At 39.3% G+C, this 69,108-nt stretch overlaps 4 protein-coding genes across 8 annotated transcripts; 2 read left to right on the forward strand and 2 right to left on the reverse strand.

The window, feature by feature from the left end:
- Positions 1–7,427: 7,427 nt before the first annotated feature.
- On the forward strand, positions 7,428–9,268 carry LOC135473228 (uncharacterized). The gene is made up of 2 exons (XM_064753072.1): positions 7,428–7,446; positions 7,947–9,268. Exons 1-2 carry the CDS (start codon positions 7,428–7,430, stop codon positions 9,266–9,268), a joined length of 1,341 nt encoding a protein of 446 aa, XP_064609142.1.
- Positions 9,269–15,846: 6,578 nt separating this feature from the next.
- LOC135472737 (ubiquilin-1-like) lies at positions 15,847–34,165 on the reverse strand. Of its 2 annotated transcripts, none has more exons than XM_064752397.1 (15): positions 34,055–34,165; positions 32,601–32,753; positions 31,871–31,900; positions 31,298–31,450; positions 30,670–30,795; positions 30,065–30,115; positions 29,635–29,712; positions 26,334–26,466; positions 25,293–25,463; positions 24,457–24,596; positions 23,954–24,037; positions 22,175–22,290; positions 20,307–20,589; positions 19,914–19,992; positions 15,847–18,503 (listed from the first exon to the last, which is right to left on the reverse strand). In XM_064752397.1, the coding sequence occupies exons 1-15, from the start codon at positions 34,157–34,159 to the stop codon at positions 18,424–18,426; spliced, it is 1,782 nt and encodes a 593-aa protein (XP_064608467.1). In that variant the 5' UTR covers positions 34,160–34,165; the 3' UTR covers positions 15,847–18,423. The 2 variants fall into 2 exon arrangements, with proteins under 2 accessions (XP_064608467.1, XP_064608464.1); XM_064752394.1 differs by having other exon boundaries at positions 32,580–32,753.
- A 538-nt stretch (positions 34,166–34,703) lies between these two features.
- On the forward strand, positions 34,704–60,675 carry LOC135472303 (DNA polymerase subunit gamma-1-like). 4 transcript variants are annotated; one of them, XM_064751747.1, is made up of 23 exons: positions 34,704–34,899; positions 36,374–37,012; positions 37,679–37,871; positions 38,272–38,430; positions 39,927–40,067; positions 41,435–41,514; positions 44,064–44,246; positions 44,665–44,788; positions 45,217–45,317; positions 46,805–47,044; positions 47,922–48,093; positions 48,357–48,434; positions 48,863–49,020; positions 49,601–49,654; positions 51,863–51,983; positions 52,513–52,648; positions 53,343–53,449; positions 54,819–54,958; positions 55,466–55,495; positions 56,180–56,294; positions 57,150–57,401; positions 58,548–58,665; positions 59,733–60,675. In XM_064751747.1, the coding sequence occupies exons 2-23, from the start codon at positions 36,387–36,389 to the stop codon at positions 59,882–59,884; spliced, it is 3,480 nt and encodes a 1,159-aa protein (XP_064607817.1). In that variant the 5' UTR covers positions 34,704–34,899; positions 36,374–36,386; the 3' UTR covers positions 59,885–60,675. The 4 variants fall into 4 exon arrangements, with proteins under 4 accessions (XP_064607817.1, XP_064607818.1, XP_064607821.1 ...); XM_064751748.1 differs by having other exon boundaries at positions 34,704–34,874; XM_064751751.1 differs by having other exon boundaries at positions 34,714–34,803.
- Positions 60,676–67,699: 7,024 nt separating this feature from the next.
- LOC135473229 (uncharacterized) lies at positions 67,700–68,821 on the reverse strand. The gene has a single exon (XM_064753073.1). It carries the CDS (start codon positions 68,819–68,821, stop codon positions 67,700–67,702), a length of 1,122 nt encoding a protein of 373 aa, XP_064609143.1.
- Positions 68,822–69,108: the final 287 nt, after the last annotated feature.

Here is a 69,108-nt window from a genome sequence, read left to right on the forward strand (position 1 = left end):
GGTCTCAAAGGATGTATTGTTTAAGCTCATAGGGATTACTGTATTGTCAAGTATTACTGACATAATTGCGTCATGATGCTATGACAAAGGACAACAGAGAACAACGAGCAACGCGCTCTTTACACATCTGGGAAAGAGGTCCTACCGAATATATGGTAAATGTTTATATTCTGACTTTGATACGAAGTGGTATATGCAGATGGAAAAGAACTCATACTGGCCAAAAAGATATGACCTATTATTTGGTAAATGTATAGGCATGTATTCTCAATTTGATACAAAGTGGTACGTGCAGATGGGAAAGAGCTCATACTGACCAAAAAAACAACAACTCCGTATTAACATATTTCTTTCTTTCGGACTTTTGGCAACCTAGCAGTACTTTAGATTAAAAGAGCAACAAACTATTCCAACATAATCCTCAAATTATCGCTGTTGTTTACATTGACTAAAATATTAAACTTGACATATCGTCCAAAGAACAGATACCGTCGCTGTGTAAACTACGGATGCACCATTTTCATTTGTTGCTGTACCATAGCCTTGCAGAAAGAAGCAATATTAATGTGTTCTCTGTGATACAGAGGCATAACACGGCGTGCGTAAATGACAAGCCGTCAGAAACTACATACAACTGCTCATTTAAAAGATAACAGCTAACCACTATAGGCCATGGTGGCCTCTGTTCACATATTAATGGAAATTCGGCATGGTTATTCCAGTTTTGATACAAAACCATACAAAATTACGTATATAGCCATGTATATCGAGTATGTAAAACTAAGGACATGATGAATGTCCACTAAAAACTATAACAGACTGAGGCCTTTTATCCCATGAACCAAAAAGGGAGTGGCCGTACATTGGCAGATTCTGAAGAATGCATGACTATTGGTTTGAAAAGATTGCATAGATGACTGCACTTGCACTGACGTCTAGACGTGCTGTATGATTACTGTGAAGTCATGATTTATACATATTGGTGAAGTTCATCTTGCTTTGATATAGATCTCTACAACAATATGGCCTGAAGAAAATCTACATTTGCAACTAGCAGAATCGATCGTCTGAATGGTTTGATGAATAGAAAAAGTGCAGACTCTTATGTTGGCAATCAATGACGATTAAACCATCATTATGACTGTAACATTGAACAATCGACTGTCCATTTTGAAAGAGGATAGCATAAAGAAAAAACACGCGTAAAGTTCAATGACATGTTAATGGCCGAGAAATACATTAGGGCCTCAAAGAGTTCAGCTATGCCTAGTGGAATTGGGGTAAGTCGGATATGATGTAGTATTGAGAAAGCACTTCACCCGCCATCTTCAATCGCGGCAAAGGATACGGTGAAATTTGACCAAAGTTTACACTGCAGTACTGAGTGTGCCACTTTCTGTACATCTGACACACCGCTCTAATCCCACTGTTTGATTATTCGTCGATAGCTTTTACCGAAGTGTCCGTTTGCAACAGAGAAACGGTTCGATATCTCATGTATCGCTGCATGACCGGCTACTCTAGAATATTAAACACGGTTATATTATTGGTATCCCCAATTTAGATTATTGAAACAACCGAAAATGCTGAATGTACCCAAGTGAGAGTTAGGTGAGGCTGAGTCTTTGATTAGCGTGCGACAAATAAAAAACGCCTTACATCTTTAGCACGATTGTTGTAATCTAGGTCGAAGTTGCAACGGCATGGACCAAAACCTGCCAACGACAAACACTATAGCTCTCCATTAGGCAATCTCCAATGAACCTGATTGACCCGTGAACCATGAAGGTTTCGGGCTCGAAGCCAGCTTGTGTTGGTTTATCTGAAGGTTTGGTCAGGAGGTACAATTGCACTACGTAGGGCGGTAATTTTTTCGGGATCTGCCGATTTCTTCCATCCACTATTTATGAGAACCTCAATTAAGATAAGCCTCCCCTACCTGTAGGATATAAACCACCGATCCTTGGCAAGTTTTTGATGAGCTTACCCACGTCTATGTGGTATATCGACATGAATGTTATACTGGCAGAAGTCAGGTAGGCTTTTACGAAGATAAAACTCACCAAATTGGCTGGCTAAAAGAATTAGACTATAGTGGTATTGGACGGATCTGTAACTATCGGGTGGAAAACGATGCCATTGTTAGATTTTTAGGATGTGCATCCATGATGTGAAGATGAATGTGCTGTAACATAGTGGATGAAATGAATTTTCTCCGAAGAGAGCAAACCCTGTAATGCTGAACCTAATTTCGGTAAATTTTGGAGCAATGCAGTGTTTTGTGTTCGGCAATGTTTGTCTCCCGGAGAAAGAAGTCGGTCCGAATGTAGCGCCTAACCGTATCTCTCGAAATGCGATTTCTTACCAAGCAGCTATAGTGAGAACAGACAACACTGAAAATTTTTTGTAGAGAAACATAATTTGACCGGTATTTTATAAACTATCGGTAAGTATTGTGCTGGTTTACATGCCCAAATAGAAGAAAACCTTACAGAGATGCTTAAACAAACCGCGACAGTACACTCTAAAAATGGATCTACGTCGGTAAATCGGTGACAATTTTCACCACCTCAGAAATACTCTCATAATACTCCGCTTTGCTTTCAGGCTCCCAAAACAGTGAAATATGTTCCGTGGCATGCACGTGCAGTGGGCGTGAGGTACATTAGTAAGCACACCCAAATGTCTTACATTTGCTCAAGATCACAGGCAATGTGTAAGACCTATAGTGTTTGCTTATGTGTATTTGTATTTGTGTCATAACATTTACCATTTGCCTCTTCGCCATGATGTCTTTTTGCAGTATTGTCGATCATTCGTATATTTGCAATGATTCGCATAATTATGGTATTTACTTATGGTGAAAAGCAAATATTTGTCACGTCGTTTTGCACCATGTAAGCCATTTGTTTTATTTTGGTTCCAATCTAGTACACTTGCAGGATGTACTCAAGAGCTAGTACAGGTGGGCCAAGACATGCAAGTTTCAGATGTTTCTTCAATCATTGCACATCCAGGACAATACGTCTAAACAAGCGTAATTTGACTGTGGTATTTTTTTTATCTCATTAATTCAATCCATTACAATTAAATCTAGGCGTGCCTTTTTATGTGCCCCTAAACGAGCGTAATTTGACTATAGTATTTTTTTTATCTCATTGCTTTAGTTAGTTACAATTGAATCTAAGGGCTGTTTTTTAAGTGTAATTCATTAATCAATATACCATTGCGATAGTTTTAAAACGCATGCTGAAGTAGTCTCATTAGCAAACTATGAGATTGATGCATCATTTGATGGGCTGTTCTGTTGAAAAATTATTTTCTGATTGGATGACTCACTGATTGATTTATCAAAACCTGCTGCTATCTCATGATGTTATAACCCAGTAACATATATACATAAACTGGCATGGAATCTAAAACAAGCATCCAGTGTTACATGAAATAAATTGGGAGTTTAATTGCGTGTTGATTTTTATTTTACTGTCACCTTATCGGTTCCTTATTACGGATGAATAGTGAGCATTACGTCGAATGGTTTGGAATGGACTTCAAGAGCTGTCATATATAACCTTGGAGAATAGCTGACGGCTTCGAAAACCATGTATAGAAAATGTTCTCATATCTGCAGAGTTTGCATAGTCTATTGTCCATATGGGCAACAAAAACGTTTTTGAAGAGCACGATCGAAATAACTCCGAAAAATGATGTAATGTACATAACTAATTCGGCTTAATTCAAACCATTATCAAGACATAAGACAGGTAATGTTACTAAGGACTGTAATACACATTGAGGCGTATTAACCATCAGCCATGTTACACAAAAGAACCGCAAAAAGCAAGAAATACACATACAAATAAGAAGTGGATTGGGCGGGGGGGGGGGGGTGATAAAGCAATGTGAAGAGAAACATTAGCTGAATACATATATTTGTTTCCCAGTATACACATAGTCCACAGCACATTCTAGTTTCTTTGATTTTATTGACATGGTTTCGAGCCTACACAATACAGTGACTTGCTTTTTCAATGATTGTTCTGTTCCAAAATAAAGTTTGTATTATAGATCTGGTGAATAGGTTTGGGTAAGCTTGGGATTGTCATCAAGTAGTTAAAAGGTTCGCAGTGGTGGGTTTAAATAGGAATGCAAAAAAGCTCGTCGTAGTATGTGAAGTAATACGAAAACCCCGAAAGCCGTGCAATTTTGCCTTTTTCACGTTTTGTCAATGTAATAATCGGGTGATTTCTGAAGGTGGTATTGACACTGGGAAAATCGATTGAAATAAACGCATTTTAACCAGAATGACAATGTAGTGTGCCATAAAAAAGACTTGACATGATGGTGTTGACAAAGCCCAGGTAGAAGCACGTAAAAAACAGAAACTGGTGTGACCCGACACTGTAAAGCTATGATATCGATTACAGGTTATTCCTTTATGATTAATAATTACAATTTGATGTTACCCGTCGCGTCCTGTCGCCTCTTTTGATTATCTGTTATTATGATCGATGTAATGTAAACCCTAAAAAAAGAACTTACATAATACACCACATAAGCGATAATATTCAGTTTTAGACAAATCCAAATTCTTTACATAACTGCCAGCCTATGACCACTGAAAGCTGCCTTTATAGCTTTGCCCTCAGTTCACGAATATTAATTTTCCAGACCAGGTTGAACTTATATGTCCAGTTAATTAACTGAATTATTGATTTATTAAGTAATCACTGAGTTCAAGTTTAAGAGTTTTCAAGAGTTTGAAGTATTAATGGTCTAAACTGATTGTGTTTTTGTACGCTAACGTCATGGAGTTCCGTTTTGTTGCACAGATTAATATTTTCATAAAATCGGTGTAAGGCAGAAATCAAAACTGTTTAAATATCTTTAATATAACGTCATACAACGAGTTCAGTTTGCGGAGTTAACGAGTCTATAATGTCCTGTGTGTCTCACTGTGAGTTAGTTACGACACAAAGGGTACAACTGTAAAGACTTACGTCACTGACATTTTCTGCTTTTTTAAGGAAACCGGATATTCTCTCATACTCCCAGGCGCAAGAAAAAGCAAAAACTATAATTGTATCCAGTCTGACTTTCCAAAACTACTTCCGCTACGAATCCGATTAATGACACATCATCTCGAGTATTAGACCCGTTAAAATAGTAAAACTCCAACAGCTGACTTATAATTTGTACTATAAAGTAAAATTTGAAGGAAATTTCACATAGAAATGAACACTAGGAGAAAGGTTGAAAACTGTTCCTGTGAATACGTTGGCTAACTTATTTCAGGTTTTTCACTGAAGTAACAGCAGTCAATGGCTACATTATAAAGTGTTCACTTTGCGCCATATTGCTCAAAGTATACATGAACGATACAAACCATAGACAGACACATGGAATTAACTTGACCTTGGGGTCTTTTATACAGGGGAAAGAGGTCCTCAGATGGTCTGTACATGAATCAAACTGAGTCAATATGTTAAGTAATCGTAATAAAGATTTACTAACAGTTAATAAAATAGTTGTGACCTGTGGGTTTGCTTTGGGGAGTTGGATAATACGCGCACATGATATAAATGGTAGTCAGAAGGAATTTACCTGACCTTGAGATTAACTCTTCAACAGACGATCAACAGATGTTTGATATGAAATAAACCGAGTCGGTATATAGGGGAATCGTGATAAATATTTATTATTTATACATCAGTGAAATCCCAGTATTTCCTTCATTGATAAAAATGATATCTTCACTAGTTGGATATCACTTTTGTTATTACATTTTGCTATTACACTGCTGGAGACTTTGACCCGTGCACTTCCGCGCAATATATAGTTCGTCACAAAAGAGGTAGAAATTCTTCATGTGCTTAATTTACGTAAACACCTATATTACATAAGCATTAAGCGCCATTATAGAATGTATAATCACTTACAGACAGCGTTTAAAACTGTAAAAAGGTTTTTTGAGCGATATTGCAGCGCGCATGAACAGAATCAGAAATACGACGAAGATGGCACAGAGCTTATTTTTTCACGGATGCAACAGATAAACTGACACGCATTTATATACATGTAGAGAAAATATCAGGATATGAAAAATAAATAGAATATTGCACAGTGAAAGTTGAATACCATAAATATTGTTCTCTTGAAAGGTAGAAATAATAAGCCACGAAACGCGAATCATTTCCACCTCTCACTCGAACAATATTTATGGTATTCAACCTTCACTGTGCAATATCCTCTATTTACTAACTGTTATTGAAACAGTTGTGAACTGTGGGTTAGCTTTGGAATGTTGGATACTACAAGCAAATGGTATATGTCGTAGTCAGAAGGAATTTAGCTGACCTTGAGATTAACTGTTCAATAGACTGTCAACAGATGTTCTGTATGGAACAAACCTGGTTAGTGCTGGAGAACTGTAGTAAGGCTTTCCTGAACGGCTAATTAGTGCTGTAGATATTGTTCATACGTTCACATGTTTGTAGGGTTACAATATACTATATCGAGATGCAATCAATAAGGTGTCTAACGGTAAATCGGTGAACGACACTTTGGGCTGAACCAACGAGGTAAGAGAACACACAAATACCATTAATAACAATACAACTAGTGTATCGCCATGAGAGCAAAATGTCAAGGGTCAAATTTATTGGCGTCAAACATATTATACACAATCCTGACGTAACTGATTGCTACTTGAGCCACAACATCTGCTCGACTGGAAGGGGTTTTTAGTTTCAGATTTTAGCACCATCTGTCAAACAGGTGTAAACCAGCAATATCTGCATTCGTTCTTTGCGAACAAAACTGTTTCCACACGACAGTTTTCACACTGAAACCCTGACATTGAGGCCTAATATATTTTAGACTGAATTTCAGTTGAGTCAGTATGATAAACAAAAACCGTACGTGGAGTGAATATGGACAGTTCGTTTGGAACTGAAGTTTCTAACTGGATAAAATTCTCAAAAAGGCCCAAAAAAGCTTGGCCGAAGCCGCCTTCGAAAACAAAGTATGTTGCCTGAAGACCCTCGAAACTCACCAGATCTATACACAGACATGTATCAAAGGAGTCATGCGCTCTTTGTAGTATGTTTTGCCCTGCCTTACGGAACATAACATCAGCACTGCAAATAAATTCGACAGGCCATATACTAATAGAGAGCATGCTCACGTATGGGACCGTTAAGATGTCTGTCATGTGATACCCACCTATGACCAAACAAAGTACAAATTAATTAAAGACGTACAGGATAGAGAGTAAAACCAGAGCAGCGACGACAGTGTGATAACTGGCAAATGGTCACACGTAACTGGTGAAATACGGCTTCTTGTCTATTTACCTCAGCCAGGGTTTTATTCTATCTGTCCATGTAAATGCATAAATAGTAGCAATTTACACGTCCCACACCACCATGGCTTATGCAGAATTAGGTAAAAAAAATGGAGTGATGTGAATGGCAATATATTAAACGTCACCGGTCTAGAATTACTCAAAATACTATGTTGTCATCACATTTAACAATCTCAGTAAAACAATGCAAAGGGACCAGGCCTCTGGGATGCCAGATTTCACCTATAGTTGCATGAGATGTTTGATGGATAATGCATTCTCAATAATGGTATGTATATACACTGCGAGGTGTGTGATAACCCCCAGTTTTCGTCCACTGACGCACTGATTACTGATAACCGTTGAGTGAATATTTATAACGATCATACACATAAGGAAAACAAAAAATCTTGTACCGTAAATTTTTGTGAATCCACACCCTCCTTATTAAAGGAGGTATGTACATGTAGATAAATACACTTACCAGCGGCAATAGCCAAACAGAGAAGTAAGGGTGGCAAGAGGATCTCTGTAGATGACGGTCGTATTTCTGACACTGGTTCTGGCTCGCTAACTGAAGTACCATTTGGCTCTGCTTGAGGTGAAGACGGCTCCGCCTTTGTGTTTGGTTCTGATGACGGCTCAGTGTTTGGCTCTGATGACGGCTCAGCGTTTGGTTCTGATGACGGCTCTGTGTTTGGTTCTGATGACGGCTCAGTGTTTGGTTCTGATGACGGCTCAGCGTTTGGTTCTGATGACGGCTCTGTGTTTGGCTCTGATGACGGATCTGTGTTTGGTTCTGATGACGGCTCAGTGTTTGGCTCTGATGACGGCTCAGCGTTTGGTTCTGATGACGGCTCTGTGTTTGGTTCTGATGACGGCTCAGTGTTTGGTTCTGATGACGGCTCAGCGTTTGGTTCTGATGACGGCTCTGTGTTTGGCTCTGATGACGGATCTGTGTTTGGTTCTGATGACGGCTCAGTGTTTGGCTCTGATGACGGCTCAGCGTTTGGTTCTGATGACGGCTCTGTGTTTGGTTCTGATGACGGCTCAGTGTTTGGTTCTGATGACGGCTCAGCGTTTGGTTCTGATGACGGCTCTGTGTTTGGTTCTGCTGACGGCTCTGTGTTTGGCTCTGATGACGGATCTGTGTTTGGTTCTGATGACGGCTCAGTGTTTGGCTCTGATGACGGCTCTGTGTTTGGTTCTGATGACGGCTCTGTGTTTGGCTCTGATGACGGCTCTGTGTTTGGTTCTGATGACGGCTCTGTGTTTGGCTCTGATGACGGCTCAGTGTTAGGCTCTGATGACGGCTCTGTATTTGGCTCTGATGACGGCTCAGTGTTAGGCTCTGATGACGGCTCTGTATTTGGCTCTGATGACGGCTCTGCGTTTGGTTCTGCTGACGGCAGCGTGTTTGGTTCTGATGACGGCTCTGTGTTTGGCTCTGATGAGGGTTCTGTCTCTGGTTCTGATGACGGCTCTGTGTTTGGTTCTGATGACGGCTCTGTGTTTGGTTCTGATGACGGCCCTGTATTTGGTTCTGATGACGGCCCTGTGTTTGGTTCTGATGACGGTTCTGTGTTTGGCTCTGATGACGGCTCTGTGTTTGGCTCTGATGACGGCTCTGTGTTTGGCTCTGATGACGGCTCAGTGTTTGGTTCTGATGACGGCTCTGTGTTTGGCTCTGATGATGGCTCTGTGTTTGGCTCTGATGACGGTTCTACATTTGGTTCTGAAGAGGGCTCCACATTTGGCTCTGATGACGGTTCTACTTTTGGTTCTGACGATGGCTCTGCATTTGGTTCAGCACTTGGTTCCGTTATGGCACTCGATGCCAACAAAAGGCTTAATGTTAAGAGAGTCACGAAGCAATATTTCGTCATATTAGATCTACTGGCCGGACGATCTGTAAATAACTGATCCCTCGGCAACAGCAGTCCGGTGATTCCGTCAGGTTTCTAAGTTCCAAGAAGCACTTGGACACCGTTAATCATACTTGTTCATGTCTGAAGATAACGAGAGGCTGTGTTCAGTTCTGCTCCCGCTCTCTACCTCTACTGTCAATAAATGGTAACAACCCACAGCCAGTCACATCGATCCTGATTGGCTGTGTTCCCACGTGCTGCCCATCCGAGCTGCTCAGTTAGTGATGTATGCTCACGTGGTAGTCGATAGATGCCTCGATGAAGTAGAATTGGAGTGAATGATTAGCCTTGAATGCCGTACACATAGACGCCATGGCGTGTTTTGACCATCCTGTATCTACTTGGAATTCAAACGTGTTAAGTGATGCGTATTGCATTTCTGCTATTATAAAAGATGAAAGAATTTCGCACTTGGCACTCCTTTGAATGGTACCAAGTGGACACCAAATCTCCGAGAACGCACGTCAGCGTTAAAAGGGTTTACTATATTATAGTAATTGACGAACAGATTCGGATGTCGATTCCATCTCCCACTGGTATAAGTATTTTCTTTTCTGCAGAAATACTCCTAAAATATAACTGTATAGCAATCAGTGTATAAATTATACTTTTGGAATGTCGATTACACGCACGACTCCACATTGTATATCGTTGAAAAGCATTGAAAGCTCATTTGTCTGCATGATGCTTGAGTGGTGCCACTGTCTCATTCACTTCATCTGTTCTTTCGAGGAGCGGTGCCGAACGAGGTTTTGGAAATTGGACCTGCGAGTACTGACCTCGAATATCGGCTGACAAATTGACATCAAGAATGTCTGTTAGGGCGAGTAGCTCAGTAAATTTCTGTTAATAGGGTACACGAACAGGTACTATAAATCGCAGGGCATCGTTTTAAAGAAAATTGAGAAAGATGTTCCAAAAAATGAAAACAAAAATCTATTTATGGGTATTATTTTATGTTTCTTAATGATCTTTCATTTTATGCATATTCCCGTCAATGGTTGGGTATATTTAATCGGGAAATGTCGGGAATTATTTGGGCCAGCTTAACGCCCTTAATCAGCTAAGCAAAACCCTTTGCTAAAGCAAAAAAAAAAAGTTTCATGAAATCAAGTGACTTGTTCTGTAGCCTTGGAACTCACGCCTTTAACATGGCTGACTCGCACTCTGATCTGGTTTAGCCGAGTGTGGTTTGTTGTATGTATTCTTGGTTATAGCTATCAGCCACGACCTAAGAGGTCACGCGTTCAAATGCATCCCTCGCTTGTTCAGCTCTGGCCATTTACGTCAGAAAGTTTGTCTGGTACCTGACCAAGTTTTTTCTCCTGAAGTTTAGAAGATGTCCTCCCCGGCTATTGGCCTAAACCTAAATTCTGTCGCCAAAGACCTGAGCAATCTATACGTCGAAACAGACAGACCAGCAGTCAACCAATAAGGACGTCACGGGTCAATAATCGCAAGGCCAATTCCCAAAACGTATGACACAAACCACCAAAGAAATAAGAAAGTTTCATACCGTTACCTTTATAAACAGGAAGTATAATTTCCATGTAAGCGAGTTGTCCACGTTAGTTGTCGCTGTTTATTAAATACTAGCCATATACATAGGTATAGTTATATATAGGTATAGAGCAGGATATTACATTTATGTTTAATTTTCAGACGTGAATATATCACATCATTGCGCGTCCGCTAATAGAGTTACATTTATCATACAACTGCCGAATGGTAGTTGACGTAAATAGCCTTCTGTAACTCATAACTTCCCCATACTCACTCTCTCTCTTTTGATATATTATTTTACAGGCGTATACATGTCTGTATATATCCATGAACACGCGTGGGGTGGGTTGGGTGGGTTGTGGAAGGTTGGGGCGTTAATGCACCGTTATTGCTACCTGTGTTTAATTTGCAACAGTCAAATAAATGAATGAATATTTAGGCCCCTAAGCCAATGTCTTTAAAAATCCCACCTAGTTAATCCCACCTAGTTAATCATGTTATTTACCTGCTGTGCAGGGATATATTTTTCTTTTATTGTTCACTTTTAATTGATTTGATTGTATCATGTTGTCAGCTTCAATTTATTTATTTGATTGGTGTTTTTTACGCCGTACGCAAAAATATTTCATTCATACGACGGCGGCAAGCATTACGGTGGGAGAAAATCGTGCAGAGCCCGTTGGGAAACCCACGACCATCTGCAGGTTGCTGCGAGACCTACCCACGCACAGTCGGAGAGGAAGCCTGGGTCATTACGCTGCGCTAGCGCGCAAACCAACTGAGCCACCGAGGCCCCTTGTCAGCTTCTAAGTTCGTGAATATGATTTAAATTATTTGATTTCTACATGGGACACAGTAAGCTCAATGGACGTCAAGCTCCAGTTCAGTGTATTGTATTTTTTGGAGTGTGTATAGAGTAGATAAGATCAAATGAAATTAATATAATACCGAGTACCGTAGTCCTGTGAAACGGACATCTGCTCTGTTCCTGGTGATCTTTGTTTCATATTGCAGCTGAAGTTGTTTTTTTTGTTGTCTGGAAAGCTGAACGACAACCTCTCTCCGTAGAACTTCATCACGGTCAGATAATCTCTGGTTCGAGTATATAAAGATTGGGGCTCATATAATAGACGCACTGTTATGTTAGTCCCCGACAGAGATCATTGCCATTATTACAGGGCTCTTGTGAATTAACGCTGAATGTCAGATCACAATATAACGATCAAATGATTCAACTACCGATGTCTTGGCGATGTGATTGATGGTTCCGATCAGGGATATCACAGATTTGCACCGTTTCAATTATGCGCAAAAGTACTTTCTCCGACACTAAATTAACGTATATGTTAGCCCTACCACAAATTCCGTCGATGAAATAATTATATTTATTGATTGTGGACACCTTTGTCAAGGGCCTGAACAATTTTAGATCAATCACATTAATTAGCAAACAATTACATGCATAATTCGCGTTCAGTGTGCACTCTGCCTACTACTATACCACAGGACACTACTTAGCTACAGCCCTGCCACCACCACCATCCCCCACCCCTCCCTCCCTCCCACACACACACGTCCAGAATATAAGTCCACTAATTACTGGTCAACCATGTGAGCTGTTACGTGCAGGCTCGTTAAGGTAGACACTAATGAACCAGAAATTGTCCCAGTGAACATCACACCAATAAAAGCCATGTTCATTCACAAAAGTCAATGCTTCTGCGCATGGACTAGATTTGGGACAACTCTTTGTGCACATGTCGTTTTGCACGTGGTTCTTCTTCTGGGTGGGGGCGGCCGGACATGGTGAGGGTGGGGGTTACAGGGGATTTGTGCATAGTGCACAAGCGAATGAGTGTCACAAGAAAAGCCACCGGACGTTGCACTTTTTGATTCTTTTCCAGTCAACTTAGTCAGGTGTCTGTCAGTTTGTGAATAACAAATATTTGATTCCTAAACAAGAAACTTCTTTAGGATACAGGCGTCGAAACAAAGATACAAATACTAAGCTACCAGTCAAAATGGACGTTGCGGGGTCAATAGCCACAATACCAAATTTCACCAACCAATAAGAACAAGGAAAGAATACAAAGTAGTCGGATTCACGCTAAGTGAAGCAGTCTGGTTTTTAATGATGACAAAACATGCAAAGAATGATCTTAGAGAGTGAATTAAACCAGTATCCAAATCGTGCATGATGTTAGCATATATGGTGTCACTAATCAATGTATGTCTCAGTTGCGCTTTGATCTTATCCAATATGAATAATGTGCATCCCCTAAACCAGGGTTAAAGGAGAAGAAAATTTAACATCAATCAAATACCATTGAAAAGAGTATGCATTTCCTCGCAGGTGATTGCCATAAAAATTCTAATATGTACCTCAAGTTCATAAATTATAAATAAAGTCAGCGCCAAAATCCACTGTGGGCGACTCCATTTTGCTGAAGAACTAGTCCTGAAGTCTTCTGTGTTAGGAGAAGAATTGCCGTAGAACTCCAGTAGAACTCTTCTTCTCAGAAAAAGCGAACAGTTGTTTTCCGCTTGACAATCGGGGAAACCGGAATGTTGGACGTAGGTTCCGAGTTTACACGAACAAGCCGGCAGTTTTAACGAGTCTCGTTAGCTGAGAGGCAACACCCCCCCACCCCCCCCCCCCCACACCCCACACAGCAATTTATGCCAGCTTTGACATTTTCAGGCTTTACGTGTATGGCGAAGAAAAATCGCAAAATTATGCAGCAGGCACCACCAGATAGAAAAAAATGTGCTCTATTCAGCCTATAGTGTCATTTTAAAAAATGTTCTCCTCCTTTAGAGAATCATACAGTTATGAAGGAGAGTGGCGGATATTCTGGACACTATGTCCACATTTACTTACAACAGAACTGTATTCATGGTAAAATTTAAGAAATCTAGAGAGAAGGTTTTTTTTTTGTTTCAGTCATATGACGATGAAGGCGTCCTCGGTGAGCATGTGCCTCCCTGTTGCATGGCGGATTTCCAATGCTCTTTTATCTAGTGCTGCTTCACTGAGACGATTTACCTAAGGCAAGTAAGCTGCCCCATCCGAGCTGCTTACTTGTGTGAAACAATCGTTGCGCTTCCCGTTTATGTTGAACGCCAAGCAATTAAGCTGTAACTTCCTCTTTTAAGTTCTTAGGTGTGATCCGACCCAGGATTGACCCTGGATCTACTGCCCCCGAAGCGGACGCTCTACCTGCTGAGCCATCGGGACAGGGGCCCTGTATTTCGTGACCATATAAACTAAACCAATAAACTTGGTGTGCCTGGTGTAAATTACGAATTTTCTATTGTTCTATTAAGAAATTTAGAGAGCTGTGGTGCAATATGTAAATAACAGAGGCTTGATTTATGAACAAGAACCTTAACGAGGTGTGAATATGTCCGATTCATGATTGAAAATGGAATTTAGTCAGGTGTGAGGTATGGTATTTTTCGGACTCAAATTCGAATTCCTCACGAGATCGACTTATGCGCCTTAGGGTTCACCGGCGGCAAAATGGAGCGGACGCGAAAGATACAGTTTATCAGACGTTACAGATCCTGCATTCCAAATTTAGAGAAGCTAACAGCCCACACTGTTAGCGGTCTGAAAACGTCGAGAATTTCAAAAACAAACAGCTGGTACTTACTGCAGAAGCTGTGTAGTAGCACACAAAACACAACCGATGCCAAAAACTGAACAAAACGCCGGAATAATTAAGATTCCACATTGTTGTCAACACAACTTCGTCTTTTCTAGGGATCTATAATTGTTTATATCCTCGCGACAAATGTCGGTACACTCTCAGAAGAGTCAGTTCATGCCTAATCAAAGAAATACTTGATTTTTAACTTACGTGGACGTCATTAATACCTCCAAACAAGTTTAATTAGAAATCTTTACGCCAGGCTTTCTTGGATGGTACTGCATATACAAAAGCCGCGATATACTATACATAGGATTCCAATTTAGGCCTATCCATATATCCAGCACACTATCGAGCTTAACGGAAACTCGTCTCCGGTACACTGTATGTACACGGTTATACCACAGAAAAGAATGGCTGAATATGGCTTAACGCCACTTTGGCAATATTTCAGCCATATTGTCGCGAGAACATGTGAACCGAACAGCCATACATCCAATAACTTGACACAGTATATGTCTGCCTTATCTGTTTTACACATGCATTAGTGGTAATTCATCCGTAACGGTACCATGACGTAAAAGCTGGAGCTACCATTTGGCAACACATGATACTGCTCGTCACGAGTGAGTTTGTGGATAAACGACGTCAGTCACATATTCTGGGGACAAAAAGGAAAACTTGTTTCCTATTGTTACATGTAAAAAATAGTCCTGCTGTCACAGGAAGCACAGGTCCTGTTTGTTGCAGTGGCTGACTTGACAGGCTTAGTGAAGAGGTTATTTTACTTCCTGCAACAGCAATAAAACGGATCATGCATATATCTCAACCAAGGGACAGATTGCACAAAGCGATTTTTAACACAAACCAAAACTTAAAACTTCGACATAATAAGCAGTTTATTTTGAAATACTCGTCTCTGACTATACCAGAGATTTTTGGCCAAAAATCGATCACCTCCAATCCGACTGAATTTTTGCCAGCATTTGAGAATAACCCAAATAATTATTTCTCACTAAACTGAAGTCACGTCAGCGCAATACTTAATGTTCAAAATTGGAAATGGGGATCACGTTACAACTTAGAGACTCATTTTAACATTAAAAATAGTACAGGTGCGAGTCTGATATTTTGGGAAAGGTAAAAATTTGGACCATGACCGAAAACAGAGGAAAACTTGATTGACTGGCAAATACTTACTTTTTCCACAAAATCTCTGATATAGCCTCTGTTATAAGTGTTCCCAGTTTTACCTCATACTCTCAAAAGAGATTAAGTTTAAATCACTTATAAAACCTTTGATTTTCAACATCAAAACTAGCGGTTACAAACGGCCCTTGATGTTTTCTATTCTGTTGCTGGCATGTCAACACGAGAATCTAAATATACTAGTATTCATTAACACATGACACACACAAAATAAACTGATTATTAGGCTGTATTTGGGTTGTTATTTTCACCCTAAAAAGTCTTGAGAGATTTACTGTTGGGAATGCTTCTTAGTTAAAAGTCGATTATTTCCTTTTTTTAACACAGAAATGAAAGTCAACACATGTAGCTTTCTCTCTTGCTACTATAATAGCTACTTGTGTACCAGTAAATGCTCTCTGTAACAATATACATATAGAATCTATCATAATTCGTCAGTTTCCTTCAGCCAACAGTTTTGTCTTTTAAACACACCTGTATACAGCGCATGCTGAGTACATGGGACAACATAGACAGATTAATAGAACATGTGCAGGTTACATCAATGTATACAGAATGCTACACATCAGGCCAGTTCACCATCCTGCAAAAAATTCATCTTTCCAGCCATTCTAGGACTTTTCCCAGGAGAATGCTCAACTGGGGTTTAAACCCATTAGAGGTCATATGGCTAGGTGTGTGGAGTCTTGAAGGGGATGAAATATTTTCAGAAAACTATTTTTTTAGCTGATTTTAAAACAAATGTTTTCATCTATCTGCACTCAACAGAATGAAACAGCAATGCTGTTACAGGTTGTAGACAGAGGTCAATGTCGAAGATAGATAACCCGTAAAATTTGCAAAGGCCTAACAAGTCACGTCGTCATCAGTACAAATTAATTAGAGAAATGACGCAGTTGACAACTTCACTTGTAATTCCATCAAAAGTGGGTCGAAATAAAAAGATCAATACTATTCATGTCCTTACCGAAATAACACTCACGTCAAATATAAAACCAAAAAGTTGCCTAAAAATGTTATTTTAACTTTCATACTGATCAATTTAAATTTATATTTTCCCCCAAAGTCAGCCGACACAAGAAAGCAGTAAGGTGAGAAAATATGATGTGACTAGTGAAGCAACAAATTATACAGACATGACAAAAGACAAGCTACATACAAAAGCATTAATCACCTTTGAAATGGATATCAATCACAAGGTGATTGATATCCATTTCCTGACTAACAGTTAAATACAAGTTTGAAATATCTGCATTTCAAGCCGGGATTTCAATGTAGTAAGAAAGGTAACTCTGGCAATAACTCAGGATGGCACGCTCCATAAGACAGATTCCCAAAATCCAAACTGAACTTCTACACAAACTTGAAGGAAAGATAAACAAAATGATTGACAGATCAAGTAATACCAGACTCATACAAGTGTGTGTACCATGTAAGCTCCATCTGCCTCTCAGCTACATACACATACCACTCCCTTGCGGGTGTAATACTTTATCAAGTCAACTGTGTAGATACAAACTTTCTGGTCTTTCCCAGAGACTGAATATTCTCAATTCTTGCTGTCTAGATCACTTTCTCTAAAAGACCAATGACGTCCACTTTTACAGAGAATTTGGTATTGTTTATGAAGTATTTTGAAGCGAACTATTCAAAATTTCATATATGTGAGCTAACTGGGGAAAGCTTTAAGACCCTATACTTAAACAGGTTATTTCTTTTTTCCTACAATTTGGAAAGTCACATTTTGACTGACTGGATATCCCAGATTTTCTTCAACATTACTACAGTCTCAAAATTTTTGTGTCCACATTTCCCGGCTGATCTATTGTTTCAGTTGAAAACCACCTTAAATACCAATTCTGTGTCATTTCGATTGAGAACTACATTAAAATAATAGATACATAGACATTCATTTGAAACCAAAAATATATATACTTTCTGTAAGATACTATACAAAAAAAAAGGAAAGAAATGGTTTAATACCTAAGCTATTACAAGATATTTTGGATTGGTAACTTAAGGAGCTTCACAGCAACTTGATCAACGAAACTGGATGAATGAAGTCAACCACTTTCCAGATTATGAGCAATATTACAACATGTAGTTGAAATAGTTCCCACAAAATGAAACCTGGCATATAACAATATAACATACATTTTACAAGTATGTTTAACTATCTTTAAGAACAAGCTTTGAGTGTTACAGCAATTCTGACTGTGAAGAAACCAGACACGGTTTACGCTAACTCATGGTATGATACTGACAACACCTCCTTAGAAAGCTTCTTGGCGCACATCTATAAAAATCAACTGCAGGAGTACCTAGGCATGTATCCTAGTTAGTGTGAGTTAATTACGGTAAACTGTACTACATTTTCACACCTCAATATCACATGGTGTCTTGTCGCAACACATTCCTGATCACACAAATTTTGATCAAAGCTTATTTTGATCAAGAACATTTTTGATCAAGAAATCAGTTGCATGTTAGGCCAGCAAGACCATATCTCTGGCAGAACAGTGAGAGAGGAAACTCCCAGCATCTGCATCGTATTGGATTAATTGATATTAAAACTGTCCATAAGCCAAGCGGGATAATAATGTAGAATTACACAGAATTGCACCCGTAAGCATAAAGGTATGGTGTGGGTCATCAATGTCTCACACAATATATTAAATGAGATAGCCGCAGTCTGATTTGCACACACCGCACCACGGGGCATTGTCACACAATGTCAATACGTCTTTAGTCAAAGCCTGTACGTCAGCACAATTGCAAGGCTCAATCATTGTTGTTGTTGTTGTTGCTGTTGTTGTATCAATCTGTCAATGGCCGCGTTGACATCCCCTAGGGTAGCAGCAAGAGCTGAAACAATCATCATAATAACTGTGCTTGAGTGATATCAGGAAATCCTAGCATGATTTCTTAATTAAATGCTGAAGAATTTGTCACTTCTACAATGGCGTTTTTTTCTGACAATGACAAAACTGGAAGCTATGAACAGATTTGGTGTCTTGAAAAAGTTAACCTGTTTAAATTCATGAAACTTTTTTGTTCTAAGTAAGTGTCTCCAAAAAAAATCACAATATTAGTCATTCCTTTACGTGATATGTTCAGTTTGTCAGCTTTATTTTAGTTTTCAGATTTCAAAGTCATTTGCGTAATGACCTGGGAGCCTCTCACCAATGCGGTCACTGTGAGTTCAAGTCTAGCTCATGCTGGCTTCCTCTCCGGCCATACGGGGGAAGGTCTGCCAGCAACCTGCGGATAGTCGTGGGTTTTCCCCGGGCTCTGCCAGGTTTCCTCCCACCCTAATGCTGGCAGCCGTTGTATAAGTGAAATATTCTTGAGTACGGCATAAAACACCAATCAAATAAATAAATAAATAAATAAATCAAAGTCATTTAATAATGTGATATTGTCAGCTCAGGGTTAACATAAATGTATTTACATACAATCAAAGAATCCTATATGTTACATACATGTATGTCGTGCTGGGTGGAAGGCAACCACTTAATATTCCCACCAATGTCCAGAGAACAATGGAATATTAAAAATTTCTTGTCCCTGTACCAGTATGGTACTAAACCCACATCCCATGTAACCTACCTATTGAAACACAAGCAACTTATCTATTCGGGTTCAGCTTTCTGAAAAAACCATCTATGGCCTACACTCCCACCCCATGACATACACTGATATTTAATTTTATTTATTTGATTTGGTGTTTTACAGCATACTCAAGAATATTTCACTTATACAACAGTGACCAACATTATGGTGGGAGGAAACCGGGCGAGTCGGGGGGAAACTCACGACCATACTCTGATTGCTGACAGACCTTCCTAGACTTGAACTCACAACAATCTCATTGGCGGGCGGCTCCTGGGTCACTGCACCGTGCTGGAATGCTAAGCCCCTCCTCAGCCACAGAGGTCCCCTTAGACTGATACAAAACCACCTTTATTCCCGTAAGCCGAGAGCCAACTGAGTAAAGAGCATGATGGCCGTGAACATTCTAACCAAAGCAGGTCATCACACTGGACTGCTGTATTTCAACTTCTCAAAAATCTCTTTAAGTGGCCCTGTATACAGGTGGGTCAATTACTCAGAATCAAGCTAAATGTGTCACTTGAAAAATGCTAAACTTTAGTTGAACTATAGTGCTTCATGCTTGGAAACAATTGCTTCCTTCAGAAGTCGCTAAATTCCTAATGATTACGTGTTTTATTCTCTTTATGTCATGAGCTTCTGTGTGATGTCAGAGACACTCACCTCTAAGATTGGCTTCCCTGTCAACAAATCCCATGGAGGTAAGCTGTTCTAACTGGGCTGAATATCTATCTTCTGGAGACTGGAATAACAACAACAGGGTCCGCAAAAATAAATAAGAAAAATAACTAAAAAAAAAAAAGGAAAACCCACAAAAAATCCCATAAAATTGAGAATCACAAATCTATGCAAGCCAGATAAGGCCATCACCATCGATGGCACGATGTCATGGTACGATTGTACAAAGCCATCGCTTTATGGCATAAAATTTTAGAATAAACTGAATAGGCAAAAGAGAAAATACTGGGTATTGATCTATATTGAAGGATAAGGCTAACTTGAAAGACACACCTCAAGACTGAATCTACAGCATAAATATCACTCTGATTCACTGACCATTTGGGTTTGACCAGAGGCCATCATCTGCATCATTTGGGCCATAAAATTACTAAACTGATCCGGATTGCCGCCCGCTGCTGAGGGTGCTGATGTTGTTGATGTTGTTGTTGAAGTAGCAGGTGTTGAGGCTGGGGTGGTGGTGGTGGTGCTGGTGGTGACAGGGGGTGTGGTGGCTGCTGGGGCAGGGGAGCCTGTGGTAGTTGCAGGATTAGCTGTTGTCCCCCCTGGGGTACTTCCTGTAGCTGTGCTGCCCGGGGGCAATCCTCCTGCACCTGTTATACTGAAGATAATAGATTTATATCAACAGATATGCATAATTATTGGTAACTGATAAAACAAGACTGAATACTCATACTTTGATAAAGATAAAGAGTTAATGCGCAACTTCAGACCCAGGAGAAACCAGGCAGAAATATGAAGCAATCCCTCGGGAACAGAGCTAACAACACTATTTAACCACTATAAGCACGCGTAAAGATTCCTCAAAAACAAAATATTCCTGACATGATACTATTCCTTTTGTGGCGATGAATTAGGCAGATATGACGTCAAGTACGGCAGTTATGCTGGAATGATGTCTGAATACATGACATCATTTGTGGCTAGCTATATGTCAGCAATGTGTGACATCCAGTCTTTCGCTTACAGGATATTAATAATCCAGCTATTTACCACACCAGTTTGATATATAAACCTTCACTTCCGAAACTCTATCACTTGGTAGTACTGTGTTCTATATTTCAGAGCAATTTATGACATTCGTCAGTAATAAAGCATTCAAATTGATTGGTGTTTTACACCATACCACGGCAGTCAGCATTATGGGAAGATGGGGGGTGAACCGGGTTTTGGGAAACCCAAGGCCCTCCGCAAGTTGGTAGCAGACCTTTCCAGTCCACAGTTAATGTCTCCAGGTAGGGAAGAACTAAAGTAATCTCCTGCTATTTTTTAATACACTTTCTTCTGCTCCTTTGGGCTGCCTTTTTCATTTTTTCTGCTTGTTAAGTGGTATTATTTTGTAGCAAAGCCTACAAAGTTTCAATCAAGGTACACATTTTTCAGGAAATGGTGGCAGATGCACACTAGGCAAAAACAGTGAAAAGCGAGAAGTCCCGTTTCATAATCCTCTGACTCTGTCAGCTGTTAACATATACGCAAATGGAAAATTAACTGTGAACTGTGGTTATATGGCAATGGGAAACAATAGTCAGTTATAGCCCTTGACCAAGATAGGCAGAGTACCATCTGAATGTTGATTAGGGGAACATAATTCACTGATGTATCCCATTACAAACTGGTATAGCACACTGAATCATACCACTGTGTTACCTTCCCACAGACAACATTCACGTGGTGCTATGCCTATCTTGTATCATTATGTATGTACATGTAAGTGTGTATGTATACTTAGGGTTTTATGTTGTACTTAATAACTTTTCAGTCACATGACAACAAGGAGTCATTAGATGTGTGTACCTATACTGTGTCTTCTTGTGGCAAGGTGAGTCCGTGCTACCAAAGTGCTGCCGCAAAACACCAAATATGACACACCACCCAGTCACATCATACTGACACCGGGCCAACCAGTCCTGTTTCCTTGCTCTAAACTCTCACTGATGAGTACTAAGCAAGGAAGCAACTAGTTTTAAAGTCATTGGTATGACCCGACCCGGGTTTGATCCCTGATCTCCTGAGATCGAGGTGGGCTCTCTAACCATTAGAATACCATAGCGGACTTCAACTGAATTTTAGTCCAGACTAAGGTTAATTCCGTGCTTAACTGTTAATACACTCTTGAACAACTGGGTTGAGAAGACAGTATATTGTTTTCACATCAATACAGTATACTGCTGTTTGTTACTGACCCTGTGAACAGCCCTGGAGCCTCAGTCTGTAACTGTTGCATACCCTGCTGGATCTGCATGATGGCCTGTAGAGCCCGAGGGTTGCTCATCATTCCCTGTACCTGGGGGTTCTGCATCTGGGGACAGAAAACACACACCCACTATCAATTATTTCACATTTAATCTACAGTACAACTCAGGCTAAAAGCCAAAACCAGGCAGCAGATTAGCACGTTCCTCGAGGCCTTGTAGAGAGTTTGTAGAGCACCTTTGGAGAGCTCCAGGACAGACCTGTAGAGTCAGTGATCTGTCCACTGTGACTGATCACACACACGTGGCCGTGCATTGTTATGCCTACGGGCTGGCTGTGGACAGTTGACTGCAGAAAATCTAGTTCTTTGTAAGAATGATTTAAAAGATTTTGAGGGGCTAACACAAAACATGTTAGTATTGAAGCACTGAAGTAAAATATCTAATGTTTGTGTTTTTCATCGCAAAGTGGCAATTTTCTTTTAAGTAGTACTCTATGAGTGGGTCCATGCAAGATTTCTAATGGATCACCAGGACTGATAAAACTAGCTCATTCTTCATCTCCCTAAAAAAAGTTAAAAAGTGGACAAACATATTTCATTTCTTCTATAAAAAAATTTCCTTGTTGTGGGAGACATCTGCCAGTGAAAATTATCTGCAACTCAGTTAATTTAGAAAACCGAATTTACGATTTGACCCTGACAACAACCACGCAGTATTACAATACAAATTTCATGTCTAAAAGAGGTGAAAAAAGAAAATACGATACAGGACAAGTTAGATTTTGTCAGTGTGACTTTTGTGAAGAATTTGTAGTTTGTACGAAACCATGTAGGAACAGAGCCCACATAGCAAATGAATGAAGGTGAAAAAAAAAAAGATTCATTCTAAAGATTGCTCTCCACAGAAAGAAATAATTTCCCATTTGCACCAATACACTTTATCTGAATTTCTGGATTACCGGGCACAGTGAACCTTAAATATTTTCTTTTCTGACCCTTTGATTATAAACCCTTTTCATGGAATTCATTTGACTCATTTATGCTTAACAACACATGATTTGAACCAACACCTGGATGAATTCAGGAATCAATTATTTGCGAATAGGCTTACGCACGGATCAGTAAACATCCTTTTACCAGTTGTTGCTTTTTTTTTTGGTTTGGACAGTAATGTTTTGATGTTTACTATACTTGTGGGAGGCATGAACAGCAAAGCGGATTATCGTAGGCTTAATTAAAATACTCAGAAGTGTCATGCAGACACCTGGAAAAAGAACTCTGGCAGTCTTTAGCGTCCAGCAGTGACCAGGTTAAGGAAAAATAGGCCCGTGGCATTGCATTTGGAGTAAATAATACTCACAAGTGTCAAACAACATGCAGCAGTCAAAGTAAAACAAAACGCCAATAGCTGCAGCTACGCCTGACTGGAAGTAGCCTACAGTGAAAGGTTTGCAGCTTGAAGATGCCCGATTCTGTCTTCAATTGACATGTTTTGAGTTCTTTTCTGTTTGATATGAGGCTAACTTGGTATATTATATTATAGTATTAATGCACGATGTTTTTTAGATGTCACCTTCATACAAATGCAACAAATGATAAGACAAGAGCGTGAAGGACCACACAAAGGCCCGGCCACACTATACTGAAATGATACATCCTACCCAACATGTGGCATCTTCTCGACCATATGATGACAATGAACTGTATTTTACCAAATGCCTATTTGAATACTCAACCTGCTGTCAGCAGTGTGTCTGGTCTGACCTACCTGCTCCAGCAGCGTGGGTAAATACTGTGTGAAGTGCTGCTGTAGTTGTGGATTGCCCTGAAACATGGGGTTTGTGCCGATAATCTGAAACAAAACGTCTTAAGTGTTATGCTGATTTGATTTTTTATAGTTTGCTTAGTTTCCACGTTATTTTTGGATGCATCTGCTTGTAGATTGCCACTCCTCATGTTGACAATTATTTTTCACGACAGGGAGGAGACTGCCACGGATGCATCATTTGTTATTCGTGATATTTTGATGCAGAAACTAACATTGCTGACTTCATAACGATGTTAGTTTCTGCATCACAATTTTTCAAGGTCTCTTATTCAAACTGCATATTAGGTTTGCGCAAAGAGAATTAAGCATCCTGTTTACAAGACCAATACATCTCGACAATATTTAAAAAAAAAATCATTCAGAATTTAAATTCAATATTTGACTGGATGTAAAACTTCATTTGCTCCATGGAACTGCTGTGCGGAAGTAGCCGACAGGTTTACCTGCTGTGCCATCTCCGGATTGGCAGAGAGAGACTGTAACATGGCCTGCATGTAAGGAGCCTGTAACATATTCTGCATCATCTGCGGATTCTGTGACATCTGTCCCATCAGGCTCTGCATACCTGGGGTGTTAAACATACCTGTAACACAGAACCCACATTTAAGATGACATCAATGTGCAGCTGTTCTGACATGTCTGATGAAATGTTCCTCTTCCTTACTTAAAAAAGGCACCCACCTTCCACCCCTCAAAAGAAGTCATCACTATACACACCACAGAAATCATTTTTTTTTAAAATTACTTCACTAAATTAAATGCATTTATATATTTGAATTCTGTGGTAGGATTTATGGACCATAATTCTACTGTTACGAATAACTGATGTCACAGAAACTTTTGATATCTTAATATTATGCCAATGACAAGGTTTCTATAAAGGCGACTTCAGGAATCAAATATTTAAATGTGATTAATTCTCTTTATGAAAGCTTTTTTCATTAAAAAATTTATATACAGTTTAGTGTTTCATCTGTCACATTTTTGGTTATTTCCTTTATTGCACTGTGAATGCTAAGGCATTAACACACTGAAAAACAAGATTTAATGTGTGGATAAAAAAAACCTCCTTTATTTATGGATAAAATGATGTTAAAGAGTACGTATCTGGATGTAAGAAATCTTTAAACTTCATCATAATGGATAAGCATGACAAAATCTCATAATCTAATTCCACTTCCAAAATTTTATCTTAAGTTTTACAACAAAAAAAAACACACACAACAACAACACCCGTTATTCTATCCAGTATAATATCCTGATGATCTAACTGACTTACCAAATGCCCCAGGCAGAGGTGGAGATGTAGTTGACGAGGAGCTGCTGGCAGGCCTCGGTGTCCCACCAGAGCTCGTGGTGTTAGTGTTGCTACTGCTACCCCCTGGGGCCCAAGGATTGGGCAGGGGCTGGGTGTTCTCCCTGCCCTGTTGACTGTCATCACTCCCACTGCCTGTGGGTATGACAGGAATACTTCATAAAGTACACATATCCCCACACAAAAGACAGGCACTTGTCAGGAAATATTCATTGTGTACATGTACAGTTTATATCACACAAGAAATAATTATTGTCAGTTGACATTCAACTAGTGTACTTATCATACAACAGATATTCTCTTGACACTAAGCACACAGAAAGCACACTTTTCCCGCAACAGATATTGCCGTTATTACTTAACAATCACAAAGTAGCTTAAAGAGCTACTTTAGTGTCAAGACTTGCATGTCCTAAAAGCAAGGTCAAATGATACGGATTGAAATCATTGCAATTGCTTCCTTAAATTGTAGAAAAAAAAAAATGCTTTGTATTAAAGCTGCTGTTGTTAGTTTGAGGGGATAATACAGAAAGAGAACTTTTCTGTCGTTTTCAATTTTGCCCAATGTGATGTTGTGCTAGAGCACTTGACATCACCCAGCACTGACATATAGCCACAAATGATGTCATACTCTTAAACGCACGTGACGTCAATCCAGCATAACCCCTTTCCTCAAGATCATACCTGCCTCATTCATCGTCACATAAAGAATATTATCACGTCACATTTGGAAAATTTGAAGGAAACTGATGAGGATTTTGTTTTTGAGGACTCTTCACATATACAGGTTAAATAGTGTTAACTATTTAACTATTTAAAATTTTTCGAACCATGGTGCTAGCTATATTCCATGGAGTATCCTTGGTATCAGTATAATATTTCCACCTAGCCTCTCTTGGGACTGAAGTACCACTTTAAGCACACAAACGAAGAACACTTACACGTACCGTTGAATTTTGAGAAGAGTCTATATGTACTTGTTAAGTACATACGGAAAATGCTCACCTGCGGCTGCTGGTGGATTGTTGACTAATGAAGCAAATGGGTTTGGGCCAAATCCCTCCTGTGCTGCGTTCAACATAGGCTCTTGAATGTCACGGTACATGCGCTGTAGGGCATTAAACCCTCCAGGGATGCTCTGATCAACAAATACAACCACAAGTTTTATGCCATATTCAAGAATATTTCACTTTCTACAATGGGAGATTCAAAATGTAAATCTGATGATTACAATAATGTGTACTCAAAAGATAATGTGGATAGCGATAATTTACAACAATGAAGACATTATTAATTTTCGTACATTTCAGTTTTGCTTCAACTTTTTACTTGTTTTGTGTTTTATACTGTATACAAGACTTTTTCATTTATGTAGCTGTGACACGGTTATCTGGGTGAATTCTTTCAGGGCCACAAAAAACTGTATCCAACCAATAGCCAAGTAAAATTCCTACAATTAATGATCCAGAAAGAGTTCTAACAGTTGCTTCATGGGCTGAAAGTAATGCAAATCACTATGACATCCATCTAAAAAGCTATTCTGTAAGACAGCCTGGAAATTAGATGTCACCTGATCTCTTTAGTAATTGATTAGAGCCCAAGGCCTGTGAAATGGCTCTATTGATATTAATCTATTTTTATTTGTCTTGTAACTAATGACCAATTGTCTTCTAGTATAATTCATTGGTCTTCTCTACCCACAAAGGGCCCATCAGTTATTCTGTCTGTAATGGAGGACCCTGCCCCACCTCATTATATGACTTTAAAGAGAATGCATAGCACCAGAATGTCATATTACAATATACTGTAAGATTGTAGACATTTTCCTGAAGTTTTTTCTGCAACTAAGTTGTTAGCATTTCTATTTGTGCTGTTAGTGTGAACATGAAAATCTTCATTATTCGTACTACTGCCTTATGTGGCATCAGATCAAGGCAACATACTGTAAAACAATATATGTCTTGGTCCTTACATTGTATAGTTGTATCCCAACAGTACAAATATGGCAAGGACACATAAAATACAAGTACAATCTGTCAACATTTTTTTGCTCTTTCAGGATAATATTCAAATGTTCATCACATATAGCACACGTAATTAACAGCTCATTCCACAATTTAACAGATAACTTCTTCAAAGAACCATGAAAAACTTTGTATAACAAGCCCATTGGCATTCAGGCAATTAGGAAGATCAACTATTGGGCAGTAACCCAAGGGGTCAATCAGTGCTACAGATCATTTTCAGAGGTAGCGCGGTACTCCCGACTTTTAAAAGAGAGGGAGTACTGGGAAAACCTACAGCAGTACACATTTTAAAAAATAACTCGACACTTCACTAGTTCCGGTCCCCAGCTATACACATGGAAAGTGTGAGGTGTATTGAGTGAAAGGGGTTGAGAAAAATCGAAAGACACATATGTGCATACAAGCATAGGCCTACACAGATCTACCAGTACAGAGATTCTTGTAGTTACATACAGGACTACAAGTATATGTATGTAAATGTTGACTTCCAAGAATTACGACTTGTCACAACATTCTAGAATAACTTAATTATTTCAGCCCATAGGCCTACATTTATTACACCTCAACCTTGTAGGTATACTGGGTCTATCCCAATAGCTCCTCACTGACAACTTTACCTTTTCATTTTGTTTAGATAGCAGGGGCTGCAGTATTATTTCATTCTATGGTAACATGCCTAATGTGAATGGTGATTGTTTTGTTACCTGTCAAAACATATACATGTATACATGAACATCTGTCATTTTGTGTTCAGAACATGATGTGCTTGTTATGCTTAATCCAAATGTAGGCCTCCATTAAAAGACAAAAATGTAATATTTGTGCTTTATTTATTGGCAGTATATAGTATACATCTAAAGTGTTTCTGAACACTGGCTGTCCTAGTGATCATTGTGTTTCACTGCATTAGCTTCTCTCTAATCACCTATATATGTTACATTGGAAACTGGACCCTCGACTGCACGTTAACATACCACAAATAACTGTGTAGAATTAAAACCATACCTTGGGAGCAATGATTTAATGCAGTAATGTAGCTTAACTTCTTACTCATTAGTAACCCATATGATCATTTGTTTAGCCCTTTTTACATCTCCATCATGGCAAACACTAAAGAGTGTCACAAATACAAATATTACAGTTGTCATTCTCCACAATTGTGGGTAGTGGTACAAGAGCCTTTGCTGTAACCTTCAGTTTCTGAAAACTAACACGTTGTGGAGAGTGTCACACACGTAAACTACCTTGGAGATCTACTTTCGATTTTGACAGGACTGTTCGCTTTAAAAAATCTTGCATGTACTATAGCCTTCAGGAATTTAGGCATACACACAAATTGTCATGCGTATTCAGTACTGTTTTAATTTTAAAAGCATATCATCTAATTTTTAAGCGCATTTGTGCCTGCACGCCCCTTATCTGTAGCACTGGGGTTAAGGTCAAATGGCATACCCGCCGTCTGATAACTTCCACGTTCTTTATTTTCACCATTTTGGTGATTAACAAAGTGCTCAATTGCCGTAAGGTAGGCCTAAATATAATTAGGAGCTGATAAATACATGAATGTGGGCTACCTTACATGGTGTAAATCTTTTCGCTACATATGCTATCACAGGCAATCAAGGTTCCAACTGGTATGTGACATTTACCCTCACGATCCTCAAAATAGCCCAAGAGCATTCGCTAACCTTTCATGACACAAAACTAAACCAATACTAAATGAAAGCAATCCTATCATAATTTACATTTTTATTCAATGCATAATCATAACATTTAAATCCCAACAACACAATGAAGAAAACATCACGAAAGGAAGCTAATATCTGACCATAACACACTATTTGTTTCGTTACGTGCACTGACACGTCCTACTTGGGTGAAACTACTTCTGGCAATTTCTTCACATTTTTAAATGCTTCAATAATGTGCCTCTGGTGATTCTCACCAATAGACTCATAAAAAAATGTCCTTGTTATGTTAATGTTATGGCATAGAAAAATGGCAATTTTTGAATTGCTGTCATTGTTATCGTATTCGTCGAATTTGCTTCATTGTCAGCTTTTGGAGATAGTCTGAGTATTTCTGTAGACCTTACATGAGATTCTCTTGAACAACCTGGGCTTACTGATCGCTGGCACTGGCAAAATGGGCATTTTCCCCTATGCTTCAACATAGGGTGGCCATTTTGTATTCTCCCCATGCAAGGGGACCACCTCGGGCTGTCTTAAAGAATAAATTTTTTTGTCGTGTACACTGCAATCAAGGGAGCTAGCTCTTACCTCCAAGTTGCTCATGGCTCTGTCCTGACTTCTCATCAATTCCTGCATCATGGATGGGTTACGTGCCAGCTCTAATGTCTGATCAGAAAAAGACTGAACACCTTTAGACAACTTCTAAAAGGCTTACTAAAATGTTTTTCACACATTAAAGATAAACTCAAGCTGATTAATAATCAAGACTGGATGTTTCTATTTAAAATTTTGAATTCCAAACTAGATGCTGCAATCGGGATACCAAGAAACATATGGGTACACTTACATAAACGTATAAAGGAACAAGTCCAAATTATGTAAAATTTGCCATTAATCAGAAAATGATGAAATCATTTATTTAATTAGTGGTCTGAGAAAAGTAACATTAATAAGCTGGGGCATATAGACCTGATAATTCTCAATTTATGGGTTAGTATCAAGTGTTATTTTTCTTTACCTGTCTCATTAATTCAGGGTTGTTTAACATGTGAGTGATTTCTGGGTTTCTCTGTAACAAAAAGAACAAGCAAAATTTACCCCACTGTTCATAGATATTATCACTCAAAACACACAAATATTCAGCACTAAATCCTATTATTTGCTTAAGGGTCTTTAAACACAATTAAGGTATATACAGTGTATGTAAACAAACCATGTGTTCTGAACCCAACAATATATATGAAGAAACAGGAATGCTTTAGTTCTGTGGGCTCAACATTTTAAGTTTGAAGAGAATACGTCGACGGGTTGAAATATTTATGCAGATATTATAATAAGTCATTGAGTGTTGTTAAATATTTATTGGAATGGTCTTTTATGCTGTATTCACAAATATTTCACATACATCACAGCAGCCAGCATCATGGTGGGGGAAAATCAGGCAGAGACTGGAAAAGTGTTGTAAGATATTTCTTTCAGCCTGTATATTGTACAGTATCGATGGAGGAAAAAAGAGTGCTTAGAAAACACCAAAAAAGCTTACAATAAAGCTAAAGTAAAGCTATACAAAGAAACTTTTAAATGTGTTATATCCAGACAGAGAAGCCAGGTAAATGTCATTACCTCCATGAGTTCTCTCATTTGGGGATTGCTCATGATCAGCTGTCTCATGATCTCAGGGTTAGACATCATCTGCTGTACCATTGGGTTGTCCATTAACTGTCGTACCATGTCAGGGTTTCCCATCATCTGAAACAACATTCAAATAAATATACATGTAGTTACCAGTGAATTTTGTCTTTGAAAGTAAGAAACTCTTATTATTATTATAAAGGGTGGAGGAAACAAGAGATGAACGGTAAATCATGCAAATGACCACAGGAGCGTCGTTGAATGACTATTTTGTTGTTACCAAGGCGCCAAGCACAGTGACAGCAAGAGAACGTTCAAATCCCCTCCCCAAGGCTGACTGAACCTCAACATGTCTGTCCATATGACTTAAAGGAAAGTATCTCAGCCACTTTCCGTTGTCATTTTAGAACAACATACTGCAGCCATCACTGCATATTTAGCTGTCATCTCTCCTGTATTTGGGATACTTGCAGCTCTGTAATTAAACTGCAATTGCCACTTCAACCCACAATGTTAAAGAATGTCGTTTTCCTATACAGTTCTAGTGATGCTAAGGCCATTGTTCTAACAAGAAGAATGTAAACTATATTCTTGACATCTGGTAAAATCCATTTCCTACCTCCCTCTGCATTCTCTGCTGTAGCTCCATGAAGTTTGCGGACCCCATGCCCATTCCGCTGAGACCCTGCAGCCCTCCCAGACTGCCCAACCCAAATGGCGTGGCCCCTACATCTGGGGTGGACTGGTTTCCTGTACTTGGTGCCTGGCTCTCCTACAACAGAAACAGCAAATATGATTTCTCAAACACTTGTTGGGTGTTTCAACATTAAATATGGGTTCTGGATGAAAAAACCAAAACAAAAATCACTTAAAACATTTGGTTGTTTTCATCAGTAAAAATACAAAAAACATTCCATTAAAGCTCATTTTGCATTTTGTTTCCTCTTACTTTAAATATGTACAAACTAAATCCTATGCAAATAAGGGACTTTGTAGAAAAAAATTGTTTAGCACAATAAAGATATACAAGAAATCATTCAAGTTACAATAATATTTAGGGCATGACGTGAATATTACCCAGGGATAGGAAATAGATACATGTAATCTATTTAAATCAAATGTCATACTTTTTAAATAAAAAGTTTAGTTTTTGATTTATCTTGCGCATTGAAAAGTCCAAAATGTTACTCACAGCGGCCCTTTGTGCAGCTTGCTGCTGGGACTGAAATATGACATTAATAAAAGGTACTAAAATACAGTACAAATGAACTAAGCCAATACAATAAACACCTTCGTTCTTGAAAACGTTAATAACTTGAACTTGAACATGATTGCTCCACAGTTTTGCAGGGTTCAACTTTTCAAAGAACTAACAGAAGCACACAATTCTGGACCATACTTTGGATTTATTTGTATACTGGGTATTTCATTTTTGCTTAATACCATACTCAAGACCTTTTCACTTATAAGATCAGTCTTGTGGGTAGAGGAAACAAAACTAAACCATTGACCTTTGAAAGTTACCGTCCAACTTCTTTGTGTCTAACACATCTGCACCACATTAGTGAAACACAGGCGGTCTTCAATAAACATTAGACTGCAAAAACAGGCACAGGAGTCTCGTTGACCAGTTATTATCAGGAGTGAAATGTCAATGTACCAATTCACAGAAGCTTAAACTCTTGTTTTTCGTATTATTCCAGGAAGGTTAGTTTTTGCAGCCAATGAATTTCAAAAGTTTGTACACCTTGTCAAAATCTTTCATAAACACAAATTAAATTCTGGAGTCATTACATTAGTTAAGGCGACCTTAAAATTTAAAATTGTCGCTTATGAAAAGTATTACAAACCTTTCCCTAAAAGCATAACAGCTAGCATGCAAAAACAGGACAAAGACTTACTGCTGAGGGCTGAACACCCACCCTGTTAGCAGACTTGATCACCAGATGAACTGTGAGCCCATCTTTTATCCCATGCTGGTTAAGCTTATCCCCATCTTTCAAAATCTTCCCAGCAAATATCAAGCATATCTGCTCAACAGGAGAACCAAACTTCTTGGACACCAACTCTCTAAACTAAAATGGAAAAAGTTCATACACATTGTTTAAGTTCAAAAGTGCTGAGAATGTTTGATATTTCAAGCTTTTCACAGCGATGACCTTGTCAAAATTGAGGTAATCCCATATGATTTACAGGTGTGGCATATATTAGGTCCTTTTCAATAATGAATCATAGACATTGTAAAACAGCATGAAGTGGATAGAGGAGAACAACCAACCATTTACGTGTCTGAATCCTACAAAATGTTCAGACTCAACTTCAAGATAACCTGAGCTCAATTTGAGGACCTTTTTTTATATTCTGAGCTCTTAAGAATGAACGAATGGTCATTTTAATCTCTAGGCTCTTTCACCATTTAGATTACATCATGCTGGTGTGTTTGATGTAACATCCTTGCTTTCACACAAGGAAGATTTTTCAGAGTAAGTCTCTCCTGTAATATGTCATCCTATTCTTTCAGCTCTTCCCCATACTGAAAAGGCCTTCTTACCTTCCTAAACTGGCCTGAAAGCCAAGATGTCACCAAACTGAAATGGCCATCTGGCCATCCCTACTATTTTCCCTATGATGCAATGAGAACAGCCTGTTATCAAATATAATTCACGGTTATTACAGGCACAGTTTTCAGAATATCTTCCTCTGCTGTTCATTTGCCATATTTCAGCTCATCGTCAGCTTACCACTGCTTCAGGCAAGTGAAGCGCCCATATTTTTTTAGGTGCAGAAAGACATTAGGTGTACAGTTCCTCATGCTCTCCTACAGAAGAGATGAATAAATTTTATGGCCATAATTTTACTTGGAGTGAGTGAGTGAGTGAGGTTTAACGTCGTACTAATTTTACTTGGATTCTTCTCTCAAAATGGGCTGTTTGAAATGGAAGGCGCAGTGTTGTCAATCAGGCTACTGTTAAAAAGTGATGACAGCCCTCAGTGTCTAACAAACCAGTGTGCCATAGGTGATTAAAAACACAGTGCCTACAGGTATTTAAAGCGACTGTATAAACTCGTTCCAGTATGGAAATATAATATAAATTTACTGGTATACATTGAATCAAATTCAATGATTTTCCCTTTCTAAATTACTCAATTTTTGTTAGCCACAGAAACTTTCAGCGGCAGTTTCCGATATACTTGTAACTAACGGTAGTTTTGGCAGCAAAACTGGAGTGTCAAATTATTACAATCTTGGATGCTTTTCCACGAAATGAACAAACGTATTACAACAACAACTTAATGTTAGTGGCCAACGTTCTTGATCGGAGGCCTTCTTTTCACTCTGTCAATCCACGTTGAACTTCAAACTATTCCAAAGTACCTCTTTGATTGTTGCATCTTCGTTGACTTCAATTTCTTGTTTCTCTTTCGGCGTTTTCACGTTAATCGTGATTGTTGTTCCAGACGTTTCAGTGCTTTCCGCCATCTTGGATTTGAGAATCACGTATGTTGCATCCTCCTCAACGAAGCAGATCTTTTATCCATACAGGAGTAACATCTCTGCCACAAACATGTTTCTTTCTACGGTGCGAAAAAAAAAATAGAATAAAAAAAATGTGGTGCTGTACGCTGATATATCATTAAAATAAGACGACAATGCAATGATGTTAAAATGGACAATTTATTTCACTTTGAAAGGGCAAGAAAAGGATTTAAGCAGATGCGTAAATATTTTGGAAGAATATGTGATCTCGTATGTTTTGTCATGTTGTATATTGAAGTTTTCAGAAAAAAATTTATTATTTCAGAAACAAAGCCCTACACAGTGTGTTGATTTATAAATGTAGGAGAAACAAATGATGAGGATTATATCTAATCACAGAGAAACGTTGAAGACCCAAAGTTGACAGAGGAAATTTTGGCTCGGTTTGGAGATGGTATTCATCAAGGGCGGGTAACTGAGAGCGCACGTGTTGACACCCTGATGATGGTCATGCTGTGATATGTGATTCATGGTTGTCTGAGGTAGCCAGATGTAGACCTTGAGTATTTGGTACTGATAGAAAAGTCAGTGACTGTGGACGAAAATATAAACAGTCATGGTTTGCAGCGATGTCAAAGCTTTGAAGTGTTGGTAAACGTATATAGATTCAATATAGTCAACACTGCGGCTCTCCTATTCACCGTCCACATTCAATAGGGTACATACATGTACCGGTAACATCGGTAAGCCTAATTGGCATTCCAGGAATCTCGCGAGTTCACGCAGATATAGGCGAGACGCAAACTAGCGTAGGTAAAAGGCTTGATTTTACTGCAGTTGCTAGATTGAATATACATCTGTCTGCCGATGCCATTGACACTTAGCAACCATATTGTAAAATCAAGGCTTGTAGCCATGGTAGTTTGCGAGAGCCGCCACTCTGTCTTACCTAAATTTTCATGAACTCTTATACGAGACCCCATTGAGCTGTCATGCATTTACAGGTTATTTAATAAGTATTAGCTTATGCTATAGGGATGAGTTCTATTTTTATATTGTGTTAGGCGCTGAAGCGTAAATGAGCTTGCTAGTTAACGTTTCTGCTACGTAAAGGGGGCCTCCGTGGCTAAGTCGGTTAGCGCGCTAGCGTAGCATAATGACCCAGAAGCCTCTCACCAATGCGGTCGCTGTGAGTTCAAGTCCAGCTGATGCTGGCTTTCTCTCTGGCCGTAAGTGGGAAGGTCTGCCAGCAACCTGTGGATGGTCGTGGGTTTCCACCGGGCTGTGCCCGGTTTCCTCCCACCATAATGCTGGCCGTCGTCGTATAAGTGAAATATTCTTGAGTACGGCGTAAAACACCAATCAAATAAATAAATAAATTCTGCTACGTAAAAATATTTAGTTATTTAATTGGTGTTTAAGGCCGTACTTAAGAATATTTCACTTATACGATGGCGGCCAGCAAGAGTCCAGATTAGTGTGTAGTCATTCAATGATCTGTTTATTACACATTGCATATCAATCAGTTCAACTATAAGGAGCAAAATTTAGTCACTGAGAATGAAAATTTGACCCAAAAAGTTGCTAAAGCTACTGTGTTACAAATGGCGACATGCAGTGTGAAACATACTGTATGTTGCTCAAATATAAGACTGGTAAACATAGAAGGTATATAATAAACTCATGATATAGTAGATAGTGAAAGAGAGAAAAGGTGCATTTGCTAAAGCTGGTTTGCAATATGAATGAAACATACTGTTGCAACCTGCGGATGGTCGTGGGTTTTCCTGGGCTGCTCGGTTTCCACCCACCATAATGCTGACCGCCGTTGTATAAGTGAAATATTCTTGAGTACTGCATAAAACACCAATCAAATAAATAAATAAATAACATATTGTATGTTTGGGGGTATGAATATGTATGAAGATTGTTGGCTATTTGTGCAGTGTAACATTTGTGAAAGACCACTTGTGATGTGGGAAAGTTTGTCAGTAACTTGCCAAAGGTCAGTGGTTATACCAGCACTCTGGTTTCCTCCACCCATATAACTGACCACAAACGAATGAGTGGGAAATTCTTGATTAACTGTAAGACATTAAAGAACAGTTATATGAATAAATGCTCTTTGTTTTATGATTACAACCTTTAAATAAAGAAAGTACAGTGGTGATAATAAATGCTTTTCTTATTTAACAAAGTGATTGTCTTTTCTCTCAGATATCTTGCAACCATGTGTACAATGAGAAAGTCATGGAAATTATTCCTTCATGGAAAACATTGTGGAAGTGGAAAACTGCAGAGGACGTCTTCGGCCAGTGACGACATCACATGGTGCAGGAGGCGTTGGTTTTATCAGTCCACGTGCTGCTATGAGAGTGAAGGAACAAAATCTTACTACAACCCTCTCAAGATCCAGATGCTATCAGACGGACTTTACAGGCAGATTTTCAGAAAGGATCGAAGCCCTATCAGTAGTGAGAACAGCCAGAAATTAATTGAGAAGAGCAGAAATGTTTTGAAGCAACATGATCTGTGGGGAAAAGAGACAAACACACTGCCAGAAGTCGACATTAAACTGCCAAAGTTATATGGAGAAAATATTGATGATCATTTTCGACACCTTGCCTCAACTCAGACAGCTGAGTATAGACAATTAGGGGATTCATTAAGTGTGACAGACTTACCTCCCCTTCCTAAGACCTGGAAGTTCCAGAAAGGCTGGACGCGTTATGGAAAAGATGGCAGCTCTGTTCTCGTTGACTTCCCTGAAGAAAATGCAGTTGTCTTTGATATTGAATGTTTGATGACAGAAGGAAACTTTCCTACAATAGCAACGGCCGCGTCTTCGGTGGCTTGGTAAGAAGAATCTGAGTATTGCTGTAAAACTATCAGGCGTAAGCTTTTCAACTCCGATTTAGCATTCATTCAGTGAAACCCTGACCCTAATCCTTACCTCCACGCAGAGAGCATTACTTATTATCCTTCCTGTGGATCAAAATTAGCAGCCTTTGTCCACAAAGATTACTTGGTTATTCATTCATTTTCAATCATGCACTAACTAATGAGGTTGCAGCCTTATTGCCATCTCCCAGCCATACGTGGGAAGGTCTGTCAGCAACCTGCGGATGGTCATGGGTTTCCCCCAGGTTTTTGCCACCATAATATCCTTGAGTACAGCATAAAACACCAATCAAATCAATAAATAAATCGTGGCTGATTTCGCTGTGGTAAATGTTGGATGGGCTTGATGATTTTATCTGCGTTTACTCTGGCAGGTAACTCTGGCTAACTGAATGTTCAAGCTACATGTACATGTACCTCCATTCCAATCAGCTTTGACATGTCAAGTTGCGACACTGAAGTGACGTACTTGTACATCATTCAGCCGTCTGTAATGAAATGATAGGTATTTTGTGGGATAAACTTGCTACAGTACACAGTTTCTCCGGTGTCATTCAGCTCTTCATACATTTAAATATCTCAGATTTTATTACAAAATGCTTTGTTTTAAACTTTTTGTAGGTATTCCTGGTGCAGCGATAATCTAATTGAAGACACATTTAAATGGAATACCAGTCCTCTCCTGGAAGACCTGATACCCCTACAGTCCACTAGAGGGAGTGGTGTGGCCTCCAGCCAATCAGTGGCCAGGATTATAGTCGGCCACAATGTCAGTTTTGACAGATCCTTTGTCAAGGAGCAATATTACATCAAGGTACATGGACAAGGTTTTCTGTTCATGATACACCATAGTTACAGGTTAATATGTTAATTTATTTTTTTTATTCCTCACAAAGGCAAGTTAAGGTTTCTGTACTTTGTGTTTGAGTTCATGAAGCCTGTCATTTTTTTGGTCCCTCAGAGCATGTGTCTTGGCTTATACATATACATGTGTTCCTCAGATTTGTCAGAATGGAAAGTTCCACTTTCTGGACATCATGTCAATGCATATTGCCCAGTTTGTGTTCATAATGTGTGTTTTATTTTTGTCTTTGTTTTTTAGAATTTTAAACTTAAGCTGCTGGACACTTTTTAAATGCAACTTTTATTTTTAATTCCCTTTTCTGAGTTCTTAATGCTTGACCTAAAAATGGGTGTATTTCTGTATTCCTCAGAAAGGCAAGCTGCGATTTCTGGACACCATGTCAATGCACATTGCTGTGTCAGGTTTTACAAATTTCCAGCGAGTTTTGTACCAGGCTAGCAAGAGTAACACCATGACGCAGGAGATCATGGATAAGCTGAAAAAACGACCAAGGATGGATGATGGATTTGTAAGCATTTAACTCTTAGCTATACTGTAGGAATACATGCACTGTTCTTGTATGACAATGATCAGATTTGTGGCCAGGGGATACCCAGTACACCCTTGAGGGAAACCTGTCTCAGCAAGGGGGAATCTAATTAAATCCATTTGGAAACATGGCATTTCCATTGGGAAGCCAGGGGCATCCGTGGCTCAGTTGGTTAGCGCGCTAGCGCAGTGTAATGACCGAGGAGTCTCTCACCAATACGGTCGCTGTGAGTTCAAGTCCAGCTCATGCTGGCTTCCTCTGCGTTCGTACATGGGAAGGTCTGGCAGCAACCTGCGGATGGTCGTGGGTTTCCCCCGGGCTATGCCCGGTTTCCACCCACCATAATGCTGGCCGCCTTTGTATAAGTGAAATATTCTTGAGTACGGTGTAAAACACCAATCAGATAAATAAATAAATAAATAAATCCATTGGGAAACCAGTAACAACCATGAGGAAACTGGTCACAACAAGGGTGGGGGTAGGGGAACAGGCACACTGAAGGGAAAATTAAACTTTGTGACACCTGGAACTTTGAACATAATTTCAAGAACTAAAAGCGAGACAATGCAGGAGCCTCTCACCAGTGCAGTTGCTGTGATTTCAAGTCCAGCTCATGCTGACTTGCTCACTTGCGATATGTGGAAAGTCTGCCAGCAGCCTGCAGATCATGGGTTTCCCATGGGCTATGCTCAGTTTACTCCCACCATAATGCAATTGTATAATCCTTGAAATCAAATAAACAAAACCCAAAACTGAGAATTTTGTGCCGTCACCAGAGTTGTAAAATGTTATAAGATGGGCATAAAGGGCTGTTTAGTTTGGATGGACTGAGATCTGGTTAAGGACTAATCGGTATGGGGAGAGGCTACTCGATGTGACTCTTGACTAGTGTAGTGCTCTCACTGCTTAGGTGACAGAAAGCGATCGAGAATGTTTGTGTGGCCATTCAGTATTTTAACATTTGATTGTTACCTCTTGTCTTCCATGGTATTTGTATATATGTACGACGCATGTGATAAAGTATGCGAGTATAATTTGCCAGAGGTTGGTGGTTTACATCAGGTAATGTGGATTGCTCAACACATAAAACTGACCACCATTATAATTGGAAGGGGCCTCCGTGGCTCAGTTGTAATGACCCAGAAGCCTCTCACCAGTGCGGTCGCTTTGAGTTCAAGTCCAGCTCATGCTGGCTTCCTCTCCGGCCGTAAGTGGGAAGGTCTGCCAGCAACTTGCGGATGGTCGTGGATTTCCTCCGGGCTCTGCCTGGTTTCCTCACACAATAATGCTGGCCACCGTCGTATAAGTGAAATATTCTTGAGTACGGGGTAAAACCCAATCAAATAAATAAATAAATAATCTTTTTCTACTTTTGTTCATCTTAACATTAAAGTATTTGAAAATCATGGCGCATTAATTTTTATTGTGTAATGATTTTTATACCATTGTCTATTCCTGTTTTAAACTTCTCCTAGTCCAATGAGTGGATGTCATCCGGTACTATGAACAACCTGAGTGATGTGTACCAGTATCATTGTGGGGGGGAAAAGCTGGAGAAGAAAACGCGAGACATCTTTCTTGAGGGCTCAATGGGCGATGTTCGGGAGAAATTCCAGGTTTTGATGAATATGTAATGGATGTGTGAATTGAAAAATGTTGCATATGGTAAAGGGCCTAAAGTTTCGCATGTGAGTTAGTGTCGCTTAGTTTCGCGCGATCTGAGTTGATGGCAAGATGACAGAAGAGAGTGATAAACCCCAACTCCCCCCCGCCCCACCCCCACATGCTACATGCAAGGTTTCCAAAAACTAGTATGATATACTTTTACCCCTTTTCGATATCACTGTGTGCGAGACTGGGATATCAGGAGACAAGATCTGTTTGAGATATTATCATTTTAGGAGTTTGCACAACACCGTCATTGGGTTTATAAACAAAGTGTTTTATGATTTCCTGTATACGGTTTTGCCCAGACGTGGTTTACAAGTCTCCAGCGAAAGGTAAGATTATTGTTTTGCCTTTCGGGCAGCAAAAATTACGTGATTGATGGGTAGACACATGAAAATTTCGAGTCTTATGATTGTAAGGTAAAACTGATCTGTATGACTGAAGTTTCACCTGAGGGGACTCAGGTGAAATATGAGTAAATTAAGTATTCATGTTCACGAAATATGGGCGGAAGTTGGCAGTCTTTCAAATTATGCCAGAATGCACAAGAAATGTTCAGCTGTGCACATCAGGGCAAACGCATGTGTGTATGTGTCGCTCTGATCGCAACTAACCTTGACATCGTCATCCAGTCTGCTGGTAGGCCTAGTTTGCAAGGATGGATGTGCGATATGCTAAATTCTGCTACAGCTTTGTATACTGAGACCCCTGCTCTTTAAAAATGGATATTTGACATGACACTCCACTGGGTATTCATCCTTATTCTCCAATGAGTTTTCTCCCAAATTCCCAGTTATCACAAAATAACGATAATAAAACAACAAACCTGTTGCGAAGTGCATGTACTAAAATTATTATGATTAAAACTGAGGAAAACATGAACTGTTGGTTGTAGGAGAATACACTAACTGCTCAGTGAAGTATAAGTTTGTTTATGCCATGACTGCCGCCGATGCTCTCCTGCTGCACTCAGTCAGTAACAACAACAACCAGCACAGTGAATCCTGGGGTACATTTTCCCTGTCCCCAGGGCGAAACTTCAGGCCATTTACCATAACCATGGTTTTTACATCACATACTGACAAAAGGTTTTATGGTTTTGTAACAAATTATTTAATAAATTAATATATAAATATTACAATTTTCCCATTTGCATTGTTTCTGCTTTATTCTCCATTATTACTCTGCAAAGTATGTTTTTTTTTTTTTGATTCTCGTTCAACCACTTTAATAAGTGTTCACAGTGGAGTTGTCAATTTTGGTACCTACACCTTTATAAAGGCTGACTTTGTGTAACTAGTTTTATTTTCAACAGGACCTGATGTTGTATTGCGCCTCTGATGTGGTCGCAACACATGCTGTCTTCCAAAAAGTCTGGCCTCAGTTTTTTGACAGGTAAATTAGTTTCTTTCAAAATTTCAATGGCAATTTCATACATGCTCATATTAAAAACATACATGTATTTATAATGAAATGATGTGTTGTTAAACACCACTATTAAAAGTTTACCCATACCTTCCAGACAGCCTTTTATTTTCGGCTATTCTAAATAGATGTAAATTATTAGACTTTCAGACCCTTTAACCAGGCAAACATTGTATAGTGTACAGTTTAGTTTATATTAGCACAATTGTTGTTTGACTCAGAGGTGAAACATAACCCACAGGAGATGTAGATTCAAATGGGTTATTTCTCTTGCGCGAATACTCAGTCGGTTAGCGTGCTAGCGCAGCGTAATGACCAGCAGCCTCTCACCAATGCGGTCGCTGTGAGTTCAAGTCCAGCTCATGCTGGCTTCCTCTCCGGCCGTAAGTGGGAAGGTCTGCCAGCAACCTGCGGATGGTCGTGGATTTCCCCCGGGCTGTGCCCGGTTTCCTCCCACCATAATGCTGGTCGCCGTCGTATAAGTGAAATATTTTTGAGTACGGTGTAAAACCCCAATCAAATAAATAAATAAATCTTGCGCGAATAACATTAATAGTATGAAAACTACTGTTTATGCCTGAATTTTTTGAATGAATGATCAAAAGTTGTACCTATATGTTGTACATTTAATAAAAACAAAAGTTTTGACATATTTGACATGGCACTATGTGAAGCATCACTTTTATCCATCAAGAAAATCGTGAGATTTAAACACCCAGCCTGAAGAAAGCATTTCCTCTCATATGTCGAATTGGTTTAATCTTTCAGTTGATGTGGACGTGAATGCTTAGCTTTATTCTTGATGTGAATTCTGCATAATTAATTTTACATGTGGTATGGATGTGAATCATTCAGTTACGCTTAAAGTAGAACCCCAGTGCTGGACCTTCCAAATTGCAGATATGTTCAAATATGTTCCTTGAGTCGATTGCGATCATTTAAAACGTTGAATACAGAAGCGAAACAATAGGATTTGGTGATGAGAAAATCTACCCCACTACAGTCGAGCACCTTTAACCTTGAGAGGTCAAGAGGTCACGGGGGTACATTCCCTGCAGGCGTGGGATGCTTTTCTGTGTGTACAACACAGACCACAGCAGACAGTTGCTGTACTTTTACAACTGATTTCAAGATTATTCCATGCCCAAGTGTGACAATGCAGGGTACTGTAAAGTTACATACATTGCCTAAAAATGTCGGATTGAGAAAATATGAACCAGATCTCATCAAAAACCCTTTGATTACGGAGGATTCAATCATAGCCGTATGAGGTTTGCTAATTCAGCCATGGCTACAAAAAAAAAAAAGGCCTACGGACAAGGCTTATATCACCCCACACCCCCCTCAGATGCCAAACGAAAAAGAAACTAAGTCCAGATTTTCACTCCCAGAATGCAGAAGTTGTGAAGTTACTTACTTGTTTGACACAGTAATAAGACTGTGACACAGACTGTAGGAAACTGCTAGCTTTTGCCTTACTACAGCCATGCAGCTACAGAGCAGCCCACCAGCTGTGTTCACACCATACCTGCAGGCCACTTTGCGCACGTGATACCCCACAGCATGCTGTACCTTGAAGCCTGTAGCTGGAGCTCAGACACAATTTTAAATGGCATTTTTCTTGTGTTAATAGTCAGTGTTTCCATTCAGTATAATTCAAGCTTTATTTATTTTTGCCGATGATAGTTTTTTAAAACATGAAAGATTAGCTCGGTTGTTACCTTTCACCGGTGTTGAGTGACAGACTTCTCACTGCAACTCACAATCCGCTGGCCCGACTGCTTGGATACTCGTGTCACGGCCTGTAGGTCTATCACTCGACTTGGGAATAAAACATTATAATTTGTGGACTGTGAAACTGTGCCAAATTCTCCATGGATATTACCATAATTCCATGGATGTCCAGTTCATGACAGACAAAACCAGACGGGAGCGTGTAATCTACGAAAATCGGCCATAGTATTGCAGAGTCGCTATCCTGTACATGCTTTTCCAGGATCTAATACAACTCGGGTATCTTTAAAACTATTTGTTTGTAAAACTGTTTCACTGACATGTATGATTTTCAGAGTTCTCATAAAGAAGTGTACACGTAGGGGTAATTATAGATTTAGTCATATGATAGCTTCATGAAAAGCACTCAGTGGGTAGGCCTATTGTATGGATTTGTCAATGTTCTGCAAGGCAGTTCTTCACTGCATAGTGTCACTCGACCATGACTCCCTGGCCGACAAGATAGACAGATTGTCCAACTTTTCTTGTTTTATTTTTAAGAGGAACTAGTTTAAATAATATTCGTTTAAGTGCAGTTTACATACTATCGTAGCAAAAATATCGTCCCTTCCCCTCACCATTGTATGAGTGAAATATTCTTGAGTATAAAGTAGACACCATGCAAATAGTAAATAAGTAGATAAATTCAAGCATATCATTGAAACATGATTGAGTTCAGCATTTAATGACAATCAGATAAAATAAAATTAACTATGGTTGACTACATGTTTTTGTACACTGATCAGATTTCCCCATCCTGTCACATTTGCGGGGATGCTAGAGATGGGGACAGCTTACTTACCTGTGAACTCAAACTGGAACAAGTACATCCGTGAGTCAAATGATACCTACAGTGATCTGCAGAGAGAACTCAAGTTGTTGTTGATGCGGATTGCTGATGATGCTTGTGAGCTGCTCCATGGGGAAAGGTAAGTGTAGCAAATCTACGTGTAGTAGTGGGAACATCATTCAAAAGTAAAATAATTATCTAACAAAGATTCTTTAGCTATAAACAGAAGAGATCGTTATCTTTGTCCATCACCATTTAAATTTTTGTTTTGTTTTGTTGCGTTCTTGTTTTCAAAGATCAAATGGAGATCTTTAATTATGCATGCATGTGTTTCAGATGATGTGCAGAAGATTTTGAGAATTCCACATTTCCTGATAATAAAACATTAATAAACAAATAATCTATTAACAAAGTTATTCCTGTATGTCTTTCAAATTAAGACATGAATTCAAAGACTGCACAACTTGAACACTGCTGTTTACATTTTTTTTTTGGCCACTGTGCAGTACCAAATCGTTTTAAATTTTTGAAATACTCTTTGCCTCTTTCCACTGCAGATATAAAGATGACCCTTGGCTATGGGACCTGAACTGGACAGTAAAGGATCTCAAGCTGAGAAAGGAAACCTCAAAAACAAAAAGAATTCCAAAGAAAGATGCCCCTGTTGCTAAGACAGAAAATGTAATTTTCATTTTTTTTAAATATTCCAAAAGCTGGTGTTTAACATTTCTTTCTTTTTTGTGTTAAGAAAAACTGTGTTGCTGGTTTACGCATTCTTCAACCTTTTCCCATATTAGCAAAATGTTTGTTCAAGTATATTCTGAAGGCGTTGTTCTGTGTTGTGATAAAATTATACTTTTTGAGAAGCCCTGAAGTTGACGACCTCAGCCAATTTGTTTTTGTCTCCATTAAAAGGTGCATAATCAGTCATGCTAAAGATGCTCTTTTATATATGAAATACTCACAAAACGTTATCTTTGTCCTAGTTTGGAATGGGTATTTGTTGAGAGCATTTTTAGACGCTCCTTTTGCAAGTTGCAAAAGATAGCATGATAGCTAAAGGCTTGTAAGACCCAGTTAATTAATCTTTTTTTACATTGTTTATTTAGGCTGAAGAGGAAGAGGAGAGTGAGGAAGACAGAGTGAAGAAAGTTTTGGAGACTGAAAAGAGACTTCCTAAAATCTCGGCACACATGCCGGGGTATCCTGCGTATGTATTAAACATATTTTCCTGATAAATTATATTGCCGTCACTTTGTGACAATAGCTTTTGTTTTCTGTGGAACACATGCATTGCAAAATTTACTGACTGACCATAAAGTTGGAGTTTGGAAAGACATTGCAAACAATATTGCAGGAAACAGGTTTATTTGAGTTTTTTACTGCTATATCCTATTTCTTCTAATTTTTGGGACACGTGGTCATCTCTTTTTAGCCAATATATATGCAGGAGCCTCTCATCAATGCGGTCGCTGCGAGTTCAAGTCCAGCTCATGCTGGCTTCTTCTCTGGCCGTACGTGAGAAGGTCTGTCAGCAACCTGCGGATGGTTGTGGGTTTCCCCCGGGCTCTGCCTGGTTTCCACCCACCATAATGCTGGCTGCCGTCGTATTAGTTAAATATTCTTGAGTACGGTGTAAAACACCAATCAAATAAATAAAAAAATAAATTTTATGACATTTGTGCACTTGCAAGTTTGATGTAACAACATCAGATGCACACCTTAGGCCTTGTATTATTCGCGCGGTCGCCTTTCAATCCGTTAATTCCAGACTCGTACCTGTACTATTTAAATTTTTAAAATAGTTCTAAAGTTATAATGCGTCTTGCTCTATCGATTTTTGGAACTGTATTACCGATTTTTAACATAACACGTACACAGACAAGGCTGATGTTTCGTGAAAGGTAAGTATTTGAGTTATTCTAAATTAACAGGAAAAATTGAAGTGGAATTTCCCTAATAGATTTTTATTACCTGTACAAAAATCTCCAGTTTTTATTTTTACTTTCTTTGGTGTATTTTTATAATTTATACATTGATAGGTAGAGGAATATTCTCAAAATAGGTAATACATTTTATAACGTGCAAGATTTAGGGTACATGTGTGTATCCACTGACCAGTGGCTGACCACTGCCCCCCACTGGCCGACCATTGGCAGACCACTGGCCGACCATCATCATATTCTCTGGCAACAATGGGCGTAGGATTGATGGTTAGGATCCGGCTGTATTGTATGTTTTTAACTGAGATATTTTAAGATACTTCGAAAATGTTATCTTAATGAAAATTCCTGGTAAAAATAAGAATATGGTTGCAGCTCTTAAAGAGATACAGAAGCGTTTCTGATTGGCTGGTGTTAGAGATAAGCATGTTTAGGTTGTGCATAGCCTAAGCTGAATTTTAGACGTGGAAGATTAATTGAAGCATGACCAAAGATGCATAGTTTAACCCAGACAACCCTATCTCCACTGTCGGCTAATATCAGCGCCAATTCTGTCTCCCTTTAACATGGTAGATTACAACATCTGGAGCAGTTTAATGGCATATTGTATGCATGAAGTGCATTCAAGTTTTACTCTTTGTATTTGTAACCACATTACAGAAATCAGTTTTAAAGCAGTCATTCACCTTCTCTTCCTAAATCCAGATTCGTCAATTCATTGTTTAATAAATCACTCCTGTTTCCGTGGTTACAGCTGGTACCGTGACCTCTGTCCTCGCATGTCTACAAAGACTGAATCTGATTGGCACCCGGGGCCAGCTAACATCAGTACCCAGGTTAGAGTGACGCCCAAGCTGATGAGACTAACGTGGGACGGGTACCCTGTGCATCATGACACCGCCCATGGCTGGGGCTATCTGGTGCCCGGTAGAAAGGACAACCTGGCTCCGGTGATTAAGGGAGAGAACTCTGACCAGCCAATCTTCCCATCGCAGTGAGTCAAATAACCTGCCAGAGTATCTGGTCATATTTAACAGTACTTCACATGTAGTGCGTGTCAGCCCCCGAAAAAGAAAACACAAAACGACACACTGTAATAAGCCATATCCATCCTAAAGCCAAGATATTTTATTAGCTCCCCTTACGAACTAAGGAAATATATTGTGAGGGAGGGATCAGATGCTGTCAGTGGCGGTGTCCGATTTGGCTGCAGTTTTTGGCCCATCATAATGTTGCAGTGTTCACCCATAGTACACAAATAGCCAATCATCTGTAGCAATGTGCATATCAAAAACCAAGGATTTCATTTATCTCATAGGTCTACATTTTGCGCAGCTATTCACAGGGTTGCAATTGCCTCCCATGATATATGGATTGCCATATGCAGTGCGCGATTTGCTCTGAACTCTGTTGTAAATTTGTGCACAAACTCCACACAGCGTCTTTTTATCACCACAATGATCTGCAACTCCATATGGTCTGCTCACTGCTCTGCAATCCTTAAGCATACGATAGACAGTGATCGTTGTGACAGTATAATAAACTAGACTCTAGTTTAAACTAAACTAAACTAGAAAATTTAGGATGACAGTGCCACACTAATGAAATTCCAGCAATTCTACCAATATTTTGTCAAAGAATCTTGTGTAAATCTTATCTGAATATTGAGTTGTCCACTGAATGGCGCGCCCTCTGAGGAATCTTGCTTCCTCATCTGGCAACCCAGTCTCATTTGAATCTCGACCTATTTCCTTGATCTTGTCAAAGTATTGCAGTTACCCAGAATTAGTTGATTCTTTATGTTTAAATTCCAACTCTTGGAAAAAGAGACATTCAGACGGTGAACTGACAGAAATGTTTCCTTTGTGCAGTTCTGTGTACAAAATGATGAAAGAGCCAGTTCCTGACATCCTGACCAAGGAGATGAACGAGGAACAGTTCTCCAAGTACTGGAACACCCATGGCTTTGAGAGCCTGGGAATGGAGGGCAATGAGTGCAGCAAGCACTGGGACAGGACTGGCAAGGGCAAAGTCTTCCATAAGGTAAAGTTGCTAAAATCTTAGTAATTTTTCTTAACATTTCAAATTGTTACGTATATGATATGATTCAGGCATTTTTTTCTGTTTCTGTGTTAACAAGCACAAGCAAGGATAAAATGGCATATTGCCTTTGAAACTCCGTAAAGAATATTTATTTATGTTTGTATTTATGTATTTCAAAAAGCAAAAACCTTAACATGCAGATGGTTTTTGATTGATTCATTCATTGCGACAGCTTTTATTGATATTTCTTTTTCTTCTCACAGAAAGGTGGGGAGCAGATGAACTCTCCTATCATGGAGGTAGATATTAGAGGATGCTGGTTTTATAAAATCCCACACAAGGTAAGTGGCATTTTACATCTGAGACAATTGGAATTATTTCAAACCTTCTCCTGAAGTTGATAATAAAGAACAAGCATGTACAAAACAACTAACATATTTGTTATCTTCAATCCTTGGGCATCAGGTCAGTTATTTGGGGACTGTTTAGTTGCTAGAGACAAAGACTATGTAATTCCCATAGCTAGCATTTAAATGACATTGAAAGTTTGTTTGCAATGTAGCAACGTTCCACCTACTTGAAATCTAAAACCCAAAGCTCCACTGTTTAAACCCTTAATTCATTGATACTGGAATTTCAGAAAAGAATTTTTGTGAATGTTTATGGTTACATTATTTGTTGTCTTTTCTTTGAAAGTTTACAATCCTTCAGTCTTCTTCTACATATGGCCTTGCCTTGTTAGATGTACTTCCCTTTCGTCTACATGTAGGATGGCGTGGGAAAGCGTGTAGGGAATCCCCTGGCTAAGGACTATCAGAACAAAGTAGAGGACGGCACCTTAAGGGCAGGCTCAGGGGCGAGTGCGGAAAGGGCGCTGGTGCTCAGTAAGATGTGCTCCTACTGGAAGAACAACCAGGAGAGAATCGAGTAAGTGCATGCAGGAATCCATCCCGAAAAGTGCTTCATTTCTAAATTGGAGTGCTTACCTCGCCAACAAAAACTTGGCACAAATGCTCCAAACTGCACCACACTTTTGGTTGTAGAAAAAACGAGCCAAGCAGCTGGGTTTATTATATGACTATGTCCGTTTGCGTACTCAAGTGTTTGTTGAAGACCACTTGTCTCACAACTATATGGTATGTGGTATATTCATACGTGGGAAAACTTGTCGGTAATGTTGCCAAAGGTTGGTGGTTTTTCCCAACAACTCTGATTTCTTCCACCCTTAAAAACTGATCTCCGGTGTATTTGTGAAAAATTCTCGAGTTTGTTTTTTTTTAGGAATTCAGTTACCGTGGTAATAAACAGAAAAGAAAGAAAAATAAGAAGCATTCTTATCAGTAGCTTAAAGGGATCTGTATTGTTCTCATATCATCTAATGAATAGACATCTGCTTGAAGTATTTGCACACAAATATATAGCATAGTATTTTAATAGGCATCTTTCTGTATAATGTGTACAATAATTAAGACTTGGTATTTGTTTGATCTCAAATATTTTTTTGTAGATCACAAATGGTTGTGTGGCTTCAGAAAAACCAACTTCCCAGGACTATTACAAGGTAATGTTTTTTTTGCTAGATTACTAGAAAATATGTGCAGTGCATACAATTGAGGTTATGTATCATTTTCGTATGTTACCAGATCATGGAAATTGATCACTTAAGGTATAGAGTGCTGCAGCTGAACTGCCAAGAGCTGGATTTGAACCTGCGACCTTGCTGGTCAAGAGATATAAAAGAATGATATACTTGGACTTAAAAATGTAGTGTGTATGATGCTAACCAAAGCATATTATACATGGCCTTGCCGATGCAAATATTACCACTATAAGTCATATAAGATTACACTTTTTTTAAGGTGCAGAAAACATAAGAATAATATAATATATGAAAGAGTTTGAAATATGCTCTTAAATTGTTTTAGCTTTTTGTCATTGCTGTTGAGGACTTGGTTAAAATAAACAGTCAGCACTGTTGTGGCCCTGATGCAGTCTTTTCTACCCCGCTGTCAGTTGCGGGCTGTGTGCAAACATACTTATTAAATAAAGATGATCTTTCAAACAACATTGAGTGTGTCACACAACCTTCCAGCTGACACATTTACCTACCTGAGTAATAGCATTTCATACTGCTTTATGTTTACAAATAAAAGAATTTGAGTTTGTTTACTTGTTTGATTTGTTTTTATGATTTATATAGAAGCACACTATCGGAATTTCCTTCAGTGATGAAAGTGTTACTTTGCACAGTTTACAGATATCGCTTCTGCTTTTACATTTTTGATAGTTTACACGCAAATTTCATGATGTGGAAAAAAGAAACATTTGTTTCATGATGTTCCAATCTGAATACACGTGCAGTGTACTTCTACATTCCTGTGTCTCACAACAATAAGACGTGACGCCATACATACGCAGATGTGAAGTATCTCGGTCAGCTGTAATGGCCTAAGCTTGCCGTTTATTGGTCTAAAATGCACAACCTCTGCAGAGGGAGTGAAACAGAACTGTTTTTGCCTCATTTTCTTCATTTTTTGTGGTAGAATAGACTTTAACACCTTCGTCTTGGTGTTTGTTGTGTAACCCGATACCGCTGAACCTTGAACCTTGAATCAAATCCCGAGAATGCATAGCGTTGCTAAACCCTTAAATGAGGACAACCTCTCTTCCACTGACAAGATGTGCATATCTGTATGTCACATAAAAAAAAGGTTTGTCGGTAACTGGTTTCTGCCACCCATTAAACTGGATTTTATGGATTTACGACTTCTTAGTTTATTGTCACAACGATTCGATGCGGATACTAGCATCATTATCAACTGAATGACATCATAACGCAAAGTACTTAAATATAACAAGTAGAGCTGTAGGTGTCAACAGGTAAGAAAACAATAGAGTTATGTAGAGAAAAAGTGTACAGAGGATGAAGGGATAAGGGGTATGTCCTACTGGCTATGGTTTGGTAAGGTGTGGTTGGTGGGGGGGGGGCGTACTAGTTAGGCTCGGTGGGGTTCCTGGTCGAGTTCCTGGTCGGCTTATCAGTATCAGGAACTGACTATGATTGCAAAATTCTTTAGTATGGCAGTAAACATCAGTCCCATAAATGTATGAATACTTACACATTAGTGATGTGATTGGTTTGTCCCATGCCTGGCAAAGGTTGGTGGTTTACACCTGGCACTCTGGTTTCCTCCAGCCATTAAACTGATGTGATTGGTTTGTCCCTTACCTGGCAAAGGTTGCTGGTCTACACCTGGAGCTCCGGTTCCCTCCAACCATTAAACTGATGTGATTGGTTTGTCCCATACCTGGCAAAGGTTGGTGGTTTACACCTGGCGCTCAAGTTTTCTCCAAACATAAACCTGATGTGATTGGTTTGTCCGTTACCTGGCAAAGGTTGGCGGTTTACACATGGCGCTCCAGTTTCCTCCAGCCATTAAACTGATGTGATTGGTTTGTCCCATACCTGGCAAAGGTTGGTGGTTTACACCTGGCGCTCCAGTTTCCTCCACCTATTAAACTGATGTGGTTGGTTTGTTCCTTACCTGGCAAAGGTTGGTGGTTTACACATGGCGCTCCAGTTTCCTCCAGCCATTAAACTGATGTGATTGGTTTGTCCCTTACCTGGCAAAGGTTGGTGGTTTACACCTGGCGCTCTAGTTTCCGCCACCCATTAAACTGACCAACATCATATACTTGCAAAAGTCTTAAGCCATATTACATTGAACAGGAATCAAGAAAATAAACAAAATAATATGCTGTGGTTTAGGAACCCCATTTATGATGATGAGTCAGGTCAGTACGGAGCGATTCTCCCAAGAGTCATTCCAGCGGGAACTGTGACTCGCAGAGCTGTAGAGCCAACGTGGTTAACAGCCAGCAATGCTTATGTGAGTAACACAAGTAGTGACTTATGAATGTGTGCAGTATTGATACTTTAAAACATGGTTTGATCTTTTCTTTAAATCAACACTTTTTGTCGCACATAGATCGTGTGTTTAGGTAAGGTAGGAATCATCCTCCCCGACCCACCCACCTCCGACTTCTCAAAAGTTCGGACATCTATGAAAGTATGGGAGAGGGTGTGCCCTAATAGTTAGTGTCCATTTAAGAGAAAAGATTATGGTATGTGAAGAGAGTAATATTTGCTTTTGATCTTTTATTCCACTGAACTTGGGTAATTATTTACTGACAAAGTTTCTGTTGTATAAGAATGCTGAGAATTGTGAGAAACATTTTTATGAGTTGGTTTTGAAAGTGTAGATTTTCCTGCAATTGCAGTAGTTTGTTTTTTTTTTTTTTGATTTAACATCGCTTCCAACATTAAATTGTTTAAATTATTATTCATTCAAGTTAGTAGGAGACCAGCTAAACAGTGGTAACTGAGAATCCCCCAATTGCCCATTTTCTCCCCCACAGACTGACAGAGTAGGCAGCGAACTGAAAGCCATGGTCCAGTCACCACCTGGGTATCATTTCGTTGGAGCTGATGTTGACTCGCAGGAGCTGTGGATTGCTGCTGTCATTGGTGACTCGCACTTTGCTAAGATGCACGGTAAGGCAGCCCTGTATATATCTCGCCTTTAAAGGGTTACAGGATCAATGGTGCATGAGCGGTGCTATTCCCACATTTAGTTTCAAAAGAATATACTTTGAGTGTAAAACTTAACTTATGAGCTTGTTAAAAACCATTTCTACTCCTGGTGTGTATATTTCTTTGTGGTTTTACATTAGCACACATACGAATATAAAGGCACTTGAATCTCGTCATGGTGTTTTTGTTTTATATGAATAAGGCCTTATTATTGCAAGATGTTGTCTTTCTCTTACAGAATAAAAGCCAATAGACCTGCTGTAAATTAGCTCCCTCATTTCACGATAGCGACTATGACGTAATACAAGATTAGATTTTGAAAAAATACCTGGATAAACATGTTTATCCAGGTCTTTCTTACTAAGTTTACAAAATTAAAATCTGTTTTAAAGCTGGGTTTTCAACTAGCTTAGGAAACTTGCCACAAGCAATTTTCTCAGAGGCCCCACCCCAACACAACTTGAACATGGGTCACACACCCTATTGAATATGTGTCACATCTTTCTCAAGTTCAGCTTTTTGCTATATTCGTTTTCATGTCATCTCTTTATTTGAAGAACTGATTCACCTAAGAACCTCAGAAATGTGATGATCCTATGCATTTCAATCATTATCAACAAGCCTGATGCCATTGTTTCTCTCTCTGATTTGTCAGGATGTACTGCCCTGGGCTGGATGACTCTTCAAGGCAAGAAGGCTGATAAGACAGATATGCACAGTAAGACAGCGGAAACAGTGGGCATTAGTCGTGACCATGCTAAGGTGAGGATGGTTCCACAAAGCTTTCTAAATGTTACAAGCATGCTACAACAGCGATGATCAGGGGTTTTAACCCCTTGAATGCTGGTCATTCTCAGGATTTGACTCGTTATGAAACAAGGTTCGGTGGTATCGGATTACACAACAAACACCAAGACGAAGGTGTTAAAGTCTATTCTACCCCCTGATATAAAGAAATGTGGCAAAGACTGCACATTTCATGCTGCCATTCTGTTTTACTCCCTCCATATAGGTCATGCATTTAGACCAATCAACAGCAAGCTTAAGCCATAGCAGTTGACCTAGAGACATCAAAGCTCCGTATCCGTGACGTCATGTTTTATTGTTGCGTGACGTGGAAATGTAAAAGTTCACTGAACGTGTATTATGACGTCATACCGCTAAGCTCAGATTGGGACGTCTTGACAAATGTTTCTTTTTTAACATTATGGCATCTAGGTGTGAAATATAAAATATGTGAAAACAAAAGTGATAACTATAAACTGTGCAAAATAACACTTTTGTCACTGAAGTAAATTCCGATAGTTCACCTTTATATAAATCAGGAAGCAAATCTAACAGGTAAACAGACTTGTTCGTTATTTGTAGACATAAACAAGCATGAAATGATATTACTCAGGGAGGTAAACATAACGGCCGGTGTGTTTTGTGACACAAGACACAATGTACACTGCCTTGCTACTAACAGTGGGGTTGAATGCAGGTCATATGGAAGGCGTTGTGACCAGATGGGGTGTCATGTCTGGTGTCTTCAGCATCATACTTTACTGGTGGCAGCACTGAGTTGGCATGGCCCTACCACAAAAAGACAGAGTATATGTACACACATCTAATGACTCCTTGTCATCATATGACTGAAAAATTAAGTACAACGTTAAACATAAACGTATGTATACATACATACCATGATGATGCACATGTAATGCTTACCTGCTGGTTGACAAGGTGCCTTTGTGCAAGCCGGCCCTAATCATGAAGGTTTCCCAAAGGAGTAGGAAAACATGCATACACATTTCAGAGGTGCATGTATACAACATGGTCTGAAGAACTCAGATAAAATCAATGTAGATGTTCTCCATACAGCTCTGCTTAGGACCAAAACATTCTTTTGTAAGAAGAGCAAATTGGCAATATCTCCAGCATCTTTTTGCTCCCAGCCCCTGATGTTTAAGGGAATGGCCTTTGCTAAAAGACAGGAATTAAAATTTGGCCGTGGGTTTCTCCTGAGCTCTGCCCAGTGTCCTCGCACCATAATACTGGCTGCAGTTGTAGAAGCAAAATATTCTTGAGTATGGCCTAAAATTCCAGTCAAATAAATAAATACAAGTGCTGTATGTGTTTTTTCCTACAGGTATTTAACTATGGTCGTATTTATGGAGCAGGACAGAAGTTTGCGGAGAGGTTGCTGATGCAGTTCAACCATCGTCTAGGGAAGAAGGAAGCCTATGAGAAGGCCAGACACCTGTATGCTACCACCAAAGGGATCAGAGAGTAGGAGAATTCATTGAAAATTATATATAATATAATAGTATACCAAAGCTAATAGCTTCCCATATTCATTATATCAGTTATTTAGGGCTGCTTTGTGTCCTAATGGTTAGAGCATCCTGGGTTCAAATCTGGGTTGGGTCATGTCAAAGAATTGGCACCCAAAATTGAGAGGTTAGAGCAAGGAAACAGGACTGGTTGACCCTGGTGTCACGTCTGGTGTCGTCGGCATGATACTTCATTGGAGGACTTGCCTCACCAGGGGACGACACAGTATATGAACACACATCTGATGACTTGTTCTTATCATTTGACTGACAAATTGTTTAGTACACTGTAAAAGCCCAAGTATACATACATATACATATATCAGTTATTTGTAACTTTCCTTACCTCACTTTTTTTTAATAATATAACCTATACCTTGAGTTCAGATCAGATTTCTGTCCTGTTTATTTCTTCCCACATAATTAACTTGCTATTAACAGAATGTCTCATTTTTCTTCTCAGTGCATTTACAGGAGAGTGGAGAGATGGAAGGTAAGACAGAATTGTTTCTTCAAAAATTTAACATGGCTACACATAGACAAATGGGGCTATATGGATTAAAAATTTGAAAAAACATTTTGAGTTGATAGGCTGGGGTAGAATGGATGGAAAATGTCATTGCTCTGAAGATGGACATTAGAGAAAAAGATGGAGGCAGTGATTATTAAAATCAGATAATGTGTTTGAGTAGACATCAGAAAGTATGTGCAGAAAACCTTTTTTTAAACCAATCAGAAGACTAGCTAACATTTATGTGCAGCCACACTTTCGCTCTCACCTTTACTCACATTTTTGTACATTTGTCACAAAACAGTTGACCCAAAAAAAGCTTTTTGTGTTTGTTTTTTCAACTTGAGACTATGCTTGAGTACATGTAATGGCACAGGCATCACAAAGACTTGTATATAATCCACGAATTTGGCTGAATTTTCCTTGAATTTCCCTTATGAAAGGTTAGAAAATGTGGACATGTGCATTCTTTTCCATTTTAAAACTTGAAACAAGTTTTAGATTCTTTCCCATAGTAAAATTGAATACCAAAGTACAAAGATTTGATAGCATTGTAGTTGCCATTTTGATTATGCATGTATGCTATTTAATAAGAAATAGTGGCCAAGTGACTGGATGATGGTGCATGTAGTTTGTAAAGGTATTTTTGTCTCTGTGACATTTCAGTGAAAGTCATATGTTCAACAAGCTTGAGGCCATTGCCAAGTCCTCCAAACCACGCACACCAGTGTTAGGATGTCGAATAAGCAAAACTCTGGAGCCTGACACGGTTAATGATGATGTGAGTAGTTACCCTGAAAGAAAAGACATCACTAGACTAAATGCATATATATATATATATATATATTTATATATATATATATATATATTGATAAGTATTGCACATGAGTTTTGAAAAGCATGCGTTTTTATACTTGTGATGTTGCATGGATAACTAAGATATTGCAGTTCAAAGTAAACAATAGCACATACATTGAGAAAATTGAATGCAATGCAAGGTTATCAATTTGAACAGTGAGGCTCAGGTTTTCTATCTTTCTACCCCTCTTTCTGAATTCTAATTTAAATTAAGGAGGTTTATATTACTTTCTGTCTTTTCTTTTAATACATACATTGCTCACTTTTGGGTTTGATTCCCAAGAAACCTAAACCAAATACTGTAGTTCTCTAAATCTTTAACCTTGACAGGGCAACTTTCAGTGCAATTTATGCACATTTTTAAATTGATTTTTAAGACAAAACTACATTGCTGGGATTAGACAGTATCTTTATAGTATAGAATTTTATTGGTGAACATAAAATAATACATTCAGAATATGCTTGGATAAGCACTTTGCAAACATGTGAAAAGGTTGAAGAAATAAAATGTTTATCTGGCCAAATTACAAATTTAAGTAAGACTTCCTATTATTTAAGATATATTCTGATTGAATTATAAGGATATAGTCTTACGGTACATGGATTCTGTATTTTAAGGAAATAATTAGCACAAGTTTTTGAAGCTTGCATCTTTAATAATGATCAGTTTTCTGCCGAAACTCTTGTGCAATAGTCTCAAATGGCTGGAAACAAAATTTGGTTAATAAATGAGAATTGATAATTGCCATATGCACTAAATTTCACTTTATTGTTACAGTTTATGACTAGCCGTGTGAATTGGGTAGTCCAAAGTTCTGCGGTGGATTATCTCCACCTGATGCTGGTCTCCATGCGATGGCTGAGTGACGAGTTTGACATTGACGCTCGTTTTTCCATCAGCATCCATGATGAGGTGCGTTACCTGGTGAGGACAGAGGACCGTTACCGGGCTGCTCTGGCGCTGCAGATCACCAATCTCCTGACAAGGGCAATGTTTGCTTACAAACTCAGCTTCCATGACTTGCCACAGGTATTCCACTAATGAGCAGAATGAACTTTGTTTAGGGTATAAAAATTAAAGCAAAACTCAAAAAGTCATCTATTCATCATCATTATCATCAAGTCATGTAACACATTAAGACTGGACAAAATAAAAAGGCAGATTTTGAATTTTATTTTTATGCCATTTTTGGATTTTTTAATGTCAGCTTGCCTGTAAAACACACAATACAGGTAACCAACCCCAATAATTGGGTTGGTAGAGCATTGGCTATAAGAGGCTGTAGGTCCAGGGTCATTTGCTGGCTTGAGTAACACCTAAGACCTTGAAAAGAAGAGGAAGTTCCTCACTGGATAAAAGAGCGGAGGAAATCCGTCCTGCAACAAGGAGACACATTACACACACACTAGGGATTCCTTTGTCGTTAAGTACGACGTTAAACCCAAACCCTCACTCACTCATTTCCTAAATGCATGTAAAAGTGTTGTGGCCTTAGCTGAATATATTAACTTATGTATTTGTTGCCATGTGTTTTATGTTAATGTTTATAAGTTCACTCTGTCATTGAAATACTTTTTCCGCTGCTCCTTGTTGCAGGCACATCTATGACATTATCCATATTATGAGAACTGTGAATATGAGCGGCGTAGAGTTTTGTATCTTTACTCTGTTTTTTGACTTGAAACTCTATATTTCAGCTCACATAAAATAGAGAAAATTGTCCGAATAATGTATGAGGCTTCCTGATTGATTTGATTTGTTTGTCAATGAAGAAATACTCATCATGCACAACTGAAACAGAGATGTGGATGAAAATTGGTGTGTCACACGTGGGAAAGTTCTTCCCTGATTTGTCATAGGCTAGTGGTTAACTCCAGGTTCTGATTATGTTAATTCTTTGTGAATTAATGATCATCAGAATGGATTAATGCTAAGTCAGCAATATTTCAGTCATATTGTGGTGATGAATTATCTTTAGAGGGATACAGAATCGATTTTGATTGGCTAACAGTGGAGATAGGGTTTGCTGGGTTAAAACTGCAGCCTTGGTCACGCTTCAGTAGATCTGCCACACCTTAGATTCAGCTTAGGCTGTGCCTATCTCTCATTCCAGCCAATCAGAATCACTGCCCACCAATCGATCATTCAAACAGTCTGTTATTTCTCTGTTTACAGTCAGTAGCCTTCTTCAGTGCCGTTGACCTGGATACCTGTCTGAGGAAGGAAGTCTCTATGGACTGTGTCACACCATCTAACCCCCATGGGCTGGAACGGGGCTACGGCATTCCACATGGTATGTTAGCAAAACCTCACACAAATGTACAACAGTATTTCCACATTACCAAATCAAAAGTGACAGAAAGCCATAGTGATTCCTTAACTTCCAATAATTTGTGCGGATGGTATCTTTCAGTTGCTTCGGTCAGTCATGTTAAGATGTTCCTTAAGTCTCTTTGCAGATTTAATGAGGAACATGTTGATTTGCTCCATTCGGCATGTATCTGTGTGTGGGCACGCTTATGTGTACATGTTGCGCAATCCTTTGAGGAAGATTTCTCAAAAACTAATTTGGGTGCCACCACGGCCATGCTGGTTCGCTGCCAGAGGGACGCAGTGACCCAGGAACCTCTCATCAATGTAGTCACTGTGAGTTCAAGTCCATCTCATGCTGGCTTCCTCTCCAGCTGTATGTGGGAAGGTCTTCCAGCAACTTTCGGATAGGCTTGGGTTTCTTTGATTTCCCCCCACCATAATACTGGCTACCATCATATACAAAGTGAAATATTCTTGGGTATGGCGTTCCTGTGCATTAACTGGAAAGAGAGTACATGGATATCTGAAGTCTTTCTGTTAAAGGAGAAGAAAACAGAAAAATGATGCCAAAATCAGATGAATGAGTGTCAAACCTTATTTGTAAATATGATCTTTAGTATTTTGGGGGATTTTTTTTTCCAAGAAAAAAGGGTACTTGGAAAATATTTTTGTATGGTGGGTATTTGGGACCAACTTTTGGTATTTATCATTGTAACATTGTAATAATGTTGTAAATAAGGATGTGATGCTTGTCTAATAAATTTATTTGAATGTAAATTGGTTGTTTATATCGAAATATATACATTTAAACTAAATTATGATAATATTCATGAACATATTAAAATTATAAATATGATCCAAATTGAGGTTTAATACATTTGTTAGCTGAAAAGAACAAATACTAGTGCAAAATATTTATTAAACCTGTGTTACATCCTCATTTATGACATTATTAAACAAATACTATAAATAAAAAGGTGGTATTATATTATGTTTTCTCCAGCTTTAAATGACCAAGCTGACTTTTTTCTTTTGTTCCAATTGAAGGTGAAGCCTTAGACATTTACCAGCTATTAGAGATAACCAATGGATCGCTAAAACCACAAAAACCCAGCAAGCAGAAGAGCTCAGCGGTTAAGGTGGAAGGGGAGACTACTCTGGATGCCAATGCTGAATATGAGATAGCAGTTTCCTCGTAGTGGCTGAGATATCTGCTGAAGCCTTTAATTGATTTGTGAAGATTATTTGTTGGCATTGTCTTTGTTTTGTTTTTTGTTGAAAGTGTCACTGTTATTCCATTGGATTAAACCGTTTTTACGTAACGTGGATAACTTTAAGGTTATGCAAAGCTGCAGAGATAAATTTCCTGCACAATTTAAGTGTGTTTGCGAACTTCAAACCTGACAACAAGCATTGTCCTCAGTGCAGCACATGGTCTGCGTATGTCGGGTATGTGGAAAAAGTTGCTGCTTCTTTGTAATGGATCGGAAAACAGGATGTGATTTTTTAGTTTAGGACATACATGTAGTTCAGTCATGTGTGAAGGTCAATATCCGTGAATCTAATGTAGAAGAACAAGATTATGGATTCAGGCACTCATTGGTGGAACGAGTGGTATTTGATATGCAGAACATGCATTGGTGTTTTTTTTCCTTTAGCCTTACTGTACATGTTCTTGAGTGCAGTGTAAAACTCTATTCAGGTCTTAAAATAAATTGGCCTGACAGTAGGTGAGTGGAAATACCCATGGAGGAGTGGGTAAGGTGCGTACTATTCAATTACAGGATCATTTCAGTTACATTCCCGGAGAGAATATTTGAGACCGCGAACATCTGAGCATTTGCCATTTTACTTGTGCCAAGACTCTTACATGATCACACATGGTGGCAAAAACATTGTCTAAATAACATGGGAGTTAATACAAAACTCTGCTTCACGGCCTCATACGTGCAAAACCAGGTTTTGTTGACATTCACAATTTACATATGCTTTGCACATTGTTGTTTTACATACGAAAATTTCTGGTTATTATCACTCGTAGGTCGACCTTGCGACTGGGAGCATCTGGATTTTCGGCGACTGGATTGAAGAAACTGGAACAACTCTCCAGGGAACATAAGATCGGGCGCTGGTTTTATTGCATCTACGTGTGCTTGTGCCTAAGCAGTTGCTAAAAGTTGAAAATGTTCTACTTTTCTGCGACTTGAAGTATCCAGGTGCACCAGTTCCGTGGATTTACGCATGGTTGTTTCAACTTGTGGACACGTGCTCACAAGATTTTAAGTTTTTGTCAAACTTTTCGACAAAAGCCATAAGGTCGACTTATGTAGGTGGATTCAATTGCTCACATCTGGGATAAGTGCTTTGGGTTTTTTTTTCTTTTTTCTTTTTTTTTTCTTTTCGAAACAACTTGGTCAGACCAGGCGTGGAGTTCACCTTCACTGTGCGCACATGATTGGTTGACTTATGAGCACGTGATTGGTCGACTTGCTGGCACATTATTGTCCTGTTGAAACTAGCGACAGCGGCGTTTTCACTTGCTACGTCAGGCGAACATTACATGCCTGGATGATGTCAACACGTTCCAGCTCACGACATGTTAAATGAGATAGTAGTTATGTTAAGGGCGCTGCTTGTTAGACGCAGTTTCTAGTTCGCCGACATAGAGAGAGAAAGTAGTACCGAAAACATTCATCAATAATTCCTTGAAATATATGCTTGAATATTATATTCCATGAATTGGATGTGCAGAACAGTTAGCGCAAAATGTAAAGCTGCATATATTAGACTTTGAACAGTTGTGATTACATACATAGGATGCTGGGAAGCAATGGCTTGAGAGCGTGACATGATTGGCCCAATTTACATACATACATATACTGTGATATGCTGAGATAATACGGTTTTATTAAACGTCCATCCTTTTTACAATGCATGTTTCAATCAGCCCACTGTTATAAATGTGGCACCAACGGCGGACGGGTTACATTCACGGTATTTATACTCCCTTAATTTGTTGTAAGATTTCCGTGAATTGATACCGGAACAGACATACAGGACAACGTAAATCGTGAAAGTGCAGATTTGGATTTACCGAACAGGACGCGTCATCGCACGTGAAATGACTGATGACGCGGTTCAATGATCTGTGCGATTCCGGTATTGAATAGACCTATTGACATCAGCTGTAGTTAATATTGTTTGCCTGGATGTTGATTTCAACTTTTCGTGATCTGAACCCAATGCTGACATATTTATGGTGCTGCCTCACTGAAACAACACGCATACGTATTGGACTTACAAACGTGAGACGCCTACTACTTTGTCCATCCCCTATTGCTAAGGTAATAAACACCAATCAAACGAACGAATAAACATAGCCGAGGTCGAAGTCGCGGAAGTAGGCCAATCGAGGTAATCGATTTTGAAGTGTGGCATAAAACACGTTATGGATTGAAGCCCGCAGCCCTGTGGCGTAGACCTAAGAGGAATACGCGATACATCACTCGGCCAGTGCAGTGTATGCACTTGGCAGCATGTGATCCTTCATATAATTTGTGAATTGTTTAGGGTTGTGTCGTGAATTGAGTATTGTGTTCGTTAACCGCTTCATGAATGGACTCGGAATGTGACATATTTATGAGTGTTGTCTATAGTCCCTGGTAACTGTTCACTGGATGACATTTATTTCCAGACAATTTTTTTAATATTAAGAGAGGTAATCTAGGGTAAAAGGCAAGAGTTGTTCATATCTAAGAACGGGAATGTTATGAAGCCACGTGTTGGCGGACGAAGTATTTCTTTATTTGTTCATTAATTCGTTGTTTAACGCCATACTCCAGAATTTTCACTTATACAATGGCGGCCAGTTTTATGGGTGGAGGAAATCGCCCCAGTGTAGAGATAAACCACCGACCTTCGGCATGTTACCGTTGAACTTTTTAACGTGTGACATACAGATGGGCGAAAGATAAGTTGACTTGAGGAACGCTAGACCGCGTAAACGGCCGCAAGAACGTCATCGGTCATTGATATTGTCACCCATGCTCATGAACACTGAGATTGGGGGAATCAACAAATTTCCTGTCCAGGCAAGGCTTTGATCCCAAAACGTTTGGACCAGTGGGCCACAAAAATAGTGTACAAACAGCTGGAAATAGTACGGTAGGCCTATGTACCTAACCGGCCTGGTTACCTTCCAATGAGAGGAAGCCAGCAGTGAACTTGAATATGCATTTTGTAGGCAGCATACGTGCTATTTTCAGTAAATTGATTATATATATATATTTGTACACGTGTAGGTTTGGGACTAGCATGGTAGCTTAACAAACGCTCGATTGTATCGCTGTGTGAACGCAAAAAGTTAAATAACATCGGAATGTAGAATTGACTGATTACACGTACACACTGCATTTTTACTATTGTTTATGACAAATTTAACTTTCTAAAGAAAGTTGATGAAAGAAGTTCACACGTACATCACAATAGTTGTAGACCCAAGGGCTAATGTTGTTTATTGTTTTTCGTGAAGAGTCTCCGAGGCATTAGATCAGCTGAACTGTGAAGATATTGCGAAATAACACGCAAGTCGGCAATGTTGCATTAATATATACACATAAATGCGTATGCATTTCATGGGACACTACAAACGGATATATGTTTGCGCCTTATAGGTGAAAGACTCCTGTGATTTTGGATAACACAGTAGAAAATTCCAGCCGATATTTAGGGCTCATATGGAGTCACGTGCGAACGTTTTATTTTCAATGCTTATTTATTCATTTGATTGGTGTTTTACGCCGTAGTCGAGAATATTTCACTTTTACGACGGCGGCCAGCATTATGGTGGGAGGAAACAGAGCACAATCCAGGTGAAACCCACGACTCCGCACTTGCTGGCAGACCTTCCTAGGTACGGTCAATACTTATGCATGCCCTGTATACACAATGTACATGTAGGTGTACAACCGACTAATATACGGGGGGGGGGTGGGTCTATATTTAGATTATTTTCATACAATACATGAAGTTGTGTATGTCCACGAGAATATACAGCAATATACATAAATGCACGTGTTTAACATGTGTGTTATTTAGCGTATACGATGTTTTCGTGTATTCCATTTGTGGGTCACCTAATTTTCCAAAAATGAAACGGTGTGACGGTTGAACGCTTAAAGTGTGACAACAAATCCCCAGGGACCGTGAACCCTTCGGCAGAGAACAAAATGAAACACATAAACATATGAATTGAAAAGAGCAATTGTTATTGTTATCTGTGAGCTCCGGTTTGAACCGGTCATATCTGCCAATCCTTGTTCTCTTTATGTTATAGCTGGGATTGGATTGGACTGGATTAAGAGACGTCTCTTAATCCCAGATGATAGGCAAACAGACAGTGTTTGAGGCAGGCGACTTTGAATCAGGAGGTTTGTTAGATACTTAGCAAAATGATGTCGATTCACCTGCCCACTAATCTGTTCTCTCTCATTCGAATGAGATATTCTGGAGCATATTGTTAACCACCTAGCAAGGAAATGAGTAAATAAAGAAAAACTTTCAGAACAAAATAAGATGACTGATGGGTGGCTGGGGGAGGTGATGCATGTACATGTCCAAAACGCACCTACAATCAAGAATTAACACCATTATCAGCAAGATCACAATTTCCCATAAGAAAAACACCACCCTCAACAAGAAGAACACCATCCCCAACAACAAGAACACCATCACGAACCACAAGAATACCATCCCCAATAAGACAAACATCATTCCCAGCAAGAAGAACACCATACCCAACGAGAAAAACATCATTCCCAACAAGAACAACAACTTTCCCAACAAAATAAGAACACCATGCTCAACGACAAGAACATCATTCCCAACAAGAAACACACCACCCACAATAAAAAGAATGCCTAACAAAGAGAACACCATTCCCAACAGAAAGAATCACCAACAAGAACGCCACCCCCAACAAGAACAAATCCCTAACAAGAAGAACACCACCCTTAACAAAAAAGCACTACTTTCGACAAGAAGAACACTTCTAACAAAGACGCCATCTCCAACAGAGGAAGACCATCCCTAACAAGAAAAACAGCAACAGGAACACCATCCCCAACAAAAGCAACCTCACCTCAAGGAAGATTATCATCCCCAACAAGAGGAACATCGTCCCCAACAAGAGGAACACCATCCCCCCCAAAAAAAACAAAAACAAAAAAAACACCATTTCCAGCAATCTGAACATCTATCGCCAGCAGAACACCATCCTGAACACAAAAAACACCATCCTCAATAACAGGAACGCCATCCCCAGCAAAAGGAACACTCTCCCCAAGCTGAAGTACGACATCCCCAACACAACACCATTATCAACAACGAGAACACCATCCCCGGCAAGAAGAGGGAAGCCATTATTAAACAAAATACACTTAATCTTCTTTCAGCCTTCTTGTATTTAATTGGTGTGTATTAGGTGCAAGGGAAAAGTGATTGCTTTTACACTTAAATGACCTTTTTATAACCCGAACGAATGATAAGTGTAAAAATAGATCCAGTAGTAAGTTTTTTTGTTCGTTGTTTTAACCTCATAAAGATTCGTTTCATAGAAAGGAACAGAAAAGTAACCGTCGGTCTTACCCCGGTCCTGCTTATATCACGGTGGGGTTTTAAGCACTCATTGCTCAAATAAATCAGAATCAACGGGAAGTTCGGAGTTCAAACCCGAGTTCGGTCCTACGGAAAAAAGGACTTTTCAGCTGTATACCATATGCATTGGGTTTTCTGTATATACGCTACAACTATCTTTGAGAGATCCATTCAAATGTACATGTATACACTGATAATCCATACATGTGTAAAAACGGGATGGCTCAGTATCTATATGTACATATATACGGTGTATATGTTGTGACATGGGAAAATCTGCTAACTGTTCATACAACACAGCACTGGCCATGACTGGATCCATAGTTAGTTCCAGTCATGTGATTAGGGCTGGACATCATACAGGCAGTGCAAGCAAATTGCTGCAAGCCATCTGTTCAAAACTGGGGGCCTTCATGGCCGAGTGGTTTACCACGCAAGCGCTGGGGGATGTCCCTGGAGTCTCTCATAACTGCGGTTGCTACGAGTTCAGTTGCAGCTCAGGCTGGTTTCCTCTCGGACGGCCGTGCGTGGGAAGGTCTGTCAGTAACTTGCGGATGGCCGTGGGTTTCCCCCGGGCTGTGCCCGGTTTTCTCCCACCATAATACTAGCCGCCGTCGTATAAGAGAAAAGTATTCATAAAACACCAATCAAATAAATAAATAAATAAATAAATATTTTCAAACATCTTGTTTGAAAATGTGGCAAGACCCATGCTTCCCATGTTATGGGTATCAGAGTATTGGACCCAAGGCTGCATTTCCGTAGAGATGTCTTCCACATTGGCAGGCACCCGTTCACAGACTTGATACCTGTGTGGATCGTTCGGGTGCACGCAGCGTCATCGAAATCGCCTTTCAGAGACAGTACTATAAATCTATCTCCATGAAGTAGTGCTATGAATAATATATATAAATACATTGGAACCGCCTGTATGTGTCTTGTGCAAGTGTCATGGTTATAGTGTCACTAGGATGTCTTAAGTTAAGCAGAAATATGTTAGTATGCCTGAGTGTCATACATATAGTGTCATCAACATTTCTCCACAAAACGCTATAAATATGACTGCGTGTAACCTGTACTAATAGTATCACCTTTCTAATGATGACTGAAATGATTTCGAAATCCGAATGTTAAAAACATATCAAAACTAATCAAACAAGAAACTGAGCTTATCCATATCCAAGAGATTTTCCATACATAACAATACTTCATACATTTCTTAAAAACACCTGTAATAGCTTTTGCATACAGGTAAAGTTAATTAAGAATATGATCAGGTAAACGCATCTCACCCCACTACATCTCTTCCTGTCTCTCTCTCACTTTCCACGGAATAGTTAGAGGATGCCTGTCAGCCTTTGACATTGGGCCAATCAATAACCTCCACACAATTTGCTAACTGATAAAGGGCTATATGCACGCCCCCGGGGTTTAATTATACAGATTAATTATAAAGCCACATTGGGAAATCCGGTTTGAAGTGTTTTTCCATGAAAATCTTCTGTAAGTCTATATACCCGATCTATATATAATATCTAATCCCTGTCATTTTGACTTATTGTTTAGAAAGGTTATTCAGTGCTAGCTTTACCCGGGCGGGCAAGACGTTTCATTCAACAGGAAGTAGTTCATTCGAACAGAATTTTGACCCACTAAATCTGTACATGTATTTCACAAAATACCTCTTAAGCATCATTTTAGAAAAATCAACCAAAAATTAATTGTTGGAAATAAATATGTCAATAAATATGTCAACCAGCCTCCACCATTAGCATATTTTATATGTCACTAATAATTCTATATATGAATATTTAATCGTCGAAAATTTAATGGCTTCAAGATTGGAGATTATGATAAGCAAATTTTCAAAATAAATGTATGCATACCTTTATGTAAAATATGTAAATGGAAAGGTATCGGGAAGATTAAAAAAACACCATTTTTATGTGATTAAAGTATCCAATCGATGCTAGTTGTACAGGGCTATGTTTGCAAGTATTTTTTAAATCGCTTACAGATACGTGTTTAATAAGATGTCAAATATGCATTATGCAAATTAGAAGGTTACGAAAGGTAAAAAATAGTTTGCATTTTATAGCTTTCTATATCTGTTAGCTTATCTGCTGTATTCACATCCTGCACGGCATGCAGGTATACGTACATTGTTTGTTCACTTCGTTGCGTATTCAAATTGTCATCTAAATAAACTAGCAAGTACACATGGACTGGCTAGTTCATTGGTATATTCAAGTAACCTACGAGACAGTTCGAAACCCATGATCTAAATATGTCGCCTTGGCACCCTATAAAGTAATAGGATTAAGAAAAGAAACATATATGGTTGGTAGAAGCACTAGTTTTCAGATAATCGAGCGCCAGTCTGATAGGATGACTAGACAATCGGACGACTGATGGATGACTAGACGATTGGACGACTGAAGGGATGAGTGGACGATTGAACGACTGATGGGATGAGTGGACGATTGGACGACTGATAGGATGACTGGACGATTGGACGACTGATGGGATGAGTGGACGATTGGACGACTGATGGGATGAGTGGACGATCGGACGATTGATGGGATGACTGGACGATTGAACGACTGATAGGATGAGTGGACGATTGGGCGACTGATGGGTTGCCTGGACGATTGGACGACTGATGGGATGAGTGGACGATTGGACGACTGAAGAGATGAGTGGACGATTGGACGACTGATGGGATGAGTGGACGATTGGATGACTGATGGGATGACTGGATGGTTGGACGACTGATGGGATGAGCGGACGATTGGACGACTGATGGGATGACTGGACGATTGGATGACTGATGGGATGAGTGGACGATTGGACAACTGATGGGATGACTGGACGATTGGACGACTGGAGGGATGAGCGGACGATTGGATGACTGATGGGATGACTGGACGATCCAACGACTGATGGAATGACTGGACGATCCAACGACTTGTAAGATGACTGGACGATCGGACGACTGAAGGGATGAGTGGACGATTGGATGACTGATGGGATGACTGGACGATTGGACGACTGATGGAATGACTGGACGATCCGACGACCTGTAAGATGACTGGACGATCGGACGACTGATGGGATGAGTGGACGATTGGACGACTGATGGGATGACTGGACGATTGGACGACTGAAGGGATGAGTGGACGATTGGATGACTGATGAGATGACTGGACGATTGGACGACTGATAGAATGACTGAACGATCCGACGACCTGTAAGATGACTGGACGATTGGACGACTGAAGGGATGAGTGGACGATTGAATGACTGATGGGATGACTGGACAATTGCACGACTGATGGGATGAGTGGACGATTGGACGACTGATGGGATGAGTGGACGATTGGATGACTGATGGGAATGAATGGACGATTAGACGACCGATGGGATGAGTGGACGATTGGACGACTGATGGAATGAGTGGACGATCCGACGACTTGTAACATGACTGGACAATCGGACAACTGATGAGATGATTGGACGATTGGACGACTGATCAAATGGCTGGACAATTGGATGGATGACACAAGATACATGCCCTACGACACGTGTCATTTGTTCGATTTCGCAACAGCTTTGTAAAAGTCTCATTTTTTACAATATTCATGCAGTAAAATATTTATAGCCCTTCATAAATACAATTAGCTATATAAATAACTTATAGTAAGTGATGCAATTCTTTTGTCTTCCACTTCCTCGTGCATAAATTACCCAAGACGCTTCTTGCTATTAC

This window comes from Liolophura sinensis, chromosome 8, assembly GCF_032854445.1.
Source record: "Liolophura sinensis isolate JHLJ2023 chromosome 8, CUHK_Ljap_v2, whole genome shotgun sequence".
Lineage (NCBI taxonomy): Eukaryota > Metazoa > Mollusca > Polyplacophora > Chitonida > Chitonidae > Liolophura > Liolophura sinensis.

Excerpts from the sequence above, each read along its gene's own strand:
- LOC135472737 (XM_064752394.1), bottom strand. The coding sequence starts at position 34,159 with ATGGCGGAAAGCACTGAAACGTCTGGAACAACAATCACGATTAACGTG. Across the intron at positions 31,451-31,870 it reads AAGCTGCACAAAGGGCCGCT|GAGAGCCAGGCACCAAGTAC; the intron begins GTGAGTAACATT and ends TTTCTGTTGTAG. Across the intron at positions 24,597-25,292 it reads ACCTCTGCCTGGGGCATTTG|GTATGTTTAACACCCCAGGT; the intron begins GTAAGTCAGTTA and ends TCTGTGTTACAG.
- LOC135472303 (XM_064751747.1), top strand. The coding sequence starts at position 36,387 with ATGTGTACAATGAGAAAGTCATGGAAATTATTCCTTCATGGAAAACAT. Across the intron at positions 48,435-48,862 it reads TTTATAAAATCCCACACAAG|GATGGCGTGGGAAAGCGTGT; the intron begins GTAAGTGGCATT and ends GTCTACATGTAG. Across the intron at positions 51,984-52,512 it reads TAACAGCCAGCAATGCTTAT|ACTGACAGAGTAGGCAGCGA; the intron begins GTGAGTAACACA and ends TCTCCCCCACAG.
- LOC135473229 (XM_064753073.1), bottom strand. The coding sequence starts at position 68,821 with ATGTTACAAGTCGTCGGATCGTCCACTCATTCCATCAGTCGTCCAATC.